The 69,853-nt window shown below is 36.7% G+C and overlaps 8 protein-coding genes and 2 long non-coding RNA genes across 13 annotated transcripts in view; 6 read left to right on the top strand and 4 right to left on the bottom strand.

The window, feature by feature from the left end:
* The first annotated feature begins 946 nt into the window (after positions 1-946).
* Positions 947-10,628, top strand: LOC145032570 (germin-like protein subfamily 3 member 2). Of its 2 annotated transcripts, none has more exons than XM_078981419.1 (2): positions 947-1,769; positions 10,496-10,628. In XM_078981419.1, the coding sequence occupies exon 1, from the start codon at positions 1,096-1,098 to the stop codon at positions 1,753-1,755; it is 660 nt and encodes a 219-aa protein (XP_078837545.1). In that variant the 5' UTR covers positions 947-1,095; the 3' UTR covers positions 1,756-1,769; positions 10,496-10,628. The 2 variants fall into 2 exon arrangements, with proteins under 2 accessions (XP_078837545.1, XP_078837544.1); XM_078981418.1 differs by lacking the exon at positions 10,496-10,628 and adding an exon at positions 4,479-4,599.
* A 4,677-nt stretch (positions 10,629-15,305) lies between these two features.
* Positions 15,306-16,061, top strand: LOC145029298 (uncharacterized). Its single transcript, XR_013676461.1, has 2 exons — positions 15,306-15,564; positions 15,726-16,061. It is a non-coding gene; the product is annotated as an uncharacterized LOC145029298 (long non-coding RNA).
* A 1,302-nt stretch (positions 16,062-17,363) lies between these two features.
* Positions 17,364-19,105, bottom strand: TBL36 (TRICHOME BIREFRINGENCE-LIKE 36). The gene is made up of 5 exons (XM_078981417.1): positions 18,756-19,105; positions 18,493-18,664; positions 18,144-18,325; positions 17,910-18,068; positions 17,364-17,839 (listed from the first exon to the last, which is right to left on the bottom strand). The coding sequence occupies exons 1-5, from the start codon at positions 19,076-19,078 to the stop codon at positions 17,557-17,559; spliced, it is 1,119 nt and encodes a 372-aa protein (XP_078837543.1). The 5' UTR covers positions 19,079-19,105; the 3' UTR covers positions 17,364-17,556.
* Positions 19,106-24,785: 5,680 nt separating this feature from the next.
* Positions 24,786-30,432, top strand: LOC145032568 (proline-, glutamic acid/leucine-rich protein). The gene is made up of 13 exons (XM_078981415.1): positions 24,786-25,130; positions 25,609-25,725; positions 25,956-26,020; positions 27,399-27,498; positions 27,608-27,679; positions 27,755-27,814; positions 27,890-28,019; positions 28,107-28,288; positions 28,372-28,556; positions 28,697-28,824; positions 28,911-29,134; positions 29,214-29,442; positions 29,558-30,432. The coding sequence occupies exons 1-13, from the start codon at positions 24,861-24,863 to the stop codon at positions 30,181-30,183; spliced, it is 2,388 nt and encodes a 795-aa protein (XP_078837541.1). The 5' UTR covers positions 24,786-24,860; the 3' UTR covers positions 30,184-30,432.
* Positions 30,433-33,274: 2,842 nt separating this feature from the next.
* LOC145032567 (GHMP kinase family protein) lies at positions 33,275-35,863 on the top strand. Its single transcript, XM_078981414.1, has 10 exons — positions 33,275-33,723; positions 33,883-34,081; positions 34,158-34,221; positions 34,304-34,367; positions 34,465-34,545; positions 34,637-34,723; positions 34,816-34,973; positions 35,061-35,109; positions 35,203-35,327; positions 35,440-35,863. The coding sequence occupies exons 1-10, from the start codon at positions 33,508-33,510 to the stop codon at positions 35,660-35,662; spliced, it is 1,266 nt and encodes a 421-aa protein (XP_078837540.1). The 5' UTR covers positions 33,275-33,507; the 3' UTR covers positions 35,663-35,863.
* Positions 35,809-39,603, bottom strand: LOC145032565 (putative sodium/metabolite cotransporter BASS4, chloroplastic). 2 transcript variants are annotated; one of them, XM_078981412.1, is made up of 14 exons: positions 39,349-39,602; positions 39,095-39,212; positions 38,808-38,915; positions 38,657-38,724; positions 38,287-38,365; positions 38,105-38,163; positions 37,928-37,996; positions 37,491-37,604; positions 37,123-37,144; positions 36,819-36,886; positions 36,622-36,707; positions 36,411-36,540; positions 36,167-36,268; positions 35,809-36,058 (listed from the first exon to the last, which is right to left on the bottom strand). In XM_078981412.1, exons 1-14 carry the CDS (start codon positions 39,532-39,534, stop codon positions 35,993-35,995), a joined length of 1,275 nt encoding a protein of 424 aa, XP_078837538.1. In that variant the 5' UTR covers positions 39,535-39,602; the 3' UTR covers positions 35,809-35,992. The 2 variants fall into 2 exon arrangements, with proteins under 2 accessions (XP_078837538.1, XP_078837539.1); XM_078981413.1 differs by lacking the exon at positions 35,809-36,058 and having other exon boundaries at positions 36,200-36,337; positions 39,349-39,603.
* Positions 39,604-39,933: 330 nt separating this feature from the next.
* LOC145032563 (Zn-dependent exopeptidases superfamily protein) lies at positions 39,934-42,895 on the top strand. Its single transcript, XM_078981411.1, has 10 exons — positions 39,934-40,212; positions 40,481-40,568; positions 40,750-40,885; positions 40,978-41,250; positions 41,362-41,500; positions 41,603-41,839; positions 41,932-42,064; positions 42,145-42,326; positions 42,407-42,519; positions 42,594-42,895. The coding sequence occupies exons 1-10, from the start codon at positions 40,015-40,017 to the stop codon at positions 42,697-42,699; spliced, it is 1,605 nt and encodes a 534-aa protein (XP_078837537.1). The 5' UTR covers positions 39,934-40,014; the 3' UTR covers positions 42,700-42,895.
* LOC145032564 (uncharacterized) lies at positions 42,784-43,563 on the bottom strand. The gene is made up of 2 exons (XR_013677170.1): positions 43,370-43,563; positions 42,784-43,151 (listed from the first exon to the last, which is right to left on the bottom strand). It is a non-coding gene; the product is annotated as an uncharacterized LOC145032564 (long non-coding RNA).
* Positions 43,564-47,127: 3,564 nt separating this feature from the next.
* Positions 47,128-50,504, bottom strand: LOC145032562 (uncharacterized). Of its 2 annotated transcripts, none has more exons than XM_078981409.1 (5): positions 49,961-50,504; positions 48,408-49,107; positions 47,947-48,310; positions 47,506-47,848; positions 47,128-47,402 (listed from the first exon to the last, which is right to left on the bottom strand). In XM_078981409.1, the coding sequence occupies exons 1-4, from the start codon at positions 50,322-50,324 to the stop codon at positions 47,798-47,800; spliced, it is 1,479 nt and encodes a 492-aa protein (XP_078837535.1). In that variant the 5' UTR covers positions 50,325-50,504; the 3' UTR covers positions 47,128-47,402; positions 47,506-47,797. The 2 variants fall into 2 exon arrangements, with proteins under 2 accessions (XP_078837535.1, XP_078837536.1); XM_078981410.1 differs by having other exon boundaries at positions 47,128-47,399.
* Positions 50,505-69,589: 19,085 nt separating this feature from the next.
* LOC145032561 (nifU-like protein 4, mitochondrial) overlaps positions 69,590-69,853 on the top strand; it is a 5,550-nt gene continuing 5,286 nt past the window's right edge. The window contains exon 1 of the mRNA XM_078981408.1: positions 69,590-69,853. This exon is cut by the window's right edge and continues 29 nt beyond it. Coding sequence (XP_078837534.1) covers positions 69,669-69,853 — 185 coding nt within the window. The 5' untranslated portion in view covers positions 69,590-69,668.

Genomic DNA, 69,853 nt, shown 5'->3' with positions numbered 1-69,853 from the left:
CAAATTGAGTGTTATGCTATTTATTTACACCAAAATAACGTGATAAATGGTATCAAGAGTTGATGGAGTTGGCCAAATGACTTATAACCTATTGGTATCAAGAGTTGATGAAAATATGTCTTTGGTCAAGGGTTCAAGTCATTTTCATTTTTATTTAATTTTGTAATCCACGTTTTACTGAACATATTATTAATAATTAATAAACTTGATGCTAACTTATAAATGATCTATGATCAAAATAAAAGATTTACAATCTATTGTGTGTCTGGTTTAAAATTTTGTTTTGATCAAAAAGCTCAAAATACTACAATAACAACCATATCTAAACACTTTATTTGAACTACATGTTATCCGCCTACATGAATCTTTCCCCAATTTAATAATTATTCAGAATAATTATTAGAAATGTTAATATACCACCATGTCGGTTTCCAAATATTTTTGTCCGACATATCTTTAATTATTTTATTGAGAAGATAGTTTCACCGATAAAGAGGGTAAAAATGTTTATCTAAAATAATAAAATGATAATATATCAACTTCACATGGTACGTATAATTGTATATAATATCTTCAAAATAAGTAATGACATGTTTCTTTTAGCTTTGTATGATACTTTATTAAATTGTAGTCACTTGGAGAGTTGGAAGCAAATGAATCAATGTCATGATGCATATGGACAGCATTATCACCACATCACTTCACTTCCCTTCTAATACAAGTTCCCCTCTGCATCTTCCACTTTTCACTTTTACGCCATATTCCACACACAAAAAGCCATAACCACCACCCATCCCCCATCATGCATATACAATTTACAACAGTACACACACAAAATACATGTAGAACCTATACTTAAATAAAACAAAAACATAATACAAAGTCACAAAAGATCTTAATATATACATGTAAAAAAAAAAAAAAAAATCATCCTTCGGAAGTGTCAGTCAATACCTAATACCTTTTAAAGAAAGGTGCGATGGTGTATTATTGAAGTTCACTTTCTTAAACCCTCATACGACTGATCAAAACCCACCAATGCAAATTACCCTATAAATTTTCACTCTTTGATCCAACATTATACCCCATGTCCCCATGGCTATAACCATGTTCCCTAAAATCACACTTTTCATCGCTACTTTCGTCTTCCATTCCACCATCAAACAACCATCGTTGGTTTTTGGCTCAGACCCCGATCCACTTCAAGACTACTGTTTGCCCTCGCCTCACACCCACCTCTGCAAAAACTCCTCATCCGTCACCGTTGACGACTTCGTCTTCTCCGGCATAAAACATCCCGGAAACTTCACCAACAAATTCTCCGGGGTGCCTGTCTCCTCCACCGTGTTCCCGGCGCTCAACACGCTCGGAATGTCGCTTGTCAGAGCTGACTTTCAGGTCGGTGGGATTAACGCCCCCCACTATCATCCTCGAGCCACGGAGGTGGCGTATGTGCTTGAAGGGAAGCTTTATTCGGGATTCGTCGACACAGGGAACAAAGTGTTTGCGAAGGTGATTGAGAAAGGAGAGGTGATGGTTTTCCCTAGGGGAGTGTTGCATTTTCAGATGAACGTTGGGGATTCGCCGGCCACCGTTCTTGGGAGCTTTGACAGCCAGAATCCAGGGTCGGTGAAGCTTCCGATAGCCTTGTTTGGATCCGATATTGACTCAGAGTTGTTGGAGAAGGCGTTTGGATTGAAGAGTAAAGAGATCTCCAAGCTGAAGAAGAGATTTGGGATTAAAAAAGAAGAGTAGGTATAAGCCATAAGGTATGAGTTTGAGCAATGTTTCTTATTCTTTAATTACATTTTTTTCTTTAATATTTGAATAAATAGAATGGATATTTATTGATGTAAGTTTAAGGAATGATAATTTTGTTAGAATGTTTCATAATATAGATTCTTGATTAAAATGTTTAATATCTTGAGACAAGTTCAAGCTCACTGGATTCCAAATGACTACGAATTAACGATTTTCCACGCCTGTAAACGTGTTACGGAGTTAGAAAGATGGATCAAGGATGATTTGGTACACAATACAAATAATTGATTAGATATGATAATTACCGAAAACAATTACAGATTGTATTTTTTATCTGTCGAATTATATTAAAAATAGTAAAAAGTTAGAATAAAAAAAAAATCAATTGCATAAAGATAAACCAAAATTGGATATTTTAACAAATAAATTTTGTTAGACTTTTAGTTTTCATTTCCTATGAACAAATCAACTAAACGAGTGTGGTGTACCTTCTCTCCAATTAGTTATGAATTTAAATCAAAGGAAACCAATTTTCTTTGTCATTTTAAAAAAATTAATACCAAGATTAATTTTGTCTACATTTTTATCCATATATAAAATAGTCAAAGTGTTCAACATTTCTTGTGAGATCAAAACTTAAGTAATTCTTATTTCAACTTTGAAAAACTTCTCTCTATAGACGCTACAATGTTAAGAATGGTTAATAAAATTTTATATGCAATGAAATTCTAACGATTATGACTTAGGAATTGAGATGACATAATAATATTGTAACACCCAAGTCTTAAAAAGCCATGAAAGGAAAGAAAAACCCTAATTTAAGGGCCGACTCGGCGAGTCCAAGGAGGGACTCGGCGAGTCCGAGCGGGATCCGGGTCTAGTGTAAGCGACCGACTCGGCGAGTCGGCCAAGGTGACTCGGCGAGTCTGGTCTGTGCGTGGAAAACCCTAAATTCGGGACTTGGGGCCTATATAAATGTCTAAATCTTCTTCCTAGGGTTCCTTACTGCCTCTTTAGCCCCAAATATCAAACCCTAGCCGTCACATCTCCTAGTTGAGCCTTGGAAGGTGCATTAAAGCTTGGAAAAGGAAGGAGGAACTTGGAGGAACAAGAAGGAGCTATAAATCTGGGATTGTGAGATCATTCTGAGCACTTGGAGGTAATAAATTAGTTCCTGGACCCTTTTGCACCTAGATCTATGTGTGGTTGTTGGGGCTTTTTAGCCATAATGTTATTATTTTGAGTTAGAAGCCGGATCTGGAGTTGCCACTTCAGATCCAAGTGTGTTATGACCTGGAGAAGCATAAAGTATCATCCATTAAGTCAATTTTGAAACCCCTTGGCCTTACACTCTAGTTTATGGCATATTTTGCCTAGATCTCCTTCTCTACACGTAAAGTTTGCAACTTTACGTGTGGAATAGGCTTGGGAAGGGTGGATCTATAGTTTGGAGTCCATGCATGACTCAAAAATCCTCTGCATGTAAGGAGAACTGAAGGGACTCGGTGAGTCCTTTGAGTGGACTCGGCGAGTAGCATGAAGTTGTGGAGAAACTCGACGAGTGGGATAAACAACTCGTCGAGTCGTATGAAGATTGCCTTGGACTCGGCGAGTCTGTTCTTGGACTCGGCGAGTCAGGTCGCGAAACCCCCAAACCCTTCGAGTTGTGACTCGAATCAGTGAGTCGGGTGGAGACTCAGTGAGTTGGACAGGTCTGGACTCAGAAATCGGTAGACTCGGCGAGTCGAGTCAGGAATGGAAGGAATCTGAATATTATGAACTCGGCGAGTCAGTAGGGTGACTCGGCGAGTAGGGTTGACCTGGAAGGTTGACTTTGACCAGGACTTTGACTTTGGACCAGGGTGGACTTGGTTGTCTTTCGGGGGTCAGTTAGACTCAGTGTTGCATTGATATTGGTAGTTCGGGGAGCAAGGGGAGCAGGAGTTCCGTGAGTTGTTGGGCAGCAGCTAGTGAGATCAACTGCAAGTTCAGCCAGTGCAGGTGAGTTTCCCTTTTGAGTGAATGGGTCTAAGGCCACAATGCCGGCCCATGTAGTTATGAGTAGAAGACCCGGGGGTTAGCCCTAGGCACAGTATGCTAGTATTGTTCTCAGGGCGAGGTCCTGTAATAGCGGGCGGGTGCCCAAGGAATTGTTTATATGATAGTTTATACTTGCTGTCTGTGTGATACATGTATGTGCCTGGTAGGGAGGTGAGTGTGGGCGAGGTCCCGTATCTCACCAGTAGCAGAGTGTGGATGGGGTTCCATATCTCATTATTAGCAGAATAGGGGCGAGGCTCGAACTAGAACAAGCGTGGGAGTGGGCTAGGCCCGTACCTCACTACCATTAGTAGCGTGGACGGGGTTCCATGACTCATCAGTAGCAGGATATGGGCGAGGCCTAGGATAGGCGAGGCCTTAGGGCAGAACCAGTTGTATGTGTTAGTTATGAAATGTTTATGTGTTATTAATTGTTGGCGGGCGAGGCCCTGTGACAGGCGGGGCCTAAGTAAAACAGATCTGTATCCGAGCGGGGCTCGAAGCCAGGCGGGGCCTGGAGCGGCGGGGCCGTTGTAGCGGGCGAGGCCCGAGGTAGAGGGGCGAGGCCCAAGATAGGGGGCGTGGCCCAGTATGTGTAGTATGTGGTTATGCATGGTATGTGGTAGGGTGGGGAACTCACTAAGCTTCGTGCTTACGGTTTTCAGTTTTGGTTTCAGGTACTTCCGGTAGCGGAGGGAAGAGCTCGGGGTGATCGCATGGCACACACCATAGATTAGACAGCCTGGGAATGTTTACTCTGATAATGAACATGTATTTTGAAAACTTATACTCATGTTATGTTTTGGAATGATGACTTTACTTTAAGTAATGATTTATTAAAAGAAATTTTTGGTCTTAAATTTTGGGATGTTACAAGTTGGTATCAGAGCCTTGGTTTGAGGGATTCGGGCATACTCTCGGGTGTGCCTGAACTCAAACTGAGGGGTCGGACAAAAAGTTTTCAAAAGCGAAAAGATAGTTTTGTAAAGAGAGTTTTGAGAAAGAAAATGGTTTTATAAAAAAAAAAAATCAGAAAGAAAAGAACTTTGAAAAGAGAAGAGGGGTGTGGTGCATGTAATCAACCGAGCTCAAATAAGTACCCCAAAATACCCATACAAGTTTATGTTTTGATTATCAGTTAATAGAACAGCATGCTAGATTAGGACTAAGGATCTAGGGAGGATGCCTTATGTGCCTGTTATATGTGCTTTTGATCTGCATGATAGTGCTGAATAGTTAGTAGTAGGATAGCCTGATTAGGTTATGCCTGAGTTTATGAGTTGTGTTGTATGCTAGTTCAGATTCTTGCTATGTGGATATGACTGCTTGCGTATGTTATGGTTAGACTTTCCCCTTGTCTGAATGCTGCTTGCTTTGTGCATTGTGGGATTCTAAGTGATGGGAGTTAGCCATTAGGTGGATACATCACGTCACATGTGATCAGGGTTGAATAATCTCAGAGTGTTGGATTTGGTCCTATTGCGCAGCTCTTGTTTGAGTCCAACCGTTGTAGGAACGAGTCTTTTACTTGAAGGATTATCTGAGCCTCGTCACATGTGATGGTATCCAGGTGATGGCTAATTGGCATTGCGAGGAGGCCTTCAGCAGCTGAGGACTGGTTTGAGTTGAGTCAAAGGTTTCCCTAGGGTAAGCCTAGGATGAGGTAGTGCTGGGAGCAATAGAAGTAGAAAAGGGACCTGGTGGAGTCAAAGCAGTTCCTGAGGAAAGTATGGATAGATGTGGAAGGTAGTATGGGCCCGTACTACTGAAAGCAGAGGATCCGTACTCGATTCGGGAAGGGCTGAGACAAGACCGGGAACCTGGTAGTGAGTATGCTTGGTCTCGTAGCAGTGAGGAGTATTCTGATAGTGGTTATGCTGTATGTTTTAGTATGGTGACACTGCCAGAGGGACCAGCGGGCGGACCAGGCGCTGGAGAGGGATTAGGCTCGGGATTAGGGGCCGAGCAGCTCGAGGAGCGGATGAGAGAGTTGATATCAGCGGAGGTTACGCGCAGTATTTTAGCTCAGACTCCTGTGATCTTTGGCACGGTCAAGGAGGGTATATTAGAGATTTTGGATGAGAGGCTGGGAGCCTTCCGTACTAAGATGATGGCTTTGTTGGGAGCGCGTACCTTGACGTTTCGGGAGTTCAGGGCTTGCAGGGCACCAGATTATCATGGGGCTAGGGACCCCATCGCTAGCAGCAGATGGTTGGCTGATGTTGCCAACGCATTCCGTACGAGCCGGTGTCCTGAGGAGGACAAGGTCAGACTCGCTTCCTGTCTTCTGAAGGACAGAGCGAGGGATTGGTGGGAGGAGATTGGTCACGCTTTGGGTGATGATGCCGCGTTGGACGCGATGACTTGGAGTGATTTCTCAGCGAGGTTTAGAGCGGAGTTTTCGCCGATTATTGAGGTGCAGCAGTTGGCCCGGGAGTTTCAGGATTTGACGCAGACTACGGAGACTGTGGCGGAGATCACCGCCAAGTTCAGGGAGAGAGCCCTTCTTGTTCCGCAGTATGTCGCGGACGAGGAGATGAAGAAGGCACGATATCACGAGATGCTGAGGGATGACATCAGGGAGTTCGTGAGCAGGTCCGGATGTAAGACTCTGGAGGATATGATTTCTCGGGCCAGGGAGAGGGAAATTGATTTGGAGCAGATCCGGAAGAGGAATCTGGATGAGGTTCAGGTAGCCGCGAGTTCGGGCAAAAGGCCCAAGGGACCAGAGTCGAGGTCGAGGGATTATCAGGACCGCAGTCGATGCGGAAGGTGTGGCAGGACGCACGGGGGTGCGTGCAGGAGCGGTAGTGGTGGTGAGTCTAGCTGTTTCAGGTGCGGTCGGACTGGTCATTATAGCAGAGATTGTACTGCTACCATCACTCAGGGATCAGACTTGATGTGTTTTCACTGCAATCAGCGGGGCCACAAGAAGGCCCAGTGCCCCAGTTTGCTTTCAGCAGGACGGGTGATGGCACCTGCCCCTGCAACTTTGAGGATCACAGACAGCCGTCAGGGCCGTGCAGAGGCGCCTGCAGTTGGGGGTAGGGCTTTCCAGATGGCTACTTTTGAGATGCGAGCAGCGCCGGACGTTGCAGGTATGCGACTTCCGTTTTCAGTTCTTTTATTTTGTGCATGATTATATTGTTATGGTTTTGCATCATTATCTGTGCGAGTATTTTATTTTTGAGCGGGTTGATTTCGATCGAGTTATATGCCATTTGCATACCTTAGATATTTGGGTTAGAAGTTAAGGGGTGCGTTGTATCGAAGAAGGTTACTTTGAGCGCAGTATCTGTAGCATGCCTTAGAGAGACTCGGTGTGTCTTGCTAGTTCGGAGTCATATAAGTTTTAGAATGGACCGGTTAGATCCTCAGCTATGGTAAGCTTGGGATTCCTCAGCGGATTGATTATGGTAGCAAGGATTGGGATTTCTCTTCACTAAGCATCGAGGCGTGAGCAGGATCAAAGTGGGGGAGAATCCTCCGAGTGTATAGGGAAAGGGCATGCAAATCCAGATCGGGTATATGATTTCTGAGAAGTTCGGGGTTGGGAGTTTGAGAACTTCCCATCAGTGCGTGCGTGTAAAGGGTAATGGTGGGTATGTGGTCCGGATTCAGGTTAAAGGGCCGCATGTAGAACTCGTGTAAGTCGGAATGGGGATCTTGAGGTCAAATTGCAGGAGATGGTTTCGTGCTAGCAGTCAGTGGCGGAAGTATTATCAGGCTATGGGTAAGCCGTAGCATTCCTTAGTCGCTTCGTTAGCGGAGTTGGGGCGAGGCCCTTATTTCCTAGTGATCAGATGTGGATCAGGATGGGTAGTGGTTGAGAATGATAGGGAGTTGCCTGTATAGCCCTAGCGAGGTGAGACCTTGGGAGAGGCCGCTCCAGGATATAGTTGGGTGAGACCCGTGGGCGAGGCCCGTATGAGATTACCAGTGTAGATGAGACCTAGGAGCAGGGTTGCTCAGTAGTATGGTCGAGTGAGACCCCGTGGGCGAGGCCCGTGAGTGTTTAGCAGCACAGGTGGGACATAGTAGGGACCTTAGTGTCAAGTTAGGGGATCAGGGGATCCCAGGTTTGTAGTGTTTGAGTGGCAGAATTGTTTGAGCAGTTGAAGGTAGTCGAGGTTTCTTTGGAAGACGCTGAGAGCGACTAGTGATGGTGTTGGGAGTAGCTACCGGTGGGAGCCGGTAATCCAGATATTGATAGGTTGGTAGGGACCAGAGTGGTCTCAGTTCATCGGGAAGGCAAATGAGGAATGACAGAAGTATCCAGTCTGTAGTAGTGCGGGAAAGCGGGTTATGGTGGAACTCAGTTAGTCGAGTCAAGGAGTGCTCGACACCAAGTTATGACAAGAGAGGAGTGTCAGTGGTTACTGGCGGTGATGACCCGTATTGGATTTAGCGGGAATATTGGATCAGTGAAGATAGGATCTTCACAGTGACAGAGGAAATAGTTGTTTGTGGAGCATCGCCTTGGGAAGGAAAGGGAATCGCGAGAGGGGAAAAAAAGGGGGGGTGAACCCCTAGGGGTTCAGTGCAGTACTCGAAGAGTACCAGAGGGATTGACGGCTGAGTAAGTTGTATCTCCAGTATGTTCAGGGTTAGGGTTAACCCGAGATGATTAACCGCAAGGAGTGTTGCTAGTCAGAATGGTCGGGTGGAAGACCAGCGCAGGTAGGCAGCTGGTGTTGAAATAATTGGTGGGGTTTTGGAGGCAGATCGTAGGCGGTGGAGTATAGTAAACTTCGAGGATGAAGTTTAGTTTAAGTGGGGGAGAGTTGTAACACCCAAGTCTTAAAAAGCCGGCGAGTCTAAGGAGGGACTCGGCGAGTCCGAGCGGGATCCGGGTCTAGTGTAAGCGACCGACTCGGCGAGTCGGCCAAGGTGACTCGGCGAGTCTGGTCTGTGCGTGGAAAACCCTAAATTCGGGACTTGGGGCCTATATAAATGTCTAAATCTTCTTCCTAGGGTTCCTTACTGCCTCTTTAGCCCCAGATATCAAACCCTAGCCGTCACATCTCCTAGTTGAGCCTTGGAAGGTGCATTAAAGCTTGGAAAAGGAAGGAGGAACTTGGAGGAACAAGAAGAAGCTATAAATCTGGGATTGTGAGATCATTCTGAGCACTTGGAGGTAATAAATTAGTTCCTGGACCCTTTTGCACCTAGATCTATGTGTGGTTGTTGGGGCTCTTTAGCCATAATGTTATTATTTTGAGTTAGAAGCCGGATCTGGAGTTGCCACTTCAGATCCAAGTGTGTTATGGCCTGGAGAAGCATAAAGTATCATCCATTAAGTCAATTTTGAAGCCCCTTGGCCTTACACTCTAGTTTATGGCATATTTTGCCTAGATCTCCTTCTCTACACGTAAAGTTTGCAACTTTACGTGTGGAATAGGCTTGGGAAGGGTGGATCTATAGTTTGGAGTCCATGCATGACTCAAAAATCCTCTGCATGTAAGGAGAACTGAAGGGACTCGGCGAGTCCTTTGAGTGGACTCGACGAGTAGCATGAAGTTGTGGAGAAACTCGACGAGTGGGATGAACAACTCGTCGAGTCGTATGAAGATTTCCTTGGACTCGGCGAGTCAGGTCGCGAAACCCCCAAACCCTTCGAGTTGTGACTCGAATCAGTGAGTCAGGTGGAGACTCAGCGAGTTGGACAGGTCTGGACTCAGAAATCGGTAGACTCGGCGAGTCATGGACTGACTCGGCGAGTCGAGTCAGGAATGGAAGGAATCTGAATATTATGAACTCGGCGAGTCAGTAGGGTGACTCGGCGAGTAGGGTTGACCTGGAAGGTTGACTTTGACCAGGACTTTGACTTTGGACCAGGGTGGACTTGGTTGTCTTTCGGGGGTCAGTTAGACTCAGTGTTGCATTGATATTGGTAGTTCGGGGAGCAAGGGGAGCAGGAGTTCCGTGAGTTGTTGGGCAGCAGCTAGTGAGATCAACTGCAAGTTCAGCCAGTGCAGGTGAGTTTCCCTTTTGAGTGAATGGGTCTAAGGCCACAATGCTGGCCCATGTAGTTATGAGTAGAAGACCCGGGGGTTAGCCCTAGGCACAGTATGCTAGTATTATTCTCAGGGCGAGGTCCTGTAATAGCGGGCGGGTGCCCAAGGAATTGTTTATATGATAGTTTATACTTGCTGTCTGTGTGATACATGTATGTGCCTGGTAGGGAGGTGAGTGTGGGCGAGGTCCCGTATCTCACCAGTAGCAGAGTGTGGATGGGGTTCCATATCTCATTATTAGCAGAATAGGGGCGAGGCCCGAACTAGAACAGGCGTGGGAGTGGGCTAGGCCCGTACCTCACTACCATTAGTAGCGTGGACGGGGTTCCATGACTCATCAGTAGCAGGATATGGGCGAGGCCTAGGATAGGCGAGGCCTTAGGACAGAACCAGTTGTATGTGTTAGTTATGAAATGTTTATGTGTTATTAATTGTTGGCGGGCGAGGCCCTGTGACAGGCGGGGCCTAAGTAAAACAGATCTGTATCCGAGCGGGGCTCGAAGCCAGGCGGGGCCTGGAGCGGCGGGGCCGTTGTAGCGGGCGAGGCCCGAGGTAGAGGGGCGAGGCCCAAGATAGGGGGCGTGGCCCAGTATGTGTAGTATGTGGTTATGCATGGTATGTGGTAGGGTGGGGAACTCACTAAGCTTCGTGCTTACGGTTTTCAGTTTTGGTTTCAGGTACTTCCGGTAGCGGAGGGAAGATCTCGGGGTGATCGCATGGCACACACCATAGATTAGACAGCCTGGGAATGTTTACTCTGATAATGAACATGTATTTTGAAAACTTATACTCATGTTATGTTTTGGAATGATGACTTTACTTTAAGTAATGATTTATTAAAAGAAATTTTTGGTCTTAAATTTTGGGATGTTACAAATATGCTTCATTATAGTGTTGCTTGATTGCTTCATAGGTCGTCAGTTTACAATTTATCTATTCGATTTCTCCCATCTGGTTGCATGTACATTATTTATGAACGACAATAATTATATGTATGTTATTGTTTACTTAGGAATTGAGATGACATAATAATCTGATTCATTATAGTGATGCTTGATTGCTTCATAGATCGTCAATTTACAATTTGTCGATTCGATTTCTCCTATTTGGTTGCAACTACATTCTTTATGAATGACAATTATGTATGTTATTGTTTCTTCCTAAAATTTGGATCTTTGAATTTGGTTCTTCTCACATTTGTAATTATTTTTTCTTAAAAATAGACTATAAATTATATACTAATGTTACCCAGTCTATAAAACTTTTGGGTCCTAGATGGTCACTCCTATCGTCCATTGTCTGAACCGGGCCTACCGGGCCTGCTCGCAAGCTATACAAGGATGACCTACTATTTCTAGATATTTGAACAAATCACACATAACACAAAGGGCAAACCAACACCTCTACTAACCAAAATAATTCTAGCACTAGACATATTTAATCTTATTCTCAAAGCTAAAATAATAATTTTTGTTGGAGAACATCGATTCCACCTAGTAAGAAAAACATCATTCGACAAATTCACCCGTGTTGTTACGTAGAACCGACTATATATATATATATATATATATATATATATATATATATATATATATATATATATATATATATATATCGCATGGCACAGACCATAAATTAGACAGCCTGAGAATGTTTACTCTGATAATGAACATGTATTTTGAAAACTTATACTCATGTTATGTTTTGGAATGATGACTTTACTTTAAGTAATGATTTATTAAAAGAAATTTTTGGTCTTAAATTTTGGGATGTTACAAATATGCTTCATTATAGTGTTGCTTGATTGCTTCATAGGTCGTCAGTTTACAATTTATCTATTCGATTTCTCCCATCTGGTTGCATGTACATTATTTATGAACGACAATAATTATATGTATGTTATTGTTTACTTAGGAATTGAGATGACATAATAATCTGATTCATTATAGTGATGCTTGATTGCTTCATAGATCGTCAATTTACAATTTGTCGATTCGATTTCTCCTATTTGGTTGCAACTACATTCTTTATGAATGACAATTATGTATGTTATTGTTTCTTCCTAAAATTTGGATCTTTGAATTTGGTTCTTCTCACATTTGTAATTATTTTTTCTTAAAAATAGACTATAAATTATATACTAATGTTACCCAGTCTATAAAACTTTTGGGTCCTAGATGGTCACTCCTATCGTCCATTGTCTGAACCGGGCCTACCGGGCCTGCTCGCAAGCTATACAAGGATGACCTACTATTTCTAGATATTTGAACAAATCACACATAACACAAAGGGCAAACCAACACCTCTACTAACCAAAATAATTCTAGCACTAGACATATTTAATCTTATTCTCAAAGCTAAAATAATAATTTTTGTTGGAGAACATCGATTCCACCTAGTAAGAAAAACATCATTCGACAAATTCACCCGTGTTGTTACGTAGAACCGACTATATATATATATATATATATATATATATATATATATATATATATATATATAACAAACTATATAGATTATCCTTTTTAGCTATAGCTCATCTGTAATCAGTTTCTTGCTAAAATTATTTTAATATATATTGAACCATTACAAAAAGCTTTGAATTGTATGGTTCCTAATAGGGTATATGTAACGATCGAAAATTCACAAGTAAAAATTTTATTTTTAAAGATCAATCCAAACATCACATGTCTCGAAGTCATCCAAAATACAAACTATCACAAAATATCAGAGTAAAAGAGATCATATATGTGGAAATCATGACGGTGAGGATGTTATGTCATCACGTCGGACCATTCCTTTTGTACCGGAAGTGTCCGAAACCAAAAACATATCTGTAAGCACAAAGCTTAGTAAGTTTTTCCAAAATACCACACATTCATACACATAAATATAACAACTCTTGGCTATGTCAGGTTCGTAACAACCCCATGGAATAACAAATGGTTGTATCGGGTATGTATCAACCCCCGAGTCCGTATCAACCCCGAGTCCATAATGACTTTGAGCCCAGATTAACTGCATGCATACATCATACGATCACATCAGTGATAGTCACATAAATGTATACATTCTACATATACAAAACAGTGGGCCGACCTTGGTGCCTTCGACCCACTAATGTGGTAAGAAGACTCACCTCTAACTGAAGATAAATGAATCGTACACTCGAGTTGCTGCTATCACGACTCATCATACTAATTATAAACCACTAATAACGCTAATTAATAGTCGGGATTAATCCATAAACGAAGGTCTAATTCATCATTTATCTATCTAAGGGAAAAATACCATTTGCCATTCTCATTCATGACTAAACTAGACAAGACCCAAAACCCCTAATGGCCCAAGGCTAAAAAATGGCCTAAGTGGGTTTCCTGGTAGTAGACTCTGCATACTACCTATTACACCCTGCGTAAAACTCTTGATGCGGAAGGATTACGGGGCAATGACCCAGTATACGCAACGTACTCAAGGTTACGCCCGACGTACTCTTCAGAAGTCTAGACCTTCTATTAAGGTCTTGATGCTTCAAGACTTAACGTCCAAACTTCAGATCTAACTCCCATAAACGTCTGAAATCATAAAGTTGTAACCTTTATGCCTTTGCATGGCAAAAGGAAGCTTAATCCCCAAACCCTAACATCTACATCACCAAAAATTACATAACTCGTGCATGGATGAGAGGAAAGGTCCAAACTTGCATTTTTATGACACTATATACCCTAAAACGTTCGAAAGGACAGCTCAAAAGCTATGGAGTATTCCATACTCATAAAAATCAAGGTTTTGGGACAAAAAGAATATAAATCTAAGCTTAAACAAGATCCATCAGAGCAATCATCAAGATATGAACTTTATACCTCCTGAAGATGCACAAAGATGAGAAGAATCTGGATCCAAAGGCTTGAGAGCAATACCACAACTCCAAATGTCTTCCTTCACCGCCAAGAACACCAAAAAGTCACTCTAAAGCTTCAAAACTCACATACAAGGGTTAGGGTTTCAAGATCGAGGCTACAGGCAAGAAAGGGTTTAAGGCCATAAAGTTCTTTAAATAGGGTCCAAACCCTAAAAGTTAGGGTTTGCCCTTTGCATGAGTACGCCTAGCGTAGCGAGGGAATCCACGTCCAACTTTAAGGACCTACGCCGATGTACCCATCTCGTTCACCCAACGTAGGGACCAATTTTGCAATCTTTAAAGGAATCAATGCTAAAATGAAAATACTTGGAACACTGGCGTTATAGTATAGCCTAGCCTATAACTATGTATATCCTTCTTACCTTGAACCAAGTATATATTGAACTAGGTATATACCAAACCATGCATATACCAAACCAGGTACATACCAGACCAAGCATATACCGCGCCATAGGAGATAATGAACAAAGTACGAGGATACGTCACAACAATATCATAGTACATGGGAACTCACAGAAAACAACCTCTGCAAGGATGTTTGACTGATGGGTTTTCAAACCAACAAAGAACAACTGTTAAACGGCTAACAAGTACACACGAGTGTACCTTTGGGGGTACGACCATTAATGTGATAAGATGGCAGATTTGCTCGGTATAGGAAGAGGTTACGACCTCTTAATGTTGGTTATAATAAACAACGAAGAGCATTCTCCAAGGTACGCGCCTTCTACTAGTTCACAATTGATTTTACCCTAAATACTTACACTCACTTGTGATTCGATATATCAATGTTATCATTATAAAACCTTTTTTGACTTTGTCATCGAAGCGTTAGCCTGGGATCCCTTTCGGTTAATCGGATTACAAGTTTGTTTGTTGTCTCTAGGTTATCCATATTACTAAGGAAGCAACTACCCTTATAGACGATGGAAGGCGAACTCGGGGATACATCAGTTCCCATGCACACTTATTTATTTTGTTGCCGACTAAAAAGACCCAACTAAATTCATCAAACCTGAAAATTAGGCATCTTTGGCTCTTCCTCTTGCCTTGCGACACCAATTCCAATACCAAACATTTCCACCACAATGTTCTTTAACACAACATTTTTTAGCCCTCACGACAGGACCTTATCAGTTGAGGAGTGAAATTCCACACATGAGGTCCAATGTTCAAACATTGGCACACGCAAAATATCGTTGGTGTTTCACAATTGACCTCTCATGTGGGTCTTGGAGCAGATGAACGTTGACCGCTTAGACGTACAATTTACCATTTATTTAATACACCAATTTTTGTCTCTTTTCGAAAAATAATCTATTAAACCGATTCACCGAAGAATTATTTTGAATCCAAACATCGTTCTAAAAACGAGCCATCACCTATTCATTTTTAAGAGTAGAAAAGAGAATACATGAAAGTTGATTGGTAGAACCAACTTTTTAAAGCACATTGTATTAGAGTTAAGACCTAATCCACCGTCACCATCATTTTAGTCTTTAGACGTATAATATATACAAAGAGAATCCAAGATAAATTTTAACAAAATAGATCGACGACCAATAGAAAACATTTTTTTTTTCTTATAGTTATACTTAGATAATTTATTCTCGAATCTAATGACAGTCATCTTCCACCCTTAAATGTCTGGCATACAGGGGCTGAACCAGTTAAGAGCCAGGGGTAGCCTGTGCTACCCCTTAAACTCATTCGAGAAATGTAATTTTCTTTTTATCTTGCATCGGTGCTACCGGTAGATGATTCAAGTTGATACTCTTTGTTGCCAAAGAAGATGAAGAATCAGACTAAAAATATTCATAACATGTATGCTTTTCTTGAGAATTAATATCAGAATTCCAATTTGATTGTCTTTTCTAAGATCTAGGCTCAATTTCGTCTTTTGGAATCATCGTAACTTGAATTCTAATTCTAATTGCTTGAATGCTAAGCTGGTGTTTCACCTACGTTTCTTGAATTGCACACAGTACACTTTAGAGTTTAAGCTCTGGTCTTTTGGATGTTACACAACTAATCTCACATAAACCAACCAACAAATTCTTAGTGGCCCACCAACCGTTCGATGAAATTCCTGTGAGAAGATGAAGGGATTGGAGTACACAATCATGATTCATGAGCCATGCATCATTCATAGGGATCTTAATTGCAGTAACATCTTCATCAATGAAAACATCCTACAGGTAGATACAGGTAAACATTGCACCTATTTCATTCTACACATAATGTTTAATCATAAAACTTAGATGCTTTCTATATGAGTTTTATTGTCTCCCAAGGTCTTATGATACCCTTTTTGCATCAAAGCTTCAAATAAGCCTTGCCTTGTGAACCATATGCTATAAAAACCATTTTACCCTTCATGTTACCAAGCCAAGAACTTCTGGTATGGACATTATTAACCATGAAGCTACATTGCTTGTATAAACAATAGCATGAACTTTTGGTATTGACATTATTAACCATGAATGTACATTGCTTGCATAACCCGGAGCATAAAATTTTGGTATTGACATTATTAACCATAAAGCTACATTGCTTGTATAACCAGTAGCCATGATTACCAAATCAAATTATTCCATTTTTCCAAAACCAGGTTTATTCTAGCTGAGTGTAAGAGGCCTATCTTTAGATCTTCCTACCCCTAATATTTTTTTTTAGTTCCGCTACTGATGGCATATTTGATCCAACCGCAAGTCCCCGAAGTCAGAAAAAGCAAGAAAACCCGAATAATATTGAATATATATTCTCATACCATTCCTCAAAAAATAAGACATCATATGCATAATATAAGTGAAAGACTATAATACCTTTCTCTCCCACTTTAGCACCACGATATAATTCAGCCACAACCGAGTCTTCAATAGTCATGTATAATCCTTCCATTACCAGGATGAACAACAAAGGAGATAATTGGTATGTCGCCTCAGATTGAATTCAAAATACCATTTATTAAAGTTGACGAACAGACGGCTGCAAAGATGGAATTTATTAATAGTGGGACAAACGAGAATGCTAGAAAAATTACAATAAAAAAAGAAAAGTTAAAACAGTTCAATGTTAATGGTTTTAATTTCGTAAAGCGTTTTATATTAAAACATAGATTGTAAGTGTAATAACTAATAAGTAATAAGTAATAACTAATAACATAACTTTATAATACATTACTTGTATATGATGCTAAAAAACTGAAAAATATTGAGAGTGGTAGACTGGTAGCACAACTAAAAATTATCCATTCTGACCCTTAAACAACCATTCGATGCATGCATTTTGTGTATCTGATCCACTTTTTTTTCCTAATCACGAAACACACCTGTTACATTTATAAAAAATATAACATTTTTTTTAAAAATATTAGTTTGTCTTTCAAAACCTGTTTTTTATTTTCTTTTGATAGATTTTCGATCTTAATTTGTTTTTTACCTATCAATAATAATTATCTAATATTAGTAACTAAATTTGATTTCCTACCAAAAAAAGTATTTTCTTCTCGTTAAAGATACATTTGACCAGTCAATCAGTCATACAGTTTTGTAGTAATTAAGCCATACATCAGTTGAAGATACGACTTGTGTTATATGGTATACCTACAAATACATCTACAGTTTACACACATTAGAATATTTTTTTCAAAAGTAGTACACAAATCAAGTACATAGGAATTCAGAACCCAAGAGCTTAAGACTAAATAAACAAACCAACCCAACTAATTAACTACCAACAGGATAAAGTTACATTGCAATAAAACCATCATACTACATAATCTTGATTAACTTAATTAATCTAATGAATTAGTTCTCAAAGCATAGCATTTAACATCTCATTCCATATATCAGGAACCCCAGGCAAGCACCAGTGGCTACAATCAGCCGAACCATGGTCCGACCCACCAGATTGTGCAAAATAAACCGATGGGTGTCCATCTCTTCTTAGAGCCGACATCCCGGTTATATCCTCCAAATAAACCGGAAATCTCATTCTTTTAATCACACCTTTAAGCACCATCACCTCTTCTGGTACATGAGGGTGACTAGCATACCCCAATGGCTCCCTTTGCTTGTAGCACTTCCATCCATTGTCCCTGTACGTACAACTTTCAATGTGTAAGGTACAACTTCTTATGCGCATAGTACAACTACCTGTGTACTTACCTGTTATGGCGAGGTGACATGGTCCGGAATATGACCCGGGATTGACGTGGGTCGAGGTTCAAATCGACCCATTTTGCCCATGTTCGAAGCCCTCTTTGGTATGCAACCATTCGGTTCATGTTTCGGGCTACGTGGTTCCCGTCCATCAGTAGGTCCCACCTGAAAATGTCGATCGGATCAAGGGGTTGTACTGTACAAATATTTAATGCATTGACTTCTTGTTTCTTTTCTTACGATGTCCACTTGTCGGAGTGGGTCCACCAGTGTGCCGAATCAAAGACCAACACGTCAGCAGCTCTCCAATACTTGGCATTCTCTTCTATTAAATCCAAATGTAAAGTCCTCTTGTTTCCAAGCCCTTTCTTCAATTCAACCAAAAGTGGTGCCCAACAAAATTCAATTGAAGTCTCAAAATCCTGTACAAGCAAACAAACTTCATTTTCTTAAATATATTTAAAATTCTTTTATCGAAATATCATTTAACATCTGAAAACATGGTCTTACCAAACATTAAAACAAAGCATTACTACAAAAAAAATAAAAAATAATAATAATAATAAAAATAAAAAAAATATGGTCTCACCAAGGCGTGGAAGGCCATGGTAGGGCCCGCATAGGTGACCGTTTTGCGATCAGTTGGCACAACAGATTCAACTAAGCAAACAAGAGACTCCCATTGGTTTCTCATTATGGAATCACCTACCAGCATTATTCTTTTCCTTCTCATTTTTCCAAGAAACTCCAATGCATCAAATCTGAAATGATGGATTCAATCACTTTAACTATAATGTATAAATTTAGAGCAATTTTTAACAACAGAAGTTAAAATACACATTATATACATACCTAGGAATGTTGCAACCATGAGGTTTCCATCTCCATTTCTCATAATCAGAATCTGGCCTCCCGTTTTTTTGACAAGTAACTTTGGAACTAAGATACGGGCAAGTGGATGCATCATAAAGCGGATATGTCTGATCATACACCCATTTTCCAGATACAAAATCGCATTTTCTTAGTGAATCATGGCGACTTTGGACCATGTTGATCTCTTCATCGTTGTTGTCATCCAGCCATGATAACTCCTGAATCTCGAGTTGTGATGAATTAAAGAGGCCGAGGAGTAATGAGAAGGTAAGGAACGACAAAAGCATGGAGGAAGAAGCCATGAAGGTTAAAAGCCAGGGAACAAATGGAATGGTGGTGATTGTATATAGAATAGAGTGGCAACAGAATATTTGCAGGTGGGGACACTTTGTAATAAGTAATGTTCAATTTAGGCATGACATGCGGTGGTGAATTGGACTCACAGTTTTACCATAAATTGGTACATTTTTTTTTCACTGGTTAATTATTCTTTTGATTTTTTAAGAATTATTTAGATATTAAGAGAAAAGACCGTCACATTTGAAAAATGAAAAAAATAATAATAATGAAAATTAAAGCTTGTGATCAAATGGAAAAATTTCATCTAGTTTTTATAATAATTTGTTATTTATGTGTTAAAGTTAAAAAAAAAAAAACACTTATATAATATGACCATAATGAATTATTAACGAGTGAAAATTGATTTATCAGGGTAGTTACTTTTTTGTTTTGTACGCTCATGTATCATTTTTTTTGTATACATCTAGGTCGACTTTTTGGAAATATTTACATATGATCAATAATAACCGGCTGTAGCAAGTTACAACCGATCATAATAATCATATATAAACACTTCCAATAAGTTCGTTATCTAGAATTGTACAAAAAAAAAAAAAAATACATAGATATGACAAAACTAAAAGATAATGAAGAAATTATTCTTTTGGTTTTTTAAAAATTATTTAGGTATTATGAGAAAAGACTGTTACGTTTGAAAAATGAAAAATAAAAAATATGAAAACTAAACCTTGTGATCTAAAGGAGAAATTTCATTTCGTTTTTATAATAATTCGTTATTTATGTGTTAAAAAAACTTATATAATATGTCATATGCCGTGACGTTAATGGAGTTAGAGTTCTTTATTGGAAATTGATTTATTACAATAATTATTTTTTGTTTTGTTTGTATTTGAGTTTTTTTTATACATTTACATAATAGACTTTTTAGAAGTGTTTAAATATGACCATAATGATCGGCTGTAGCAAGTTACAACCGATCACAGTGGCCATATATTGTTAGAAATTTAGGGTAATAAAAAACTTGGAAATTCTGAGAATCATGTGTAAACTTTCAAATTAAAGTATTTGGGTGGTACTCCCAACCTTTAATCGAATAAGATTCAGAAGAATTTTAAGAACAGAGAATATGAAGTTATGATTTTCGTGATTGTTGTTATACCAGGAAAATGATGACCATAATGATTAAGTACTTCATTTGTCTGAAAACTGTTAATGCAACTTTCTTTGTCTAAAAACTACTCCAACTGTCAAAACTAGTTTATAACAGTTACTAAAACCGGATCATTAATAAGGGTCAAAATGAAGTCAAAAAAATGAGTTCATTTACAGAAAATTTAGATTTCTAAGGCATTTTTTTGGACCCCGCCAGGGGCTACTGCCCCTTGGACCTCGCTCCCAAGGGCGTTGCCCCCGACCCCCGTTTGTTTAGGGGCAAAAGCCCCTAAATGACAGTCTACTTTGAATCTTAAATGAACTTAAACAAGTGTGCACTCCGCACCTTCCTTACTTGTTTAATATTCATCAATATTGATTTTTGGTCAACAAGTCAATCCATTACGTGCTTGCATGCATGGTTGGGGTCAAAACATGATTTTTGGTCCTTAACCCAACTTTGTGACCTTCAAATACTTGCATGGTTGTGGCTTAACCATCAAGGTCCGATTTTTATTACTCTAAGTGCTTCCAAGAGCCCAAAAGGACAGCTCTTATGTTATGAAACTATCAAGACTCAAGGAACCTCAACAATGGAGTCCAAAAGTGACCTAAAACACCCCACAATCAAATCTAAACATGCAATGATCAAGTTTGAAGCTTGATACCTCAAATGAGTCAGAAATAGTGATAATCTCCTGGATCTGCAATCTCCCTTTGAATCCTTGCTCCCTCTTCAAACTCCTTTCTCTTCTAAACAACAAAACAACACTAAAATTCTCTCAAGTGGCTTCCAAATCACAAGAACACACAAATATAAGTTACGGTTTTCGTGGTGGTTGTCTAAGGGTGAGAGGGAGGTTGGACGAAAGGCATAAGGTCCTTTATATAGGGATCAAACGTTAAGATTTAGGGTTTTATAACCTGCATACGTACGTTGTGTGTACTCGTGGTACGCTGGGCGTACCTGCATGGCTTATGCGTTCCAGTCTCTTGAGTATGCTGAGCGTATATGGCAAGGTATGCTCCAATAAGTTTGATTGGCTGCATTTACAAGATAACTTGCAAAAATTCTTGTAGTGAGATTGAAACAAGTCATGGGGTGTTGTACAGACGAGGTTCAAACAACTTATGTGGCAGAAAGAAATATCTTAGATGGTCCGCTTCTTGTTAACGAAATCTGTTCCTGGTCCAAAAAAGTTAAAAGGAAAGTTCTGCTGTTTAAAGTAGATTTCAATAAAGCCTTTGATTGCGTTAACTTGGAATTTTTAGACAACAACCTATCACAAATGGGATTTGGTGGAAAATGGCAGATGTGGATTAATGGACGCCTGACCTCCTCGAAAGCTTCGGTCTTGATCAACGGAACTCCAACTGACGAGTTTACCACTTCAAAGGGTGTTCGGCAGGGAGATCCCTTATCCCCGTTCCTATTCATAACAACAATGGAAGGCTTAAGTGTGGCAATGAAAGAAGCATGTGCAAAGGGTGTTTTTCAAGGTCTACAACTACCGAATGGGGATCCGGTTATTTCGCATCTCCTCTATGCTGATGACGCATTATTCATTGGGGAATGGTCAGAGTACAATGTAAAGAACCTTGCAAGGATGCTAAGGTGTTTTTATGCGTCCTCGGGGCTCAAAGTAAACTTCAACAAATCCCGAGTTTTTGGTGTCCGGTTCGCGACAGAAGAGGTGGCTCGAATGGCCAGTTCGTTTGGTTGCGAACCTTCTACACTCCCCTTCAATTACTTGGGAGTACCTGTCGGAGCGAATATGCGCCTAAAAAAACATTGGCAACCAGTGATCGATAGGTTTCAAGATAAACTCTCACAATGGAAAGCAAAATCTCTTTCATTTGGTGGCAAACTTACTTTAATCAAGTCAGTTCTAAGTAATTTGCCAACCTATTTCATGTCTCTGTTTGTGGCACCTGCGGGAGTCATCGAAAAGCTGGAAAGAATCAGACGTAGATTTTTATGGGGAGACTCGGTGGATCACGCGAAGATACATTGGGTATCATGGGCTAAGGTAATTTCAAGCAAAGAAACAGATGGGCTTGGCGTAGGATCATTAAATGCGTTCAACAAAAGTGACGGATATAATCATTAGTTGGGCGGATTGGTGTACTAACCCTTTTATAGTGACGGATATAATCAACAACAAGAGGATGCAACCAACAAAAGTGACGGATATAATCATATCTACAATGTATACGTGGGTCAAATACAGGGGGAAGACAGAGGCGATTAGTTGGGCGGATTGGTGTACTAACCCTTTTATAGGGTTGTAGCTATCTTTTTCCGTTTGTTTCTTTTACTTGTTGTATCTCCTAGCTCCTTGCTAGGTTGTTTAACATGTTTTTCTTTAATATATATGCCTTCTATTTGCCGGTTCAAAAAAAAATCATCCAATTAATTAAATTTGTTTAAGAGTGAATACAAATTTACAGAAATGGCCCCTTCATTTTTTTTTTCTTTTATTCACAATCCATACAAATTATAAAAATACTCTCTTGATTCTTTTTTTGGTAAAATCACCTACACTTATTTGTTATAAATTTTTATTGTTTTGTAGCCCATTATCATACAACAAATAAATTTTAAAACTTGGATTTTCGAGAAAAAAAATATTACTCATTTTTTTACGGAACCATTATGCCACATATCAAAATCCGACCAAATATTTTGTTTTTTTTTTACAATTTTAAACAATGTGCTTTTCTTCTTCGTTTTTTTCATACATTCACATTTTTTTCGCTATTTTTTATTTTTTTTTACTGTTTTCTTCAAAGATTTAATCAAAATTTTTTTTGAACTTAGTCTTTTAATAGTTTTTACGTCTTATATGTGATATTCTACATCGGTTTAATTAATTCTTATTTAAAACACATAAAAATCCACAACAGAGCACGGACTCAAATAGGGGTAAGCAAAAACCGAACCGCAAACCAAAAAAATCAAAAAAACCGCATAAACCGAAACCAAAAAACCGAAACTGAAATGAAAACCGATGGTGCGGTTTTTAGTTTTGCAAAAAACCGAAAATACTCGGTGCAGTGCGGTTTCTAGTCTCGCAAAAACCGCAAAAAACCAAACCGCACCGCATATATATATATATATATATATATATATATATATATATATATATATATATATATTAAGTGTTGATATTTGTAAGAACCAAGAACTTATGACAATTAAAATTTCTATAAATGTAAATATCTATCTTATCTATCGGAGGATGATTGTATATTTTTAAGCATATATTCAATGGTATTTACAATAACAAATAATGTTTATGATACTTTTTTAACATTTACATATGAAGAGTACTAGTGATATAATATCATTTTTATGAATAAATTAATTGATATTATCGTATGTACTTGTAAAACAAATATTATATTAATTTCGCATTATATTGAAGCATTAGAAACATGTTGAATGAGTGGTTAAACAATTTGATTTCTAATCAATAGGTTGTGGTATGGATTTATCTCCAATAAATGATTATCACACCTCATTTGAGTCAAAGTAACTCACTGAGTTACTTGAGTTTTAGTAAAAAGGCAAAACAAGAAAAAAAAAACCGCAAAAAAACCGAACCGCAAAAAACCGCAATGAAAAACCGCAAAAACCGAACCGCATAAAACCGAACGGTGCGGTTTCTAAATTTCAATAAACCGAAGTTGCGGTTTTCGGTTCGGTTTTAACCAAAAACCGCACCAAACCGCACCATGCTCACCCCTAGACTCAAATACTAATTATAAACATTAAGTAGCTATTAATTTTTTCATATATGTGCTTCACAATTTTAGCTCAGCCCGAGAAGCAGCGCCACTATCCATGCAATCTTTCTTTTGAAGTTCTTATTTTTTTCACCCTTGTTTCTTTTTGTTTCAGCATTCCAAAACATATCACTATCTTTCTAGAGTTTAGTAATAGTAATACTTACCATTCTACTGTTACGATGATATATGGTAAAGACCTTGTACAAGCAAAATTGTTGGATACTAATATATCAGCATACAGTGGGAAAGAAACAGTTTCATGACTCCGAATTATACAAACAATTTTGGATAATATAATGTGACATTTTTTTAATCTTTAAGTAACAAAAATTGTGGAAGGAAAAAGTTAGAGGTAACTTTAGAATATGGTCCGGCCAGTGGACCATGGAAATGATATGGTTTAATGTGAGGATGGTGAAAGTAAATTATGAAGACATGGCAAAGTCCAAAAGACCAAAACCATCATCACACTACCAACCATGACCAACTTTTGACTTTGTTAAAATAAATTTTAATATGTTAATTATATATTTTTCTAAATGTATATTTTTCAACAATATATCATTATATAACTATACCAATTTTAATATGTTAATTATATATTTTTCTAAATGTATAACTTATCCCATAAAACAAATGCTGTAATGAGTGGGTGGTGCTCAAAATTATAACCTGGATCTGGAAGGGTCCAATATGTAATATGAGGTCTATCGAGGGAGTCTAAGTGTAAATTGTATTGTTGTTGGCTTTCTGCAGTTTAGTTAAACCCTAGTTTGTCTCTCTTCTTCCCTAAACCTCAGAGTCAGAGGCTGTAGAGGGATAGCCGGAGGTCTCACAGCAATGGCGGCATTTGACCATGTTCAAAATATGTATGACGTTTCTTTAAAACCTAGACTTCTTCGTTCGTTTATCAAAGAACTTATCCCCGACGAGAAACAACAGTTGGGAAATCCATTAGAGCTCTCACAAGTTGTCTCCGCTATCAAAACTCACGGCCTGCTGTCCGAGCGCGTTGCGCAAACTGATGATAACAAGAAATTGATTGAAAAATGGAAATCCGCCGTTGATTTGTGGGTTGATCGCGTGCTAATGCTAGTCTCTAGCAACATGGTAAGTTTTACTTCAACATGCAATAGAAGCTATTTTTTCAATATAAGAATTCTTCCATAGAATCAGCCATCCTTATCAGAATTCAACCGAGATTCCCTTCGTTCCACGAAATAAGGATAATAGATAAAATATATATAGGGTTTAATTTGTAAATCACTAAAAACTTGTCTCCCCCCAGGAACTCGCTTCCTCTGATCATCGGACATCTTCAATGCTGCATTAGTTATAATTTGTATAAGATAATGATATATCGTGGGTAAAGCTCAATATAAATGCATGTAAATTAAGCTAAATAGAATTGGTTTGAATTTGAAACAATACTGTAGAGATATTATTGATATCCCAATCTGGAAATGGGGGCATCAACATTCAGCAACCTATAACATGATATAGATTGTTCTTATAAGATACGTAAACCATTTCTTTCATTTATTTTGGGACAAAACTAAAAGTGATTTAACCAATATGTGTGATGTAGCCAGATAAATGTTGGGCTGGAATATGTTTGTTAGGGGTGACTTTTGAAGAATGCAGTTCTGAACGATTCCTTGCATCTTACTCTGTTTGGTTTCAAAAGTTGCTTTCGCATCTTCAGGTAATTAGACTTTATCTTGCTCTTACATTTTAATGAATATTTGTGTTTACTGGTGGTTTTAATGTCAATGTATGGGGTCAACATTGTGTCAGAAAATTATATTATTTGACCAACTCTGGAAAATGTAGTTAAAAGCAATATGAAATAGAGTTGATTTTGTTGATGTCTATAGAAACCGAAACCTTTGTTATGGGATCTGATGATTTTTTTGAATCCTGCATTTAAATCAGCCTCCTGCAGAATCTCACTTTGTGAAGGTTTCTTGTTGTGTCTCGATATCGGATCTTCTTACAAGGTATATTCGTAATTTCATTTAGCAAAACTGCAAACATGTGCATGGTGACAAAATTGCCCTCATAAATTCTGATTCTTTTTGAAGATTTCTTTTCAAATTGACATATTTGCACATAATACAGGATGAGGCCAACACGTGCTTATTATTTTAATTTTCAATAGAAACCGTAAATGCATAATTATTATTTTAACTTTTAACACACTTAATCAATTAAACATATCGTAAATTGACATAATTTTGTTTTTTTGCTATTTTTGTTTTTTTTTCTCGGTTTTTATATATAAGAAACCAAACCCAACTGAAAATTTTGTTTTGTTTTGTTTTTTTTTTATAAAAACCAAATGTCAAACCTTTGGTTTTTCGGTTTCTTTTTTTTTTTTTTTAATTTATATAGAAAATATCATTTTTTAGGTATTGCTGGATGCCTTGTGATTGACAAAAAATTATATAGAAAGTATTTTTTTTGAGCTATATAGAAAATATTCTTTTTGAGGACATTTTCTATATAATTTCAAACCATGATGATTCCATTTTATAAGGTATGCTGGAATTCTTGTAATTGAAGGAAATATGAAGTTGGTGTTTAATAGGGGTGTTCAAAAAACCGAAACCATACCAAAAAATGAAAAAAAAAAACAAAAACAAAAACAAAAACAAAAAATTTGAATCATAAAAGCAAACCTTTTCTGAAAAACCAACGGTTTGGTTTTTCCTTTTTATTAAAACCATTCTCACCCATACTAGTTAACAAACTATTTTACATGGTCAGAAGTTACGTTATATTTTGAAAAAAAATGTTTTTTCTAATAAATAACGGTTTTTGAAAAGTTCTTTTAATATGAACAGTTTTTCTGAAAGCTTTTACAAATATAAGTGGCTTTTCCGAAAACTTTTACAAGAAATATAAGTGGCTTTTCTGAAAAAAAATTTAAAGTAGGGGCTTTTCAGATTAGTTGGTTTTTTCTGAAAATTTCCTTTTGATTAATAAGATTGTAAATAACCAAAACTGTTTTAACGTTTTAGTTTGTCATCAAATGTGTCGCATCATTTGTACGTGTTACTTACATCACATCAAATCTTTTTCTTAAAAGTTACTAAGGCTGGGTATCAAAAATGGAAAAAACTTAAAATTTTATAAACTCAGACTAGAGAGATGTCTAAAGTTAAAAAAAAAAAAAAAATTTAAATCTCATCTGATATATTTACTAAATCCAAGTCATTCTTCATACCCGCACTAGTCAAAGCGTTACAAAAAAATAGTCAAACCGTTACAAGAAATTTAGTCAAACCGTTATAACTTATAATAAACAATTTACATTTTCTCAAATATAAATATAAAAGATCTGATAATTCATAATTCTCCCTGTTTACTACTTAGATTGAGTGGGTTTCCGAATATGAAGAAAGATGGAACTTCACATGCTGCAAAAGTTGTTCATCCAGTTTTAAAGCTGATACAGGAGGATAGCTCAGATGCTGTATGTGTTTTTTGGTACTAATAATACCATGTTCAGATTTATTTATTAATTTATTAATTTTTATATTTCCTTTTACTTATATACCCGATTTGATTGTTTATTTCTGCAGGAAGGAGCTGTTGGTTTGTTATGCACCATTTTGAATTTCTTCCCATCTTCTCTCCAAAAGAATTATGATTCTGTAAGTCATCTGGTTGTTGATTCAATTTTATAGAAATTGAGCCACATAAATTTAAAAAAAAAAATTGTTTTGCAGGCTGAAGCAGCTATTGTCACAAAGCTTATCTATGGGAAATGCAATCCTAATATGCTGAAGGTTTGACCATTCTCTCTATCCTTTGACCAGTCAATGGGTTGGTTGATTTCACACCTAACTTTTTTCCTTGACCAGAAACTTGCTCTTTGCTTGTCTTTACTTCCCAAATCAAAAGGCGATGAAGATACCTGGTCTTTAATGATTCAGAAGATCTTAATAGCTATAAACATCCTTCTGAATGATTCGTTCCAAGGCTTAGAAGAAGGTAAGTCAACAGATACACAGGGTTATTTTGGTAACTTTTTTAATTACTTACATGGTAATTAACCGTATAATACTTGTTTGACTGCAGAAAGTAAAACAAGTGAAACCATGCGAGCGTTAGTCCCTCCAGGAAAAGACCCTCCTGCCCCTCTTGGAGGCCTCACAGTGTTTGACCTTTCTAACAAGTCAACAGAACGACTCTCTATCACTAATATATCTACACTCTTGCTTTGCTGTTCCACAATGCTTACAACTTCCTACCCTGTTCGGGTATCTTTAACATTTTTTATATGTTTGTTATAATGGTAAAACATTATTTAAAAAGTTTTTAACTTTTTTTTTTTAAATGATAGGTTAAGGTTCCCATTAAGCCATTATTAATGGTAGTTGGAAGAATACTGAATGTAGATGGTTCCTTGCCACAAACCATGTACCCAACTCTCACTGCAATGCAACAAGAACATATTTGCATTCAACTTCCTGTTCTACATTCATATAGCCTGCAAATTTTATGTGATGTTATAAAGGAAGCACACAGGTATATATATATATATATATATATATATATATATATATATATATATATATATATATATATATATATATTAATCATTTTGGATGTGTTGTAAATGGTAATAATATATAATTTGTAATCATTATTTGTTTTTGTTTTTTCAGTCAACTGTTGCCACACACTGCACATACTATCCGACTTGTGACAGAATATCTCAGAACATGTGAATTACCCGAACTTAGGGTAAAACTTTATGGTCTCATAAAAATGATGCTGATGTCCATGGGGGTTGGTATGTTTTAACTCTTTTTATGATATAAAATTATAAAAATCTTTTTATGATATAAAATTGTAAACTAAATGATTGGTGTTGAGCAGGGATGACAATATATCTAGCTGAAGATGTCATAAGCAGTGCTTCCATTGATCTGGATTCAAACCATGGTGGTGAAGAAGCACAACCTATGAACAAGAAAAGGAAGCATGAAAATGCAATTTCATTTCTTGAAAATCAATCTCAAATGGTTTATTCCTCCAAAAACCATGTTCCAATTTCTGTCAAGATTGCTGCACTTGGGGCACTAGAAACACTTCTAACTGTGGTATGTTGTTGGTTTTCTCCATGAATTACTTTATTTTATTGGATTTGATTTAAAAATTAATTGATTTGATTTTTTGCAGGGAGGGGCATTGAGATCTGAGAGTTGGAGGTCAGACGTAGACCAGCTTCTTATCACTGTAGCTACAGATGCTTGTAAAAACGGATGGGCAAAAGAAGCAAATGACGTTTATACCCCTAGTTGGGGTGATTTTCAGCTTGCTTCTTTAAGGGCACTTTTGGCATCTCTTCTTTCCCCTGGTCGTTTTCGCCCTGCGTATCTAGCCCAGGGTCTCGAGCTTTTTCGTGGAGGTGGTCAATAAAATATTAAACCTAATTTAATTTATAGTATTTGTTATCAAAGTTCAATTTTTTAATTTTTTTTTTTTTTTTTTTTTATATATAATTGTTCAATTGGTGTTTGCAGGCATGCAAGAAACAGGAACGAAAGTTGCAGAGTTTTGTGCACATGCGTTATTGAGTTTGGAAGTTTTGATACATCCGAGGGCCCTACCCTTGATAGATATTGGATCTTCTGTTGAATACCCTGTTAATGTTAATGGAATGAAAGATAAGTTCATGAAGAGCAACATATATTCCAGTGTTGTTCAGAAAAGCAACCTAGTCACAGTTACAGGTGGCACCTCCAGAAATGAAGCTGAGTCAGAAGAGGATGATCTGTATGAAAAATGGGTAAAAGATGGTGAAAATGAGATGGAAAAAAACACAACAGAAAATGTGGTTTCTGTTGAGGCACCAATGAATGTTGCTGAAGATAAAGGAAAGGGAATTCTGGTAGAGACACAGGCGGATGAAGAAACGGATCGTTATGCATTGAAGAACATGGAAACCGAGGTGGAGGTGGTGGTGGCCAAGGGTGTTTCTGGTGGTGGTGCCGCCAATGATGTGGTGGGAAGAAGGTTTGAAACGGTGGGTGGTTCGGAGGGAGGTGGGGAGTTTGTGTTTGCGTTAGGTGATAATGACAATGAGGATGCAGCAATGGATGAGATTCCTGATATTGTTGATGTGGAACCGGATTCTGATGAGGAATAACAGAATTATGTTTTGGAAATTTTGATAGAGGTAACATTTTAAATATAATGATATGTTAAAAGAGATGAATTTGTAGAGTAATCTGGTTAAGTTGTATGTGGTTTTGAATGGTTATTTTTGGTTTTGGAGTAGGATTAAAGTTTTATTTGATTGCAAATAACAATGAGGTCAACGTCAAAACTTGGTTTTTATTTTATTTTATGATATCATGGTATAAAACAGTTTGGGCTTTTAGAGGTTATTCAGATACTTAAAGGAATACTATTGAAACTGTATCATATATAGAATATATATTATACATTCAGATACCATAGGATATAACGGACTTTTTAATTTTTAATGCGTAGCAAGTGTATAAATGTGACAGAAGTAAACATATTTTCTGGACTATTTATATTGATTTCTGTATTAAGAACCAAGGCCCAAGGGTTTGTCACTTGTGACTTGTGACAATCAAACAAAATTGGCGTATAGTTGAATAAATGGAAGAAAGCCTTTTAAGCTCTAAGGTCATCTTCAATGCCAGTTTAATGGGGAGTTTAATTCATTAAACTCAATCCTTATTATGGATTAATGACATGGCTCACCTCTAATCACACTCCATCACCCCATGTGTGCAACTCCATTACCACATCATTCTTCACTCTCTATCATGTATATATACTAGTATTTGAGCTTGCGTTTTCCGTAAGTTCTTACATGTATTTTTTCGCATTAGGAATGACAATTGATTTTAAACCATAATACTATATCACATATAAGATGTAAAAAGTATTAAAAAACTAATTACCAAAAAACTTTGATTAAATGTTGGACAAAAACAATAAAAAATGATTAAAATTAGGGAAAAAATGTTTGGACAAAATAACAAGGAAAACATGAATCATAAACTATATTATTAACTACAGTGATTGTAAACACAAAAAATAAATTGATATTTGTATATATTTATAATTTGTCATATTTTTATTATAAACTAGTTACTGTATTTGTTAAAAATAAAAAATATTATGTTGATATAATTTTATACTACAAATAAACGTAAACATCAATTAGTCTATTTTTCCTACTAACTTATTTAAAAAGCTATGCAAAACGCAGATTTTTTTTTTTTTTTTTTATAATATCTAACCAAGGGAACATGATGAATATACTATATAGCATAGTATTTGTAATTTCATCAACATGTGTTATTGAGTTATTATTTGCTAGTCACACGTGGTTTCACGAAGGAAATGTGGTTCCGCAAGAAAACGTGATTTCCAAAAAACCTATATGTGTGTATTATTTGTAGCTAATTACTATCCAAGTATTTTACTTTGAGATCATAATAATTAGTTTTAAATATAATTCTTTGGATTATACGGTTAAATTAGTTGTTAAATATCAATTCTGGATGATCTGTGTAACAAAATAACTATAAAAACGTGAAATAAATAACCTCATTTGAGACTATTAGCAACACATCATTTTCTTACAAGAAAATGTTTATAATGGTCTTAATTCGTGTCTATTAGTTTTTCTTATATACTGAAAATTTAAGTTTAAATTCATATAACATGCCATCACTTTTATTATAGAGTTTGCGACATTATTGATGTAACACCTTCCTGAACATCATAATCTCAGTTTCCTATAAAAGATATACCAAAATATCACAGTTTTTTATTTTTGTTTCAGGAAATGTCAAAAATGGACAACAATATGCCAATATTTGGAATGGCGCAAGTCCGCATGCAAGTCCAAGTAATGGGGCTCCTTGTAATTATAAATATTCTATTAAAATAAGACAAACATTAATAGAAATAAAATATTTGATTTCGTTTTAATTTAAAATTTTACATTTTTTTGAGTTGTTTTAAAAGCTTTAAGGTTGTTAAAAAAATGAAATTTTAATAGAAATTATTCAATAATTATTGCAATATATTAATATTAATGAGATCCACTTATAATTATTATTTTTTTATAGAAAGAACAAAGAGATTATTATTAGCCACCATGATTTTAGGTTTCAGATTTGACCGTAAACTTTAGTTTTTAATAATTTAGCCACTATTGTTAGCTCTATTCCAAATAGTCCACGATTTTATGTTTCAGATTTGACCGTAAGCTTTAATTTTTAATAATTTAGCCACTATTGTTAGCTCTATTCCAAATAGTGAGATGGGATGGGATGCTTGATATTCATTTTTTTTTTTTTTTTTTGTGTATATTGACAAATTAAGATATATGAGGTGTTTTATGTAAAGAAGTTCGAAACTTGGTTTCTTCATCTCATTCTATTCGTTAGCGTTTACAAGATGGACACACTTGCCATTGCAATTGCTTTTTTCTAGAATTCAATATTAACTTCAATATCATCTCTTTTACCTCATCAATACTATTTCCATTCAGGAGATAAACTAATCTTCATTAAATATGACTTTTTAAAAATAAAAAAAAAAAGTGGTATGCCCAAAAAAAACGATATTTGAATTTCTTTGTTCTTTACTTCTTTTAGTGAACTTCAAAGTGAGCATTCCCCATTTGAATGGAGTCACCCACTCTACCTTTCCTTTAAGGCAATGGTTTCACCACTTTGTTTGCATGGATCAAGGTGGCATTTTATTGGATCGGATGAAAACATTGTCTCACTTTTTTTTTTTTTAGAATCACCGACATAATCAAGGGTTTTTAAGACTAATAACATTATATACTTCGTGAATTTGTGATTGTGATTCAAAATTTCATCATTATCATCTAGATTTTTGGAAAATTAAGATTTTAAATGTATTTAGTAATGTTGAGGGTTGGAACGTACTTGTCAGGAAAGAGATTTCATAATTGTCAAAACCGGGTCTTAAAAAAAAAGATTTTAACATGTATTTAGTAATATTGAGTCTGAAAAGTAATTGTGAGTAAAGACTATGGTTGCATCTGAAAAGTAATTTCATTCATATTTGGACCAAAAGTGGCCAGTGGCTAGTTCGAGAAGAATAAAACTACAGTGACCATGAGTTCTAATAACAAAAACCATGGTGGCCAAATTGTAAAATCCAGAACTAGTCAGCATCTGTCAAAAAGGGTCCATGTCTATGGAGTATTTCATTCATAATTTCAACAAACCCACACTCCTCTTGCTGCTTATCAACTCCAGTCAACAATGGGGGGTTCCATCCAAACCTCCATATAAATAAGTTCGACATCCACTGCATAGCATCCTGTGAAGCGCCATATTCATTCGCCAAACCTCTAATCCCCTCCCAATTTCTATAGCCTTCGGATCTTTGATTCATAATTTTCTCTGATTCATAGTTGAAATTGAAAGGAAAACGATCGCAGAAGATGGGAGGTGAAGCGGAGAAATGGGTGTTGATGGTGACAGCGAGAACACCGACGAACATAGCGGTGATCAAGTACTGGGGGAAGAGAGATGAAACATTGATATTACCGATCAACGATAGCATCAGTGTCACTCTCGATCCAAGTCACCTTTGTACCACAACCACCGTCTCTGTCAGCCCTAGCTTTGATCAAGATCGTATGTGGCTTAACGGCAAGGTATTCACCTGCTTCTGCTTCTACTTTACTCTGCATCGTCTTATTAGTTTTTCGTTATTCAGTTTGAGTAGCTATATCCTTCCATTGGCTATAAAGTTAGAGAAAACTGTTAAGTTAGAATTGATCAATCATCCATGGCATATTATCTCTCTCGTGTAGGAGATATCTCTTCAAGGAGGTAGATTCCAGAGTTGTTTAAGAGAAATTCGTGCTCGTGCTCAAGATGTAGAGGACAAGAAGAAAGGCATCAAAATCAACAAAGAGGATTGGCAAAAACTTAATCTGCACATTGCTTCATACAACAATTTCCCAACAGCCGCAGGTTTGGCTTCCTCAGCAGCCGGTCTTGCTTGCCTAGGTACAATTTCTATCTTCTGAACAACTTGAGTTATTATTATTCTAGTGAAGCAAGAAACTTACAATAAAATGTGCAGTTTTTTCCCTTGCGAAGCTGATGAATCTGAAAGAAGATAACAGTCAACTTTCTGCCATTGCTAGGTAGGTAGTTGTTGTTATATGAATCTGAATTCTGAAATAAGATAACAACTTATAAATTATTATGTATGTGAGTGCACTGCAGGCAAGGTTCAGGTAGTGCTTGTCGCAGTTTATATGGTGGATTTGTCAAGTGGTGTATGGGAAAAGTAGGTTTTGATATTTGTAATCTTTTATTTAGCTTCTTGTATCAAATATCATCATTCATGTGATTAAACCAAATGTTATGTTGTGTATGGATTGTAGGAAGAAAATGGCAGTGACAGCCTTGCTGTCCAACTTGCAGATGAGAAGCATTGGGACGAACTTGTAATTATCATTGCTGTGGTATGTTCTTTTTCCTTCTTTCCACATTTACTTTGGTGTGTGTGTATGTGTGTGTTTGTTCTAAAGTTGAAGTTGGTGTTGCTGTTTACAGGTAAGTGCACAACAGAAGGAAACCAGTAGCACTTCAGGAATGCGCGACACTGTTGAAACAAGTGCACTTATTGAACATAGAGCCAAGGTTGATTCATTATATTAATAATTTATGCATTTGGTGTCGTGTCTCTTAAGTTGTATAAATATGTTAAAGCTTCCATGTTTTATTGGTGACAGGAAGTTGTGCCAAAACGTATAACTGAAATGGAAGGCGCGATACAAAACCGGGACTTTGCGACTTTTACACGTCTAGCTTGTACAGACAGCAATCAGTTTCATGCAGTTTGCCTTGACACATACCCTCCTATTTTCTACATGAATGACACATCCCATAGGCAAGTTATATATTTAAATTGGTGATTAGCTCCCCATTACAAGAATATCATAAGCTAACATTATATGGTATGGTGATTTTATTTCAGAATAATCAGCTGTGTTGAGAAATGGAATCGTGCAGAAGAAACACCTCAGGTCTGTATTTTGTATTGTATTCCCATTAAGAAATAATGAAGGAAGTCATGTCATGAGATGTAAATGACTTTAAGACGGACCAATCATGTGCAGGTGGCATATACTTTTGATGCAGGGCCGAATGCTGTTATGATTGCACGCAACAGGAAAACTGCTGCTCTTCTACTCCAGAGGCTGCTTTATAACTTCCCTCCTCAATCCGATACTGATTTAGACAGGTATACTATTTTTGATTTTTCTCCCAAAATGGAAAATGTTTTTGACTGTTGGTATATATCATATATGCAATAATTGTAAGTCTGATTTTTATTTGTTTTGACTTGATACTAGCTACATAATTGGGGACAAGTCGATTCTACAAGATGCTGGGATTAAGGATATGAAGGATGTTGAAGCTTTGACCGCTCCCCCAGAAGTCAAAGACAAAATTCCGACCGAGAAATCCAAGGGAGATGTTAGTTACTTCATCTGCACAAGACCTGGTGGTGGTCCGGTTGTGCTGTCGGATGAAACCCATGCTCTTCTTAACCCACTCACTGGCTTGCCTAAGTAAACAAACAAGCGCATTCATTGTTGACCTGTTTATTTCCCATGTATTTTCTCCATTTTCTTTATGTTTTTTGTTTTTTTTTTCCTGGAGTTGGAGCATGTTAGAATGAGAAATACCTAAAAAGAATTTAGGATTATGTACCCACGATATGCTCAATAAATTGAATCTTTTTTTCAGTAAATCAAAGATAATTACTGTACGATATATTTGCATTGAAATTGTTTAAGGAATTTAATAATAATAATAATAATATGCACGAGTATTTCATGTGTTTCCTTCCAGCTTTATTGACCCACTGAAAATGATCCATCTTGGTGATTGGTCGTGTAACAGCTAGGTATTGGCAAGCGACTGATCTTTTTTGTTCCAAAAGGTAATGAGAAAAGAGTCCATGATGATCTATAAACCAAAACGTTTAGTTTTAAAAATAGCAGTTGCTTGGGTATAAAAGAAATTTAGCAATTAAAAAGCTTTTGAAATGCATATGGTATATGGCGAAGGGTGAACCTGGTTTAAATGTGCTGCGACACAGGGGATAATTAGTAATCCTGGTTCACCAAATGTACCACCAAGTTGATCCACCACCGCAACCAGCACTGGCAAAGCTTTCTACAAAAATCTCACCCTCACACCAGATAAGATTTTAAGGATAATATCTCCAACACCAAAAGATAGGTTCTACAATAATAATAATAATAATAATAATAATAATAAACAGGACAGTTGATTAGTGGATAATTTAATTTGTTACCTGACTTGCAATAAGTAAGAGGGCAGTAGAATTTTTCTTTTTTGCAAAGATTGATTTGCTACCACCAGATACAGCACATAGGCAACGAATTGATGTGGCATTGAAACCTAATAGTATCAGGTGAAGCAGCCTGCAGTATATATATACGATATTAAATGAAATAACAAAGTATCATCTCAACAATGTATGTGATTCAGATGAAAGATCATACGCTCCCATCATCACAGCTACAAGAAAAGCTTCAGGCTTAACCATCACAAGTAGAGGCCTTGATCTGCTTACTTGTATCCACGGGACCTCGATAACATCACCACACATTGTCAGTCAAACACAAAACTCATATTCAAATTTGATAACATCAACAGGATGTAGAAATGAAAAGCTTATAAAAAAATAATGACAACATACCAAACTAAGTAATATCACACTCAGTACCGATAAGAGCTGATTGTTATTATCAACAAAATCTGCCAAGCCTGCAATGCACAAAAACTTGGAGAATTAACAATTTGGTTAGTTAAGTTAAGTTATAACATATGCAAGAAAAATTTGACACATTGTTTGAGTTGGAGATATACTAGTCAAATGTGCTTATCTATGGAACTCCATAATAACGAGTTTTCAGTTTTAGACATACTAGGTTCTATGGTTCCGGTTCTTAAATCAGAATATCCCAACAACTTGTAAATTATATAGACAAAAGAAATATCACCTTTAAAGGATTCCCAAAAAGCCTGTCAAACGAAACCAACAATTACTTTTTTAATCTCAACACTTGTGAAACACCATGTAACAAACAGATGCAATCCACATTAATTCTTTGGACGAGAAACAAAAAAAGTAAGAAGCATAGGGTAAGGTAACCATCAATCCCTGATTCTGAAATCTTTATGTTGTTGAGATGTATTATGGATATAGTTTGAGAAGCATCACAAAATTTTCTCGTTTTTAGCAGATGCCCCTGTTTCATATGTGGGGGGAAAATTGCTTTGGTTCTAAGAAAAGGCATGATATTTACACAGAATGACTAAAAACTGTGATATTGTATGGGCCTTAAAAAGTGACAATAAAAGGTGTTACCTTCCCCAAAATCAAGGGTATCAAAAGTGTGATTATAAGTCTTCTGAACAATTGCTCAGTTGGAACAGATGCCCCAAGTCCAGAAGCTATTAGTTTTGATATAGAAAAAGGCACCTGCAAAGATGCAGCCACTAATCACATGAAAACTCAGATTGATTATTTTCTCTAATATGCAAGATTAGAGACAAGAATCACTTCTAAATGTAGTGAACTTTTGTTTTTAAATGTTTTTAGAGAAGCAGGTAACATCAAGTGTAGATAGTCAAGTATTTTGTCAATTCTCTTATTCTTGATATTGTAATTTGTAAACACCAAATTTCAAACCAGTTAATGAAAGTTAAAGCATCTAATAAAATAATACGACATGGGATGCAAATATAGCATGCATCTTACAAACAATCTTAAAGGGAAAACAAGGTCATAGCTTTGGAACTTACCATCATAATTGCCAACAAACTAGATGTTACAGTCATAGCAAGAGCCAAAGCACAATTTCCTCCAGCAAGCTGCAATTCAGCAATACATATCTTGGTTCACAATCAATGTTTCTCAGTTTCATAATTATGCATAAAAAATTTAGTAATTAGATGAACTTTACAATAACATCAACGGACCCGGGTTAGAGCAACTCCACTTGATAATGTTGTAGGCATACAGCTAAAAAGAGCTAGTCCTGTAAAAAAAGGAAGAAAAAAAAAACAGATTATTGCATGTAGTAGTAAAAGAACAAGATTAAAAGATATACAAAGAGTTGATTGATGCTAGAAAAAATATTTAATTATGTCTGAAGCCACACCTGTAACAAATTCTTGAGGTTGGAAGTGAAGTTGCAGGATTATTTTGGAAAGGAGGGGAGTAAACAACAAAATTGAAGCCTGTACTGACGATAATGTAAGAGTGTCAAAACATTTATTTATAGAGGACGAAATGGGATTTTAAGTGAAACTTGATTAGATCTAGCGGAAAGGTTACAAAACAATCATTGAGATTGAATAGTAATTAAATCCACAGACTGGTAACTGATTATTAGTATTAAGAAGCTTCTGGTTAGTAAGTGTCCTCCATTCTGTTAAAAGAAAAGGAGCAGCAAGAAACTAAAAAAAGGACAAATGTGAAGAATGAACCTACGAAAATTACAATGGTGCTTAAATAATATGAATTCATACTAGCCCAAAGAGTCCAACTGGCCATGCTTCAGCAGCTGCACCAATATCTTCACTACGCAATCTTAATCCTGTATCATGAAAAAACAGAGAATAATTACCTGATAAAAGTAAAGTTAACACTTAACACCAGCTAATACTCTTGACTTCTTGCCTGATATGATAAATATCCCAAAAGTGCTAACTATAGATAATTGATATCTATGGGCAAGACAACCAGGACCAGGATTTGCAAGGCCCAATGCTACTCCTCCAATAAGAGCTGCACAGCATCAAAAAAAACTACTCTTAGTAGTTATTAGTTAATGCTGGCTGAAAAGAAAGATAAATAACGTAACCAGGTAACTTAATTTCATATTTTTTGATCTATGGAATACTTTACTAACGTCACTTAAGATCAGATCCGACTGCATGAAAAAAAAAAAAATAACATTACATTACCCAATGGAAGAAAATTGCTAGAAGCAAAACTCAGTAAAGGTTCTGCTAGGACCGAAAAGCTCAAGAAACCAGACTTTCGAGGAGATTCATTTGGATTTGGACCTCCATTACCCTGAACCTGAAACCACACTACTACACTCTTAACTTCAAACGAAGAGCCAACCAATTCAAAATTCCACACCAAATCGGGTTGAGTTTGTAAGTCGTAACAACTATTCCAATGAAATCAAAGTGCATCATGAAAAGGGAAGAACCTGATCGGAATTTGTGTGGTTTCTGATGATGAGTGTTCTTCTAAGTGAACGGACCTTTCGAGATATCAACGAGTTATTAATAGCATCGAACGACCGATTACTGGACTGTGAGTTCAGCGATCGGAGATGAGCTGTTACGGTTACTGGAGAAATGAGATTCGTTAGGGTTTCAAGTGTTCCCGCCATCTGCTTCAAAGGGGGGAATGCAACCTCACACTCACAGCCTCACATTCGCACTTGGTTGTGTGTTGAAATTGGCAGTTATTCTCGCAAAGATTTACATATTATTTCCATCTTAAACCCCTGTATTATTGTATATTGACAAACGCATCCCCTCTCTTGAAAAAAAAGGTAATGGCTTATTGCTATCATAACGAATTAACGAGCCTAATAAATCAGAAGTGAAAGTTTGTTTATGAGGTGACGATAAAGAAAAGTAAATAATATTTTTGGCTCGAGTACAGTTGATATTTTTATTTTTGGTCTCAGAATATTACTTTTTATAAATTTAATCATTTTGTGGGGGTGTTTTTTGGCAACGTTTGGGTGGGTTTTCATAGAGTGTTATTAGCTACGTCACTCTTGGACTCTTGGTAACTTATCTTATAACGAGATTGACATGTAAATTCCTTGAGGAACTCGGAGACTTCGTGGAATCGTTCATCAATGGCAGCCGTCGCTCGATTCCATATCCTCCAACAGTCGTCTTCAGTTCTGAAACCTTCTGCAATCTCGTCGAAATTCCCTCGTCAATCTTCTTCGCAGCCGTTCTATTGTAACCCTAATTTCTTTCGAAACAACACTCATATACGCAAGCTTCATCTCGCTCCATCACTCTGCGCCAATTCGAGCCCGACGCCCGAGGTCTCCTCTCTAGAATCATAACCTTACATCTACATTTCTATATGATGGATTTGTCTGTCCCTGAAAGACCTGTACTTTGACCTTCGATTCGAAATGAGTTGCTTTTGAATTTCAAGACCACTGCGGTTTTTAACTGAATTAATATAGTTTAGAAACTCCAAAACATACAAATTCACGTTTTTTTTCTTTCAAGTTGAACAGTTGAAGGTTAGTAGTGCAATTTTTATTATTTTGTAGTTCATTCTGATGCGGGAGTGTTTCTGTGCAGAATTCCTCTGCCAACGGACCAAATGGTTCAATAGTTGGTGATCTTCTGGATTATCTCAACGAGTCTTGGACTCAGTTTCATGCCACAGGTATGCAAATATAATGTTGTTGCTTGAGCTTGACATTGTGTCACATACATAGTTTTACTTGGAACTCTGTATGTGAAAATGATTACTAAAAAGTTAACAGTGATTCCAGGTTGATGTGTTTAGAAAAAGCTTCTATTATATCATTATCTTATTTATCTCCATCTGAATATGTACTCTATAGCTGAAGCAAAACGACAATTAGTTGCTGCTGGATTTCATCTTCTCAGTGAGAATGACGAATGGGAGCTTAAACCTGGTGGACGTTACATCTTCACTCGCAATATGTCCTGTCTGGTTGCTTTTGCCATTGGAGAAAAGTGAGTCACCATAATCTTGTTTCAATATCACATCTTCACTTTGCTGTGTTAACATTTTGATTATTTAACGCTCCAAATCAGTAGTTTTTCAGGTACTCAGTTGGCAATGGTTTTCATGTAATTGCTGCACACACAGATAGCCCTTGTCTGAAACTAAAACCAAAGTCTGCATTGTCCAAATCCAACTATCTTATGGTGAATGTACAAACTTATGGTGGTGGATTATGGCATACATGGTTTGACAGAGATTTAAGTGTAGCTGGAAGGGTCATAGTCAGAAATGGTGATGGCTCCTTTCTACACAAACTAGTCAAAGTCAAAAGGCCTCTGTTACGTGTCCCTACTCTTGCTATCCATCTTGACCGGTTTGTTTCCTATTAATGGTTGAGATCATTGTATGTATTAATTATTATATAACTGTTTTATAGTTTTTATTATCTGAATTTTCATCTATTGTTTTGGTTACATACATATAGTACTGTGAACAAGGATGGTTTCAAGCCAAACTTGGAGACTCACCTCAACCCCTTGTTGGCAACAAAACTCGACGATGTTTCTTCTGTTGACATAAAAGACAAAAATAATAAAGATTCTCATCATCCTCTACTTATGCAGGTAATCTATTACAAATCATGCTTTTTTTTTTCTTCCTTTTCTAAACAGGTGTATTGTATCATGTGTGAACCATGACATTCTTTTCGTATTTCTTAATCTTAGATTCTATCAGATGAATTGGGATGTGAAATTGATGACATAGCAAGCATTGAGCTAAACATTTGTGATACACAACCTAGCTGCCTTGGAGGTGCAAACAACGAGTTCATATTTTCTGGAAGATTAGATAATCTTGCTTCAAGTTTTTGTGCACTTAAAGCTCTTGTTGACTCATCTGGACCCAAAGATCTATCAGATGAACACGCAATTAGAATGGTTGCACTTTTCGATAATGAAGAGGTACTTAAAACTCTGAAATGTGACATTTTATATCAGTTTAATGCAAAAAGTTATACACCAATGATTTCTGTTATATAATATTGTTTATATAGGTTGGTTCTGACTCAGTGCAAGGTGCTGGAGCACCAACAATGTTTCAAGCTATGAGGCGGATAATTGATTGTTTGGCTAATCAGTGTGTGAGGGAGGGTGTCTTTGAGCGTGCAATTCGTCAATCGTTTCTTGGTTTGTATAAATGTGAAAGCTTTTGTGTCGATATAATTTTTACATTTTTTGTAAAAGTTTTTTGTTTTATGTTGTTGTAGTTTCTGCTGACATGGCTCATGGAGTTCACCCTAATTTTATGGAAAAGCATGAAGAACACCATCGCCCAGAATTGCACAAGGGTCTTGTGATAAAGCACAATGCAAACCAACGATATGCTACAAGTGGAATTACAGCTTTTCTTTTTAAAGAAGTTGCTAAAATCCATAACCTTCCAACTCAGGTGAGACTGTGTGTTACTAGTTTTACAATGATTAATGTTTTTGCTAATAAATGGGTTTTATGTTATTTTATAATATGCAGGATTTTGTAGTAAGAAATGATATGGGATGTGGATCGACTATTGGTCCTATACTTGCTTCTGGAATTGGTATTCGCACAGTTGATTGTGGCATTCCTCAGCTTTCCATGCACAGGTGTTGAATTTGGTTTATTTTTTTTATTGGAATTTCTCCCTCTTTTTTTTTAATCTTTTTATAAAAAATTGCAGTGTAAGAGAGATATGCGGAAAGGAAGACATAGATATTGCCTACAACCATTTCAAGGCATTTTACCAAACATTCTCAAGTGTAGACCAAAAACTGAACGTGGACTAATTATTAAGACATTTCTACATTCTTTCAATAGTCAATTGAACTGTATTTTTTTTTTTTTTTTTAATTTGGAGATTAAACATTAAGTTTTGGATTTGATGATAAATTTAAAATTCCTGATGGGATGTATGGTATGGGTATGGGTATGGGTATGTCACATGAAACATGAAGAAATACATATAAAATTTTGATTCTCTAATCCTGTCCTTTGGTTTTGGTGGATTTGTACTTCTCGTTTTGTGAACCGGAAGAACCGAGTTGGAGGTCGAGTTGAGGTTTTTGAGTGCAGTTAGGATCACCGAGTTTCTGTTTTAACTCGGTCAGTAGGGCTCGATTCTCCTTGTCCAGCTGTTGAGCTCTCTTTCTTAGCCTCTGGTTCTCTTGAATGATTCTGCAATTTCTCAGATACAAATCCGTGTTTAACTTTTCCATCTCTGTATCCTTTCTTCTCCCCCCTAAAAAACCAAGCTCAACCATGTGTATCAAATGTCTAAAGTACTTTTTAAATGATGTGGCGGAATGTTTTTTCCAAAAAAAGTTTTTTCTCTTTAAAATGACATTACAAATCTGGCAAGCGTCTAGATTGTGCAAAAAAGAAAAAAATATATATATCTAAAACTCGTATAATAATCACAGAACATGTATTTAATAATATGATTTTTATGTGGATTACCTGTGTGTGGTGCTGGTGATGGTGGCTGGAGGGGTGTTATGGAAGAAAAATTAATGGTGTGGTTTGTATATATAGATTCATAAAGTGTAAGTTAGGGGTTTAAGTGATAAAACGAAGAAAAAAAGCATGAATGATCACATGAAACAGACATCAAGTATTTATGTGGAAAGCAACTTCTACTTTCTTTCTTTAAAAAAAAAAAAAAACATCCTTCTTTGCTAACTGTCCATGAAAACTGGAATTTCCTTTTATCAAAAAATACATCTGAATGAGATGAGATTTTGCACTAAAGTCACGCATAAAAATCATTAATTATGCGGAATATTTTCATTGGAAATTTTGAAATGCCTAATTTATTTTTATCCGAAAAAAAGTTATGCTTGTTATATGTTTGCATATATTATTATTACAAATGATCTTTTATTTGTTAAAGACAAGTTGTAACTATAATAACGGAATTTGAATGAGGGGTAAAAGTTGCGGTAGACGTGTATGTTGTTTGTTTGTTTGTTATGATTGATTATGCAAGAAAAGGAGATTTTTAAGGGAGCTTTTTTGTGGGGAGATCAAAAGAGCAATTTAATTGAATGTTAAAACATGTTTTTAATGATTTCACAACTTATTGGTGCATACAACTGATGATCGTTTGTTTCATGTATCATATTTATTGATTTCTTTGACTTACATAAGCCTTATTTTGTTATTAATATTAGTTTATTTTATAAAGCAAATTGTTTTTATTTTGCATGATTTTAAAAATAGTAAAAAGGGGGTTGTAAATCTAAAATATAATATATATAGTTTGCATAATATAATAAAAAAACAATCATGAATCATATAAAAAAATTGGTATTGATTGGGTTGATAATATGTAAAAAAAAAAACAATTTCAGTTGGATTATGCTGGTGGAAGATAAGATACTAGTTATTAGTTATATTAAGTTGAATAGTCCATGAAGTTATCTAATGGCCTTAATTTTCTTTAAGAAATTGTTAGTGTTCTACCAAAAACTTTTTGAACTCGCCACTATGTTAAAGCCAAACGTACTCTTTTAGTTTTGGGGATATAAATGAAACTAGATAACGTGTGAGATTCTTATAACGGTTATAAAAAGATTGTGATAATAACCATCAACTGTTTTATGGTTTAGAAAATAAAACACTTGAAAAACGTGATGTATGTTGTGTTAAAACGAGACGGTTATGTCAATGGGATTTATGATCTGATAAACAAGAGAAAGATTGATTAAATCATGCATATTCATCGAGACCGCATGTGAAATGTAGGAGGATTGTCCAAGGTCTTTCTAGTACTCAGAGAAAGTATGTGGTGTACCACTGATATGAACCATTTTATAGTTAGAAAGCAGTATATAATGATTGTAACGTCTAATTTTTTGTATAATGATGGTAAAAGTTTATCGCGAAAAAGGATATAATCTAACCGACTCATGTAATGATTGTAACGTCTATCCTCTCTATAACGATTGTTACAATTTTATTAAGAAAAATGGTATACTCTAACCGACTCATTTGAGTTTGTGTTCTTGTTTGTTGGTTTAAACAGTTATACACAAAACCAAAAGTAGGCGAAAGTTTATTTTTAAGGTGTTAAGGAGGTATAGACCTAATATACCATGCAAGCACTTCGTACCTAGTTTCCTATTTATCAAAGACTTATAGTCCAACAATATCAAATATTGATGGAAAGTTGTTCATCGGTCAAAGATTAAGGGTCTAAGCCTTGTTAAAAACAACATAAGTAGTTTAGAAGTAATGTCAGAAATGTCTATTTGTAGTTCTAAAAAAATAATTCTCATTTGAGCACCATGGGAAACACCTTTTGTATAGGTTCTTTTGAATTTATATTATAAATCATTTTTCAAAGGTCTTGAAACTCATTTAATTAAATTGCAGAAGTCTCAAAACTGCAAAACGTTTAACAAATAAAGTATAGTGTGAAAAATATTATACGTAGGCTGTAACACTTCATAAAAGAGACCAAGTATTTAACATATTTAATATAATTTCAAACACAAATAATTATTCTATAATGTTTAAGGTAACTCCTCGAATTCCAAAATTAACACTGCTGATCTCCTACTAACTTAAAACACATGTCAAAGTAGTTCATTACACTTAACCAAAAAAAAAAAAAAAAAAAAAAAAAAAAAAAAAAAACTCTACTGATAAAATAAAAGACTTTATTTTCCAAGATATAAATGGCATACACCTTTTAACGTTTTATATGAAAAGATCCACTGGTATGTCGCACTAAACATCTTAATTTTAGCACTTGTCGTGTAGCTGGATCTATGTTGTAAGTTATTTGGCATGATTGTTGAATAATATTAAAAACTTCATTTTTCAAGATGTAAAATGCATTTACTCTTTTTGATATTATAAAGGCATAACATTTTTGATATTTTAAAGGCATAACATGTTGTAGCACGCACATCCTTTTGTGTTGCACTTTTCAGGATCATTCGCCAATTTGACCCCGAATGCTACCTTTCCACAATCAATAACCTTCGAATACTTTAATTTCTAATTCAACCAAACATTCACGCCTACAAATACAAATCCAACAAGGGTAAATGGCAAAAATTATATGGCAGAAGCCCTCGAACAACTAGACCTCGCAATTGGGTTGGGTTCGGGTTAACGGGTTGGTGGACCAGAATACATTGATTCAACCCAACTCATATAATATATGGGTTGGTGGGTCATAGGTTGGCGGGTTGAAAACATCAATCCAACCCAACTCATATAACCCGTATAAGTATATGGATTCGTGGGTTTGTGGGTCAATGGATCGAACCCAATCCGTATAACTCATTTAATAAGCAATATATTTTTAAATGAAATTAAAAATTACAAATGAAATGAAGTCATAAAATCTAAAATATTCAACATAAATTCAAAAACATGAGTAACAACGAGTGGTGTGCGACAACCATATGATGAAAAGACGAGGGGTGTGCATGCGACACTACGACAGTTAGTGACTCGATGCCTCAATCGACGGAGACAAGAGACACAGAGTCATGAGTTTGAAGATTGAAGATTGAATTTCTTTTTGATTAGGGGATTCTTAGAGGCTAGGCATTAATTCGACTCAAAGATGTTTTGCAGTTTTGGAATTCGAAAAACGATAATCAAATATTCAAAACTGATAAATAATTAAATATATTTTTTAAAATATATATATATATATATATATATATATATATATATATATATATATATATATATATATATATAATCGGGTTGACAGATTGACCCACAAACCCAAATAAATAACCGAACCAAACCCATAAAATAAACAAGTTGGCGGATTGGTGGGTTGACGGATCAAAAATCTCAACCCAAACCCGTTTATTTTCATCTTGGGTCAATGTCGGGTTACGGATTGGGTCTAAGATTGCCACCCCTACGGAACAACTATATATCCGTTTTGCTTGATATTTTTCATTAAAGACAAAAACTACAGTCGCTAAGCCTTTTTTACTAAACCACCTTAACCAAATACACAAGTTCTGGATGTCTAAAACCTTAGCTTTTTAACCAAATACAGTCGAAGACCTAACCCAGCCTCTTGCCAGATCCAGAAAAAGTCCTATAAAAGGTTATAAGACTGAATCGAAGGCTTTCAAACAGCCCTAAGTCTTATCCAGGTCCTATATTGATGGGTCTTTTTAACTGAAAAGCTTGGTGTATGTGCACTTCTAACTAGGGCAAACTTTGAATGCAAATACTTTTGTTTGGAAAGTAGTAATGCAGAACTTTGAGTTCAAACAGTAAAACCATAAAAAGTGACATACATGCAAGAAAGTACAAGTTTCAAACTTCCAAAACACAAATTTGTACATACTGCTATCAATTTTTCTAACAAAAGAGTGAGATAAAGATTGGAGCCATTTTTTCCTTTTTTCTGCAAGAAACCACCAACCAAAAGCAAACAAACAAAACCCACCCTGACTTCCCTTTCATTTATAAGGCTGCCTCCGCCTTCTTTGCTTCTATAGTGCTGCTGTAACAACCGCATCAACAATAATTTAGTAATGATTTAATACAGAGCAAAATATAAATACAAAATAAAAGATGTGAAAGAAAGAAAGAAAGAAGGTAATTACCTTCGGTTGGAAGAAAAGTGTACATTCACAGCTCCTGTATACTCTTTCCTGATATATCAATTTTTGTTGTCATCAATGACTGACAACAAATGAAATACTTGGGACCAATGACTGAGCTTCCATAAACAAACAATCATGAAGCTCTCAAAACTGAGATTGATGAAATGGACCAACAGCTGACATGTCATATCCATCCACTCAACCTCAGTAACTTATGCCTGCACCTCTGCCACATCAGATATAACTCCTATAGACATGCTCTCTGACAGGGTGCAGGCATGGCCCACGCCCCTCACCGGGGCCGGGCTATTCCAAAACTTGCATCAGATTGCTGCTGTTGTGTCTGCAAAACACACAGGTGTCACTCACTTTTAATCAAAGAAAAAAATACCCAATTAAATAAAAGATTTATTTAAAAAAAAAAAAAACAATATTTCTTACTTGTGTGTAGTGTTGAACCTGCTCACGAGGATGAATGAAAGTCACCCCAGGTCGCTGACATGGATACTGCATATATAATGCAGAAGCAGAATGAGGGGAAGCATGGTTAGGGTTAGGACTATATGGAGTCATCATTGCATCTGGAGGTCTGTAACCAATTCCTGCAGGTGAAGATGGTGGAACCCACGGTCCAGGTAGATGCTGACTCAGCGCATGAGATTGATGTTCAGCTGAAATAGGCGATCTATGTGCCGAACCAAGCTGAGGAAACTCGGTATTGTAGTTCAAAACTGGTGTATACATCGGCTGTATCTGATAATTCCCCCCATTAAACCCAAACCCTGGATCAAATCTTTGAGCATATCTGGAAAAAAAAAAAATTATATTTTTAATACAAAAAAAACTTTTACAATGTCTATACAAAAAAAAGAGAGAGAAAGATGGAGATGAAATGAGAGAACCTGTCATAGTTTCTGTCATAATCAGGATCCTTACGCTCAACTTCACGATCACGAAAGATTGCCACTCTACTATTACTTCTTGACCTAACAATCGGCTCCCTTTCTCTTTCTGTCCTACTACTTCTACCTGGTCTACTACTGCCAGCTGTCGAATCAACTGAAGATCTCCCTATCGCCACATCACCTGGAACAGAAACTTCTTCTATTTTTATATGCTGGAAAACTTCTTGTACCCTTGGGCTTGGCTCGTTCTCCTGTTTCCCACTAGAACTTGAGCTAGAGCTAAAGATTCTTGCACGTGCTCGGTTATATTCTTCTTTTCTTTCCTCCACGCTTTTTAAACTATTGTTTTTTAAGGAATTTGAGTTTGATCCACCCGAGTTTTGTGATCGTTTGTTGGGCCTTTGTTTGATTGCAACTTTCACAGCATTGGTGGGAAGGTCTTCTGTTGGGATACTTACAGGGATGTCTGCTAGACGGATTGGAGGGAGGCGGCATTCGGATGTTTTGCGTACGATGATTCTGGATCCGGAACCATCCGGAAGGGTGTTGTCTAGTAGAACCATGGATTGGAGGGAATAGTGTTGGGCCACTCGATGTGCTGCTAACCGCAGATATGAAGTGGGCAGTTGTTGGAATTCCATCTGTTGTTGTGAAGGATCTCTTATGAACTTCTCCACATCTTGTTCCATTCGTAGTACTGAAAACAAAATTATAGTGATTGTTTATGCACTTCTTCTAAAGATTACAACAAAAGAGGGGAAACATAAATACAAGTAAACAATTGAACAGAAGGGCAACATATGTTCACATAGAAGCTACACCCAACATTGGTTGTAAGTCTGATTGATGCAGTTTACAATAATTTGATTAAAACAACAACAATCACAAAGGGCAACATATGTTCACATAGAAGCTACACCCAACATTGGTTGTAAGTCTGATTGATGCAGTTTACAATAATTTGATTAAAACAACAACAATCACGAAGACAGGGTAGTTAAAAAGATGTTTGATTCAAGGGTTTTTTTTACATTTCAAGAATGAAACAGATAAAGTACGATATGATTTGTGTCAACTAGTTTTGAGCTTTGTCTGTAATCATCATTCATTGAGCAATGGGTTAGATCTAGTCAATATGACATTACAATGTGGCACAGATGATGAGTAAACTCGTTGATCACACATCGACTGCAAACACCAAGTGAGCAAATCATAACTTCTGTTTTGCTTTTACTGCATCTTCATTTCTAAAATTCTGCCACTATTCAGTTCGATTAAAACCTGACACATGTTCACATTACTTTTCATTGAAGATTCAATCGATTATATACAAACATTAGGGGTTGGCCTAATCTTCACGCTATGTAACATAGTCCAATTTGAGCCTCCTGAGAGAGAGGCTAGCACCAAAATATCGAGTTACGTTTTCCATTCTATGATGTCCTTAGTTGCAATCTATCCCTTTTAAGAACAATTACATACAACAGATGATAAATTTGCCTTCGTAAAGACCACATAAAAACAATAAACGTCAAAAAAAAGAGACAGACCTGAAAGGCGCTCCCTAGGGTTTTGCAAAGCTTCGCGAAGGAACTGATCGACAGAATTTACCAAATTCTCCAACACACCGCCCGAAGAAGACCTAATCGGAGTTGAGGAAGCAGAAGCAAACTCCGAAGGAGGAAGAGGAGGAGAAGAAGTAGTAGTAGTAGTCGAATCGGAGTTGTTGTCCCGCTTGGAGGAGAGCATCAACCTGCTCATAGTGGCGTCTAAGTCTGCGACCTCCCATGAATCTGGTGGAGCTGGTCCAACTCCTCCGAGATCGTCTACTGAGCCCGCCATGGCGGCGGTGACGGTGTTGGTAGAGGAGCGATTGATGATGATTCTAGGATTGACTGTAGAAGAAGTTATCATCAAAAAATTGATGATGATGGTAGTGATCTCAGGTTCTTCGAGATCGCAGAAGAAACCCTAGATTGGAAGGTTTTGATCGATTTCATGAGAGGGACGATGGAGATGGAAAGATGAATCGAAGAGAGAGCCAAAGAAGATGATAGGGTTTGACGATGGAAAGAGTGCGCCTTCGGTCGCACGTGTCGTGTACCTCTCTAATTTTTATTACACTTACGCCAATTAACTTATTTTTATTACAAACAGTGCCCTCAATTTATAAAAGCTATCATTAACATCCCTAACTTTAAGCAAATTATTCACAATGTAGTGTGTTAAAAAAAAAAAACTAACTAAATAGCAAACTTGGTCCCTTTGTTAGTAAGAAAGTATGGATAATAACACAAAAATTTTGAACTTTTTGGATGGTCTAAAATAAGGATGAAAATGGGTCCAAACCCGGATCGGATGGACCCGGAACCGGTTAACGAGATTTTGTAGAACCGGAAACCAGACCGGTATATAGGAATCGGTTTTGGGTATGGTTCCGGGTAAAGTGGGTCTACAACCGAAATACTTGGAAACATCAAAGTGGTTAGGTTGGAACCGGATAAAGTGAGTTTAGAACCGAGAAACCCAGAAAAACCAGAATTTTTTGGTAATTACTTACTACTTAGTGGGTTGAACTTTGAAAATTTTCATATTGATATTCCGACTTTGGGGGATTGTAACTCATTGAATATGAAACCAAAATTAACAAAATTATAGTCTAAAATCATGTACAAACTCTGGAAAAAATCACATGTCAATCCGACTTTAAACGAATGTGATATGCATGTGTTAACATTTTCACATAATACAAAGTACAAAAACAAATAGCTGAAAAGTTGAAAATTTTCAGTTTTGATATCCTGACTTTGGAGGATTGTAAATCATTGAATGTTAAACCAAAAATGATAAAATTATAGTCTAAAATCATGTACAAACTGTAAACTACAAGTTGGAAAAAACCACACGTCAATCCGACTTCAAACGAATTAGATATGCATATTTTAAAACTTTCACCAAATACAAAAAAACTGAAAAATTAAAAACTTCCAGCTTTGATATATCGACTTTGGGGGACTGTAAGTCAATGAATATAAAACAAAAAATGGCAAATTTATAGTCTAAAATCATGTACAAACTCTAAACTACATGTTGGAAAAAATCGTATGTCAATCGGAGTTGAAACAAATGAGATATGCATCTTTTAAACGTTTCACAAAAAACCGGTTCCGGCCCTAAAAGTGGTTTCAGTTCCAAAAACCGGTTCTGGTTTTTAGACCCGGTTTACCCGAACCCGATGGACCCAAACCCGGATAAAGCCAATTTTTAAACTCGCAACCGAAACCGGTTCTATATATTTCGGTTTTAACAATTTCGGTTCCGGTCCGGTTCCGGTTCTAAATCTCATCCCTAGTCTAAAATATGATATTTTTGTTGTTAAACATAAAAGATTGTTTTATCTTTTTAATTTATTTTTTATATTATTTTTATGTTTTCTAGATATTATAATAATTTTTAAATCTCTCTCTCTCTTATTATTTTTCACTCAAGCCACTTATATTAACAAATAAAAACACTAAAAAAAATCACAATCACACATACTTTTAGTAATAAATTTTGAAGAACATATTACCAAACGTGAATAAGTAACCGAATGTATTACCAAACTTAAATGATAGTTACAAATCTAGAAAAAAAACATTGTATTGTTGGTTCATAAACATAGAAAATCTATTAAAAATATATTCATAAATACTCATTGATCCAACTTTCTATATCTCAACACATATCAAGAATTTATGTTGTACAAGCACATTATGCACTGTTAATATTGTAATCATCTTCAAATTTGAAGTGGATCCTCTTTTATTAGTGTAAAAGAATCAGATGAAGAATGACTTTTGCTGGAATCCACTAATTTTTTGAGATCAAACACCTTTGAATATACAACTTTTACTAAAAAAAACTTAAAGAAAACTATTTTAGAAACAAAGAAACACCAAATGGATCTAGCATCAGACTTTTAAATGTCTTATAACGGATATGGTCTTCATAGGGATGAGGGTGTTTCATCGCTTCTACATAATCTACAGTCTTTCCATCTCCTTTTATGAGCTTCTACAATGTTAGGATTTTGAATATAGGGCTTCCCCAACATAAATATGCAAAATCCTTCTCCACCACCATTTGAACGCCTGGTTTCTGAAACCTAGCATTGTCGGAGTTGGAGATGCTTGACGTTGTCATGGTGGGTGCGAGCAACGATGTGATGGAGGTGTAGGGTTGTGATGTTGATTCATATCGATGGATATAGATGTGGTTTTTACCGCTATACTAGGGAAATGATGTTTACAGTTGTAGTGAAGATATAAATTGTGACATCCTCTAGTTTTCAAATAAATAAATAAATAAACTCTTTACGCTTTAAAAATCGTCATAGTTTATTGGTGGAAAATCACATTATATATAAATCTTTTGAGTACAACTAGGATATTGATCTAACCGATCTCTAACATGACAATCATCCTATAACCAATATACATATCATAAAGCATAACGTGCAATGAACTCGGATACAAATCCGAAAAGGGTCGACATTGGTGCCTTCGACCATGTTAGTATAGTAAGGGCAACTCACCTCGCAAGTGTCGTACTAAAGTGATAAGCTCAAAATCTCGAATCACGGTCACAAACTTCACTACTTATAATTTCTATAAGACCATTTCCATAAATTTCCAGTTTACCAAAATACCCCATAAGTCAAACTGGTTAACCCTTCGTCAAAGTCAAAAGTCGACGGTCAAGGTCAACCGCCCATGTTGACCTTACTCGTCGAGTGGAGCTCACTGACTCGACAAGTCCTTCCAGCACTTGAGAAGTCATGAAATCCCTAGTTGACTCGTCGAGTTTCCAGACAACTCACTGAATCTTTACGTGTCCAAAAGTCGAGAAAACCCTAACTGACTCGTCGAGTCGTCTTGCTAACCCGACGAGTCCATGCAAAGGTCCTCAAGGTTAATATTCATCGGACTCCCAGAGTTGACCATGCAACTCGTCGATTCCCTTCAGTCCTTTTCCATTTAGATGATTTTAAGCCTCCATAAAGTTTCATATTGCAGATCTAAGCTCCTAAGGCATGTTTACTATGTAAAGTTGCAAACTTTACTTACACGCAAGGTGATAATGGCCCAAAACAAGCTAAAGAAGAAGTTATAGTTATGGAAAAGGCATTAACTTATTAAAGACTGAAGATTTATGACTTTAAGAGCCAAGATGAGTCTAGATATGAAGTTGCAACTCTAGATCATACCCAATACCCGAAATGAATCATCAACATTGCTATAATGGCCCTAAAACTAAAACATGAATAGATCTAGTTAAAAGAAGGTCAAGGTAACGACTTGTGTACCTCAAAAAAGATGCTAAGATGAAGTAGGACTTTCATCCACGGTATTTTCTTGTTCCAAACTTGAGTACTTCAAGATCTTCCTTCCATAATCCACCTCAAGGCTTAATATTGCACAAAAAGAGAGAAAATGCCGATTTAGGGTTTTCTGGACTCAAAAAGGGTTGTAAGCGGAGGATAAGGGGGTGAATGAACCTTTAAATAGGGTGCAAAACCCCAAAAATTAGGGTTTCACACCCCAACTCCAACTCGTCGAGTCGTGTCCTCAGATTCGTCGAGTTGGTCACTTAATCACGCGGCCAAAAATCGTTCCTACTCGACGAGTCAGGGCATCCAACTCGTCGAGTAGACCTTTCAAATATGAAAATAAACATGTAAAGTTCATACCTGGAAGTCAGGGTGTTACAACATCGAAGCAAATAATTGTGTTCTCTTTTCTATTTTTACCATAGATAACTGATCTCTCCATTTCGGTTTGAACTCAATTTTACCGTCACTCTCAATGAATCATGGCTTGATGTTGTCCTAACCAATTCATGCCCACATCAACATTAATGTCCCCCCATCAACATCATAATAAGGTATATTAGAAACCCCACATCAGAGATCTCAATGATAGAACCTTTGAAAACATCATATGCGTTAATCATTTGCTCATCAATTATTTCCACTACGAGTGGCTAATATACCTATCTCTCTCTCTCTCTCTCTCTCTCTCTCTTTCTCTCTCTCTTTCTCTCTTTCTCCCTCTCTCTTTTTTTCTTTCTTTCTCTCTCTCTCTCTCTCTCTCTGTCTCTCACACACTCTCTCTATCTATCTCTCTATTTGCCTCTCTCTGTCTCATTTTACCATAGAAGTAACCCAAGAAAGCTCATGAATAGGTGTTTCCCTTCTACTCCGGTGAAACGATTCTTCTCCATTTTGTTGAAACTAAACCACCCACTATCCATCCATTTACCCCCCGGTTTGAGGATCGTAGAAAACACAAACACGATCAGGGATCTTATAAAACATACACGATCCAGAGATCTCAAAGTACACACACATGGTCATATAAGAAAAAAAAAGGGATCAATTTTCTTCAGATGATTTCATCTTTAAACTAGGCACGTCAGGAAAATCCATATCATAATTGGGTTGTTTCCCTAGCACTCAAAAGGGTTGGATTTTTATTATTTTGTTCTTGATTCACAATAACCCATTCCCTGTCATTGTACTACCACTGTACCTGAACCATTTCCTTTATTCCCACCCATTATTTTACCCGACTCATTCTAAGTTGATGATCCGATCTTTATTTGCTTCTATATTTCCTTATTCTTTTCCAATGATTCATGAACTTCATTTTCATCATACACTTACATTGTTGCTAATTCTCGATTAGTGGAGAGTCAAAGTAAGAAGATGATGAATTCATTGAGTGTTATAACTTAAACCTAGAAAACCCTACCCCTAACATCATGATCACTGATTGACTGGGGTTCTTATTGTATGATAATGAAAAGTAGATCATGTTAAAGTACGTGGAGACATGGATGTAATCATATATTACATAATTATTAGATTTGATATGTTGGTTAAATTATGTTATGTTTTATGATGTATGTGCACATACATGTAATGAGTAAGAGCAAGGGATACCTATGAAAGAATGTGCTTAAATTATTGCATGGAAAAGCATAGCTTGCCCCGAAGAGGAAGAATGAGGAAGTTGCCTTGAGTGCATGTAAGAATGTGAAACCAGTAAAGGTTAAAGCTCGTGTATTCCACCTGATAACCAAGGAGGCGAAGGAAGCATAGTGTGACATCCCCATTTTCACAGTCAGAAAAGATCGATTTTGTTTATGCTTTGTTTAAAAATCATAGTAATATTTTAAATAAAAGTGTTGCAGAATTTGTCCCAAAACAATATATGATAAAGATTTATCAAAAGCATTTCCGTAGAAATGTATTTCATTAAAAAGACTCGGGATGTCATGTTCGATACAGATCATAAGCATAAACAATACAATATAGGCCTTACTACATTATTCCGTATTTACAGGCCTAAAATCCATTAATCTCTCATCCCAAGACATCAGATTTATGCTCATGCGCCACTACCTGTAATACAAGAAACTGAGTGGGTCAGGCTTGGGAGACTAGTGAGTACATAGGGTTTTCAACCCACAATAAATAAGTTTATTAACTTTATCAAACCAAACAAACTCGATTACCCGTTCCCGTTATCCTCACTTTACGTCCTTAAAACATCTAACACAAGGGACCTAGTCTAAGGACTATCATCGGGATGGACACTACTGCTAAGGGGATTCCTTGGCAATAAATGTCCTTAAGGCAACCATGTGGGGGATGGAGTACATCTGGTGAGCACACAGTTCAAATAAACACCTACATGTTGCGAGCCTACTAGTGTTCCACTGGACTGTTTAGAATAGTCCGTGGTTGTCATCTATACTCCGCTAGATGACTGGATCATCAATAACATCTACAACGAGGCCTCTCATTATTTTATTTTGTCACACAACAACTATTACATCTACCCATGTTTTACCCAACACATTTTGTAGATATAAAATACATATGTAGTTTATATCATTTAAAAAAATTTATAAAATCGTTCATCCAGCATAGATAGCAAGTATACAGATAATATGCACACACAACACGTAATTTATATAAAATACTTCATATCTATGTGTAAGCTGAAAGTAACTATGCACTCACTTGATTAGGTGGTGAGTCGGTACTTGAACAACACTTCGTTATCTCAAAACAATTTTTTTCCTTGACCAAAACCTAGTATTAATACCACTAGAGTTTAGTTTTAACATTAATCGTGACTAATTAATAGTCTAGTTATTATTACTATTATATAAGCATTAAATAACACTCAATATAACTCATAATAATAACCCAAATAATTATTTTAAGTTCCAAATAATGTTACTATAATTAAATAAAAGTTATATTAAATATAGTATAGACTGAGCTTCGTCCATAACTTTCGCATACGAGCTCCATTTTTGTCTGTATTTTAATATATTCATCACAAAAACATATGAAATCACACACATACATGCATAAAATCACATATAGCATACACATACACATAGATCTACACATTTTACTGTATTCTCCCCCATAAAACTCATGAAAACCGAAAAGAAAGGGGTATGTAACTCACATTCAGTTGTAGTTTCGGTTTGTGAAGAAGATTGGGAGAAGTTTGGTGTTATTTTCGGCCCTAGCAAGTTCCTTGGATGGATCTCGAACTTAGTGGGTTCTAAGATGCAAGATCATGAAGTTGAATGGATTAAGAGATGATTTTTGATGAAATGAAGTGAGTTAAAGCATGGATCATACATCAACTTACCTTGGATGATGATTTTTGTGGAAGAATCTATTTAAAAGCCTCTTAGATCTCGAAAATTTGGAGAGAAACGGAGATAGCTTCTTGAGAGAATTTTTGAGTGAAGTGTGGGTGTGTTGGTTTGAGTTCGGTCGAGAGGAAGAGTGGGAGAAGAAGAGAGAGGGTGATGGGATTGTTGCATGGAAGTATGAGAGCTTGCATGGAAATCCATTAGGTAAAAATGAGTTGGCACCATAAAGTTAACTCTTCCCTTCTTTGTGGGCTTGGGCCGAAAATGGGGAGGGAAAGAGAAATTTTTTGGGCTTTGAATGATTGTGCCCATTTTATGGTTAAGTTAGGTGATTTTTTTTGGCCCAAATAAATAAAAATATGATTTTTATGACCTATTAGGGCTAAATTAAATTGCTTGTGACCCATTAAGGCCCATTTAAGTTAACCTAGTGTCTTTTGGGCTCCTAAGGCCTAAATGTATTATGGTTCATGCATATGAGTCCAATTAGGGCCCATTTGAGAGTTCTAGGTTCAAGATAGTCAAATTGGAAGCTTATTGGCCCATTGGGACCAATAAGGAAATCCTAGTCCATAATGGACTTAAACCGGTATTTCTAGGGTTTCCAATTCTTTGTTGATTATTTACAGTACTTGTATGAAGTTTTTGATTGAAGTTTGTTGTTATTGGAAATAAGCATCTTACATGTTTTCACATTGTTGGTTCACATTTGTTATCATTGTTCCATGTTTACAAGGCATCGAATTTCCTAGTTATGACAAAAAGAAGTTAGAATACGTGAATGTAGTTAGAGATTGTATGGAAGTTTTTCTTGAAGAGCCACTTCGTTTGCCGCCAACAAGACGACAAGACAGATGGAGTTTAACATAGATTTAGTTCCTGGTGTTAGCTCAATCACCAAATCTCTAGGTCTCCTAACTTCTTAAGAAATGTAAGAGTTGATGTATCAACTTCAAGAGTTGATACATAAAAGGTTTCATCCATCTGAGTTCGTCACCGTAGGGTGCTTCGGTGTTATTCGTGAAAAAGAAAAATGGTTCAATGTAGATGTGTATTGATTCTCGAGAGCTAAAAAACATTACTGTCATGAATAGGTACCTGTTGCCAAAAATAAATGATCTATTTGATAAATTACAACGAGTGGATTATTTTCAAATATCGATTTCCGTTTTGGATCATCAAGTTTCGGTGAAGGGAAACGATGTTGAGAATATGATGTTTAGAACCCGATATGGGCATTATGAATTCCTTGTGATGTCATTCGGTCTTACAAATGCTCCCACTATATTTGTCACACCCTCGGACCAGAACGGCGGAAACATCCGAAGGCGGGTGATGTAATTGTGCAGTATCATAACAATTGTATATAATTGAAACATAGCAAACCCATACATCATACATTAATAATACATGCTTACATTGTTTTACATCATGTTTATGTTTTCAAGTTTACACAAAAGAAACATTAGTAAACAAAATTCCAAAACACAGCAAATTAATCTTGAGTCCGCAATCCATAACCTGCTTATTGATTTTCTGATAATACAAGTCGTTTGAAAAGCTTCAACATAAAATATGTTGGTGAGTTCATAAGCATTTTCGTATAAAAACTTCGGTAATAGTTTAGAAATCCAGAAAACCCAATATTTTCTTATCAAAATAGTTGTGAGTCTTGTATCAATTCGAATATAGTTGCATGTGTACCTTAATTCATTGTTTTCGAAACCTTAATAAATCGTTTCTCCAAGAAAATCCTATATCTTTTCAAGTATATAAAAATAATAGCTTTCATAAAATCATAACACTTGTGCGAAAAAGGTTTCGTTGAGGTATTCAAAACATAGTTGATTTTAAGCCGAAAGTGAATTTTGTAAAAACACATTTCTGATATATTCTATCGAGTCGTTATAACCATGATGATGTGACGGAGTGTATGTTATGACATTCTTCAGGCATCAGTTTTGTTCAAGACATTTGTCACCCTAGACTGACCGATCTAACTGTAGCGAACAACGAAGGTGCGGGGTGTCAATCCCGTATAGATTTATACACAAATTTCCGCTCTCCCTCCAGGAGACTCTAGTTATAACTCTTACAGGACTTAAAGTGTACAATATTGTATTAATATATGTACTGTGAAGATTTTGTCTGACTAGAATAGTAACAGATCTTTGAGCAAATCGTGAAAATCATTGTTTACTAAATAAATAATAATAATAGTTGTAGTTGTAACTAGATATTTCGTTTCGTTTATTGGAATCAATCTGCTTTGAAATATTTATCAAAACGACCCAATATTATCAAAGCCGACAAACGGCCCATTTTTTCTTTATAAAAGACCATGTGCGACTCAAATTATCGGAAAATGCCAAGTTGTGATATATATATATATATATATATATATATATATATATATATATATATATATATATATATATATATATATATATATATATATATATATATATATATATATATATATATATATATATATAACTTTGACTTGTGTGAGTTTATAACAACAGCTTTATGACATGCTCCATTTGTGTATTTCCTTGGGATCGGGGCACTGGCCCGCTACGCTGGGCGTACACCCATGTTACGCGGGGCGTAACTTCGTTGCTTAACAAATCCATGTAACTTCTTAATGGCTTAAGCTCTTAAGCCCAAACTTCAGATCCTTAGGCCAAATATGTTTAGGATTCATAAAGTCTCAAACTTTATCACTTGGGACGTCCATAAAGCTCTTAATCCAAGGTCTTAATCCATTAAGACCTACTTATCTCACACATGGAACAACCTCAACCCTTGGGACCTCATTTTTCTCACTTAAGACCTCTCATAAGGTCTGAAAGGACAGATAATCTCAACTAACTCGAAACATGTAACAAGATGAGGACTTTTGGGACAAGAATGGTGTCAAAACCTCACAACACGTAGATCTATTCAATATAAATGCCAAGCTAGAGACTTTTTACCTCAAAAGAGCCTCCGAATGTTATGTCTTTCCAGATCTACAAGCTCCAGCCACTCAACTCCTTCTTTGACAACTTCTTCTTTCTTATTCTAGCCTCTCTTTTACCAAAACAAGCTTTCCAAGGCCAAACACACCCAACAAAGGAGGTGGGACGGCTATCTAGGGTTTCTGAGGTTAAGAGAGTGCTTATGGAGGCTAGGGTAAGAACCATTATGTTCCTTATATAGTGGCTTACCCTCAAATTAGGGTTTAAAGGCTCTGGACGTACGATGGGCGTACATAGCGTACGCTGGGCGTACGCCCCCTAACCCGCGTTCATTTACTCAATTACGCTGGGCGTAACACAGCCTACGCTGGGCGTACCCAGCGTGTCCCCTTTCTTCATACTTGGTCTTCCTTTTTCCACTTTTCCAATTAAGAGTTCTAATCGATATTATCTTCGAAATGCCATAACTCCACTACTCTAAACCCACTCCCGATAAACTTTACATTCACACGAGGGTGGCGAGAAGCCCTATGCTTCTATCGACATACACCAGTCCGAAACCTTCTCGGATAAAACCTATTGCCCCTAAAAGACCGAAACGCCCTTACTCTTGATCTCGGGTGCCCATTAATAGATATTTAAGAACAGGGCGTTACAGAAGTTCTAGGGTTTTTGTATGGACCTTAAAGGTTGATAAGTGAACAATGAGTCGGATCTGAAGTTGTAACTTCATATCTGAACCCTCTCTAAGCTCTAGAAACATAAAGTCTCAGAATTGATCATGCATGAGGTCCCTCTTGGTCTTGAAACCCCATTAAGAGTTTAGACTTGGCATTTAGAGCCTTAAATGCAATGCATGTACGTAAAGTTTGTGACTTTACGTAATAAGTATGTCATAGAAGCCTAGATCTATGAATTAGAGCCACTGCATGGCTCAGAATAAGTCTGTATGGAAAAAGACCAAACGGACTCGGCGAGTCACAAGGATGACTCAGTGAGTCTGATGAAGAAAGTCGTGAACTCGACGAGTTGGATGAACAACTCGGCAAGTCCGATGAAGATCGTCATGAAACTCGGCGAGTCAGATGAACTTTCCCAAGGATATGCCTGTGTATGCCCTCGTCGAGTTTCGCTTAGGAAACCCGACGAGTAGCTTTAGAGTTCAGTCGAAAAACGAGGGAAACTCGACAAGTCACTCGATGACTCGGCGAGTCAGGTCAACATGGAATGTTGACCTTGACTGTTGACTTTGGCCATTGACCTAAGTTGATTTGTTGACTTTGAGGACAGTTCTAGAAGGATTAGAATCTTATGTATGCAATTCGTGATAAATATAGGTGGTGGGATTCGTGTCAGTAACTCGAAGGTTGGAAATAATTTATGTGAGTCGACGTTTCGAGGTGAGTTATCCTCATTATACTAAGGGTTCTAAGGCACCAAGGCCGGCTCAATGGATTTGATATCCTAGTAGTTATTGATATGTTGATTTAAGTTAGTAATGTATGCCAGTTGATATGCTAGTCGGGTAGATCTGTAGGGTTGCTTGTGATACTGATTGGTTACTTGTATGTGCATTTATCTATTACATGTCGACATGTTGTGTGGGGTGGGTTGAGGTTGTACTGCTCCGTGCGGTAGCCAACAAACCCGAGAATATTCCAGATATGAGCTGAGGGCCCGGTAGGCATTCCAGACTCATGCTGAGGACTCGGGAGCATTCCAGATACAAGCTGAGGGCCCGGTAGGCATTCCAGACTCGTACTGAAGGCTCAATGGCATTCCAGATACGAGCTGAGGGCCTGGTAGGCATTCCAGACTCGTACTGAGGGCCTGGGGGTAGTCCAGCTTGTAAAGTTGGGGACCCAGTGTGTGATGTTCTGTTTTGATTGATATGATATGCTAATGTTGATATTGTTATGTGGACTGTATATGTATCGAGATTTTGGGGTGACTCACTAAGCTTTCGGGCTTACAGTTTCAGTTTGTGGTTTCAGGTACCTCAGGGGATCACGGCAAGGCCAAGGCGTGATCGTACAGCTCCTCCTACTATGCTATGTTTATGGGAAAAGACTTTGATAATTAATGTTTTGAAAACTAAATTTGTAATGTTTTATTGAACTTGACATGTTTTTAAAAGTTTAAATTTGTTTGAAATTTTGGATGTTACATTCTTATTTATTCGAAGATCGAAGAAGAACACGAGAAGCATTTCAGCGAAGTGTTGCAAGTTTTAAGAGATGGGAAGTTGTATGCTAAGTTTTTGAAGTGTGAATTTGGCTTCGAGAAGTGAATTCCGTGGGAAAATCGTATCTCATGTTGTAAACATGGTAGATTCTGTGAAGATTGAAGTAGTTGCGAAATGGGAATATCTAAGGACACCTACTGAAGTGTGTAGTTTTTTTGGGTCTACCTAGATAATACCATCGTTTTTATCCATGATTTTTTTATGTATCGTCGATTCCCTCACTAAGTTAACAGGTAAAGAAATGAACTTCAACTGGGGATGAGATCAAAAAGAAAACATTTGATGCTTTGAAAAGGAAATTATGTGAAGCTCCAGCGTTAGCATTGCTGATTTGGACAGAAGATTTTGTTATGTATAGTGATAATTCGGAAAAAGGTCTCGGGTGTGTCTTGATGTAGTATAGTAAGGTGATCGCCCATGCCTCCCATTAACTAAAAAAAGGTCGAGACGAGATATACGATGCATGATTTAGAGTTGGCAACGATGGTCTTTGTTTTAAAGTTTTGGAGGCATCACCTGTACAATACGCAATACAAGTTTTACACTTATCATAAAAGTCCCCAACATGTTTTCACGCAGAAGGGTTTGAATATGAGGCAAAGAAAGTGATTCTAATTGATCAATGATTATGATTGTGAGATAATTTATCATGCCAAGAAAGCAAATATGGCAGCGGATGTGTTGATTTGGAAAACATCAGAAGTACATTTAAAAGGAAGATAAATGAGAACTGAGTTGGTATCCATTATTTTTTTAGCACGTTAGAGTCAATCAAGTGTAAGCATTGAAGCCCGATAAATCTACAGAAGAGAAGCTGCATATAAGTATAGAGTATAAAGAGGATGATCGAGGTTTGAAGACGGTTATGAATAGAATTTAGGTTCCTGCTTTAGGATATTCCTGAAAAATGATTTTAGAGGAAGTGCATAAGTCTAAGTATTCCATTCATCTGGAGAGTACAAAGGCTTATCGAGATTTGAAGTTAGTGTATTGGTGGCCTGGTATGAAGGCGAAAATTGCAAAGTTTATATCCGAGTGTTTGACTTGTCTTCATGTCAAGTTCGAGCATCAAGCTCCATATTGGTAATTAGAATCTCTTCAGATTCCGTCCGAAAAGTAAGACGCAATCACAATGGATTTTATTATGGCATTGTCGAAGACGAGTCGAGCTTACGATTCCATTTGGATCACCATCGACCATCTAACAGATAGTGTGCTATTTTTGGCAATTAGAGAGACAAATTCTTTAGAAAAGTTGGCAACGTTGTATGTGGATGAAGTGGTAAGATTACATGGAGTTCCGTTGCCGATCATGATGTATGTCCACATGCATGTAATGAGTAAGAGTAAGGGATCCATATGAAATAATATTGTTAGAGTCTTGCATGGAAATTGGAAACAACAAGATGCTGAAGACCAATTGTTTATCATCCGATAAATGTATAAATGCATGGTCACTTATGTGACTAACTAGAAATGCGAATTGTGAAGTATGAAAATTGTTATATGAATGTATTGTATGTTATCTTATATTATAACTCACCAGTCTTATTGTCTGACAAATATTGTTTTCATATGTTTACATGTTCATGTAGCAAACCATAGAGTGTGAGGGCTTAAAAGCACCAAGGACATTAAAGTAGACTTTCTGTATCATGTTTTATCCTTGTCGCTTTAATTATGGCTATGATATGAACTGGTAACACACATTGATGTTTTTGGGAATACTTTTAAAGATTTTTGAAACTCTGGTTTTTGTGATGACATGTAAATTATGATATTTTCCTGGAATTTAAAATTTTAATGTTTATGAAAAATATGAGTTGCTACATTTAGGCCACCAGAACCCTTGATATATCCATTTTAAATTTGATAGGGAGAGAGAGACATGTACGTTTGAATTTTTAGATTTGTTTCCATATTTGTGAACAATACACGACGATGCTAACACGAAGGTGGATGACTATGGGCGCTAAGGGTTTATGCTTTGTCGAAATCGCCTTTTCTGTTGGTGGTTCCGTTTAGCAAAGTGTGACATTGTGACATCCCCAAAATCTCGGCCAGAAAAGACCGATTTTCATTTATGCTTTTAAAATGATTTCAGAGTAAATCCATTTGATTTGAAAGAATTGCGGAATTTGTTCCCAAAAACAAAACATGATAAAACAATGTTTACCAAAGCATTTCATAAAAGAAATGTATTTTTCATTATATAATCAAAACTCGGGGTGTCATGTTCCGATATAGACCAATAAGCATAAACGATAATATTACAAGTCATTCAACAAATATATACATATATAGACTTGTAAACCAAAACAACTTGATGGTTCATCCATCTTACGCCCTTGCGCCACTTCCTGTAATACAAATAAAACTGAGTGGGTCAGACTTGGGAGCCTGGTGAGCATATAGGGTTTTCAACCACAATAAATAATTAAAATTAATTATTATCAACCAACAATAACCCAGTTACCCATTCCCGTTATTCTCACTTTACGTCCCTAAAATAACTAACACAAGGGACCTAATCTAAGAATATTTTCATCGGGGTGACAACACATGCTGCGGGGTTTCCTCAGCAATATAAGTCAAATAAGGCAACCATGAGGGGGATGAAATACAACGAATGAACACCCAAGTTCATTAACACCTACAGGTTATGAGCCTGATAGCGTTCCACTGGACTGTCTAGAAAAGTCCGTGGTCGTCATCTAAATTCCGCTAGATGACTGGATCAAAACAACAACGAGGCCTCTCATCTGTTTATTACACACCAACTATCTACCCATGTTCTACCCAACATATTAGTAGATAAAAACATACATTTTTATACATATTTTCAAAACCTGTATAGCATGCTTGATCAATACATTTTCCATATAACAGATGAGGCACACACACATAACACGTATTTCGTATAGAAATAATCAGATCTGTAAGATAGAAGAAAGTGAATATACATTCACACACATAACAACAAAATATACACATAACACGTATCTCGTATAAAATACTTCATAGTTATACGTTATGAGAAAGTAACAACGCATTCACACGTATAAACGACAATAAACTTAATACCCTCGAACCATACTTGTATTATTATTGCGTTTATGAAAGGTAGTATACACTCACTTGATCAGAAGATGATCGGACAGCACTACGGCTTGCAGAAGTCGTAATCCTCAGCAGATCTGGAAGATCTCTACGAAAATCGAACTTCTCGCGGGCAGAGCTTCGGCTCGGAAACCGCACTTCTCGGGATCTTCGGGATCTCGAGACTCGCTTCAGGACTCAGGAATATTACCGGGGCTTCGGGATGGCTTCGGGGGTAAAAACGCAGAGCTTCGGCACAAAAACGAGAGGAAATTAGCAATTTGGCCGGCTGCCCTCGCATCCTATTTATAGGAGGCTGGGAGCTCCTCGTACGCGGGGCGTACGTACCTCAGAAACGTAAGCACATGCGTCATCCGAAGTGTCGACACTCTTCGGAGTACGCGGGGCGTACTCACTTACGCAGCGCGTAAGTCGGATCAGACCTGTGACTCGCCTTCGGATAATGCTTCCGAATTTTGATTTAAAAATAAATACAAATTAATTAATAAACTTCGGAGATTCATATCTTCTTCATACGAACTCCGTTTTCGACGTTCTTTATATCCACGGAAAGGTGAGACTACGCTCTACGACTTTCGTTTAGACTCCGTCGGCTGATTTTGACTTTATTTTTATTATTTATTTTTAATAGGCGGGACAGAAAATTTCGTTATAAATTCATAAGTTCTTCGTTTGACGTCCGTTCTCGCCTAACTTTTTATCGCTTTGATGCTAACAACGAGATCTTCGATTCTCGTTTAGATCACTAAGGCTAAATATCGCTTTAACGTAAATTTCACTTTTTACGTTATTCAGCGTTGCCGGTTCTGTCGCGAAACTTCGACAGGTCAAAACTTCCTCGTTATAACTCGGATTTCGGCATTCTTTATATCTCCGGAAACCTTGTTTCAACGATTACAACATTATCTAAAGATATCAAGTTTATTTTACACTTAAATTTTGACGCTTATTTTTATTCTTAATTAATCAAACCACATACTTAAGCAATTAAGCACAAAACACATAATACTCAAATAATACACTTATATTATTTCAAAACGGGTTACAAAGGTTAACCTAGACCATTACATTGCTAAAAATGGCAAGCCCAGAAACACAGGCGTTACAGACATCCCCAAAATCACGGCGAGAAAAGACTGATTTTGTTTATGCTTTATAAAAATCAGAGTACTTCATTTTATAAAAAGGTTGCGGAATTTGTTCCCAGAAAAACACGATAAATACGTTATTAAAACATTTTCGAAGAAACGTATTTTTTATTCATCTTAAGACGTTTGGGATGTCATCGTTAATACAGAAACATAAGCATAAACAGAACTTACAATTATTTACACTAGTGATCTACATCCCTTTAAATCTCTCAGTGTAATGTCACTTCATATCGCCACCTGTGATGTAAATAAACTGAGTGAGTCAGGTTGGGAAACCTGGTGAGTACATAGGGTTTTCAACCCACAATAATATAATTGTTATGTTCAATCATCAAACAATTAACCCAATTACCCATCCCTGTTATCTACTTTACTCCTAAGAGTCATCTATCCTGCATTCGTTTATTCCAAAGTCCCTTACTTCCAGGGTTATAGGACTGGCACTAAATCCATAGCTGCCAATGTTCGTTCATAAAGCACTAATTCCATAGCTGCTATAGTCTATTCATCGAGTACTAAATCCATAGCTACCACTCTTTATCTAATAGGTACTAAGTCTATAGCTACCAATGTTCAACAGATACTAAATCCTTAGCTACCAGCGTCTAACTAATAGGTACTAAGTCCATAGCTACCAATTCCCAACAGGTACTAAATCCATAGCTACCAACGTCTAACAGGTACTAAGTCCATAGCTACCGGTGTTTGTCCCATAGGCACTAAGTCTATAGCTGCCAATGTATACTCAACGTCATCTTCTATCTCTCATCATTTATCTACCCATCATCATACCCAACATATTCGTATATATAAAATACGTATACAGTTTAAATCCTTTAAAACATGTATAAAACGTTCATCCAGCATAGACAGCAAGTATTCAGATAATATGCACACATAGCACGTAGTTTATATAAAATACTTCATATCTATGTGTAAGATGAAAGGGACCATGCACTCACAACACGTAAATTATATAATAAATACTTCATATCTATGTGTAAGATGAAAGGGACCATGCACTCACAACACGTAAATTATATAATAAATACCTCATATCTATGTGTAAGATGAAAGGGACCATGCACTCACCTGAAAGGTGGTGACTCAGCACTCGGACAACGCTTCGATACTCCCAAAACAATTTCCTTCGATAAAACTTAGTATCAATACCACTAGGGTTTAGTCTAACGATAACCGCGACAAACTAATAGTCTGACTATTATTATTATTATACAAGCGTTAAATAACACTCAATATAACTCATAATAATAGCCCAAATACTCATTATAAGTTCCTAATAATGTTACTATATTAAAACATAAGCTATACTAAAGATAACGTAGGCATAGCTCACTTACAGCGGGTTTTCTCGAAAATTGGGCTTCGCTGGAGCAGCGTTTCCGAGCCGAAAGACCCTTTTTCTCGTAACTCCGGGAGCCTCGGGGCTTCCTTCGGGTGCTAGGGGGTTTACCTAGGCTTTTAGGGGGGTTAGGGGGCTAGAGAGAGAGTCTAGAGAGAGAAAGAATAGTTTAGGAAGGTGTGAAGAATAAGGGAACCCGACACCTCTATTTATAGGGCAGGAATCTGATGGACTCGTCGAGTCTGAGTCATGACTCGTCGAGTTGGTCCATGTGGTGGCCTTTTGGTGGTGCCACGTGTCCAATTTTGGTGGTGCCACGTCACCCCCTATCGCGTATCAGCCTTCAAACTTAGAAAAATCACAACTTTCGCATACGAGCTCCGTTTTTGACGTTCTTTATATCCACGCGTAGGTAAAATCAAGATCTACAACTTTCATTTAGACTCCGTCAGCTAATTCTCGACCGATCTCAAATTTAACAGTAGGAGACGTTTAGACTGTTAAATGACCGCGAAGAGTTCATAACTCCTTCATCCGGACTCCGTTTTCGTCTGTCTTTTTACCGTTGAGTTCCTATTAATGAGACCTTCAACTCTCATTTAGGTCGCGTAAGCCAAAAACCGCTCGAACTAAAATTCGAGTTTCGGGCCGTGCACTGCTAAGCCGAATCTTAGAAAAATCATAACTTCTTCATACGAAGTCAGATTTGGGCGTTCTTTTTATCAATGTTCTTAGTTTAACATATTCTACGACTTTTGTTTATATTTCTAAGGCTAAAAAGTCTTCTATCGTAAATTCACTATTTACGTCTCCCGGTGCCGTGCCGGTTTTGCCGAAAAACTTCGGTGGGCCATAACTTTTTCGTTATAGCTCGGATTTCGGCATTCTTTATATGTACAGAAGCCTTGAGACATATTCCACAACTTGGTTAAGATTATTTATTCTAAATAATCTTTTGTCGAAAAATCATTTTCGACCCCTATTGCCTCTAATTTAACTAGCCCGGATCTGCGGGCGTTACACAAAGCCAGTAAGTGGCGGCGACATTGTATGATAGAGGCAACTAAAAATGGGCTTGTTGAAGATGATGATGATGTTTAGAGATAGATGAAAGGATGTAAGGTGTTATTTTATTTTTCTATTTTTTTAATTACTGAAACATAAAAAAGATGGAATAAACAAATAAGAAGGACAAATTAATCTTTTAAAGATGCTTTCAAAAATTTCAACGACGACGACCAAAAAGAAAAAGAATGGATAATGACTTAAAATGGTAATATATTTTTTTATTTGTACACATTTAGTAACTGATTTTTTTTCGTCCACATTTATCCATTTAACTTGTTAAACTGTACAAATTTAATCATTTATGACCGACTAATCCAAGTTAACCAGTAAAAATGACTTAATAAGATAATATATTACAATTTTAATTCATTATCCCAAAAAAAAACCACATCTTGGACAAGTTGTGAGTACATCTTGGACAAGTTGTGAGTGTCGAAAAAAATGGACCATAACTGTGCGTTTATGTAAACCATAGGGATCAAATTCAAAATGTTACTCTGTTTTCTTTGTGTTTTCGTTTTCTTTTAAAATTCAATCAAACAAGGATTAGGGCTTTAAATACCCGGGAGGTTTTCTTGCTTCAAATAGATTTTCATTATTGATTTGGAGGAGCCACACTGAATGATGAGGGGTTTGCAGAGATTGGTAGCAGGACATCGAGCTCATATTGGCCGAAGATTGGAACCCTACATTGATAACGCTGCTGCACGGCATACCTCCCGCCGTCTATTTATCATTTCTTCTTCGAACAATGTTTCTTCTCGTGTTACATCGTCGATTTCTAGACCTGTTGCTCTCCCCGCGCA

The sequence above is a fragment of the Lactuca saligna genome, chromosome 2 (assembly GCF_052625555.1).
Source record: "Lactuca saligna cultivar CGN05327 chromosome 2, ASM5262555v1, whole genome shotgun sequence".
NCBI classification, from domain to species: Eukaryota; Viridiplantae; Streptophyta; class Magnoliopsida; order Asterales; family Asteraceae; genus Lactuca; species Lactuca saligna.
This window is presented reverse-complemented; position numbering and strand designations above follow the sequence as displayed.

Coding starts and splice junctions, on each gene's coding strand:
- LOC145032570 (XM_078981419.1), top strand. CDS start 1,096: ATGGCTATAACCATGTTCCCTAAAATCACACTTTTCATCGCTACTTTC.
- TBL36 (XM_078981417.1), bottom strand. CDS start 19,078: ATGGCTTCTTCCTCCATGCTTTTGTCGTTCCTTACCTTCTCATTACTC. Junction 18,326..18,492: donor CCATGGCCTTCCACGCCTTG/GTGAGACCATAT, acceptor TTGCTTGTACAG/GATTTTGAGACTTCAATTGA. Junction 17,840..17,909: donor ATGTCACCTCGCCATAACAG/GTAAGTACACAG, acceptor TTGTACGTACAG/GGACAATGGATGGAAGTGCT.
- LOC145032568 (XM_078981415.1), top strand. CDS start 24,861: ATGGCGGCATTTGACCATGTTCAAAATATGTATGACGTTTCTTTAAAA. Junction 28,020..28,106: donor GTTCCAAGGCTTAGAAGAAG/GTAAGTCAACAG, acceptor GTTTGACTGCAG/AAAGTAAAACAAGTGAAACC. Junction 29,443..29,557: donor TCTCGAGCTTTTTCGTGGAG/GTGGTCAATAAA, acceptor TGGTGTTTGCAG/GCATGCAAGAAACAGGAACG.
- LOC145032567 (XM_078981414.1), top strand. CDS start 33,508: ATGGGAGGTGAAGCGGAGAAATGGGTGTTGATGGTGACAGCGAGAACA. Junction 34,368..34,464: donor TCAAGTGGTGTATGGGAAAA/GTAGGTTTTGAT, acceptor TATGGATTGTAG/GAAGAAAATGGCAGTGACAG. Junction 34,724..34,815: donor TTATTGAACATAGAGCCAAG/GTTGATTCATTA, acceptor TATTGGTGACAG/GAAGTTGTGCCAAAACGTAT.
- LOC145032565 (XM_078981412.1), bottom strand. CDS start 39,534: ATGGCGGGAACACTTGAAACCCTAACGAATCTCATTTCTCCAGTAACC. Junction 39,213..39,348: donor ACCACACAAATTCCGATCAG/GTTCTTCCCTTT, acceptor GTGTGGTTTCAG/GTTCAGGGTAATGGAGGTCC. Junction 36,269..36,410: donor TCTTACTTATTGCAAGTCAG/GTAACAAATTAA, acceptor AGATTTTTGTAG/AAAGCTTTGCCAGTGCTGGT.
- LOC145032563 (XM_078981411.1), top strand. CDS start 40,015: ATGGCAGCCGTCGCTCGATTCCATATCCTCCAACAGTCGTCTTCAGTT. Junction 40,569..40,749: donor GACTCAGTTTCATGCCACAG/GTATGCAAATAT, acceptor TGTACTCTATAG/CTGAAGCAAAACGACAATTA. Junction 41,501..41,602: donor ATCATCCTCTACTTATGCAG/GTAATCTATTAC, acceptor TCTTAATCTTAG/ATTCTATCAGATGAATTGGG.
- LOC145032562 (XM_078981409.1), bottom strand. CDS start 50,324: ATGATAACTTCTTCTACAGTCAATCCTAGAATCATCATCAATCGCTCC. Junction 49,108..49,960: donor CCCTAGGGAGCGCCTTTCAG/GTCTGTCTCTTT, acceptor TTTTGTTTTCAG/TACTACGAATGGAACAAGAT. Junction 48,311..48,407: donor TATGACAGAAACTATGACAG/GTTCTCTCATTT, acceptor TTTTTTTTCCAG/ATATGCTCAAAGATTTGATC.